At 46.1% G+C, this 68,275-nt stretch overlaps 6 protein-coding genes across 6 annotated transcripts; 5 read left to right on the top strand and 1 right to left on the bottom strand.

The window, feature by feature from the left end:
- Positions 1 to 13,957: 13,957 nt before the first annotated feature.
- On the top strand, positions 13,958 to 15,040 carry LOC141034902 (uncharacterized). Its single transcript, XM_073506331.1, has one exon. The coding sequence runs from the start codon at positions 13,958 to 13,960 to the stop codon at positions 15,038 to 15,040; it is 1,083 nt and encodes a 360-aa protein (XP_073362432.1).
- Positions 15,041 to 22,889: 7,849 nt separating this feature from the next.
- Positions 22,890 to 24,470, top strand: LOC120973744 (uncharacterized). Its single transcript, XM_073506327.1, has one exon. It carries the CDS (start codon positions 22,890 to 22,892, stop codon positions 24,468 to 24,470), a length of 1,581 nt encoding a protein of 526 aa, XP_073362428.1.
- Positions 24,471 to 32,448: 7,978 nt separating this feature from the next.
- On the bottom strand, positions 32,449 to 34,676 carry LOC141034879 (stomatal closure-related actin-binding protein 1-like). Its single transcript, XM_073506326.1, has 5 exons — positions 34,361 to 34,676; positions 34,143 to 34,271; positions 33,850 to 33,942; positions 33,161 to 33,301; positions 32,449 to 32,463 (listed from the first exon to the last, which is right to left on the bottom strand). Exons 1-5 carry the CDS (start codon positions 34,406 to 34,408, stop codon positions 32,449 to 32,451), a joined length of 426 nt encoding a protein of 141 aa, XP_073362427.1. The 5' UTR covers positions 34,409 to 34,676.
- A 9,770-nt stretch (positions 34,677 to 44,446) lies between these two features.
- LOC141041515 (uncharacterized) lies at positions 44,447 to 45,529 on the top strand. The gene has a single exon (XM_073507807.1). It carries the CDS (start codon positions 44,447 to 44,449, stop codon positions 45,527 to 45,529), a length of 1,083 nt encoding a protein of 360 aa, XP_073363908.1.
- Positions 45,530 to 47,616: 2,087 nt separating this feature from the next.
- On the top strand, positions 47,617 to 48,699 carry LOC141041512 (uncharacterized). The gene has a single exon (XM_073507796.1). The coding sequence runs from the start codon at positions 47,617 to 47,619 to the stop codon at positions 48,697 to 48,699; it is 1,083 nt and encodes a 360-aa protein (XP_073363897.1).
- Positions 48,700 to 63,200: 14,501 nt separating this feature from the next.
- Positions 63,201 to 64,283, top strand: LOC141041499 (uncharacterized). The gene has a single exon (XM_073507783.1). It carries the CDS (start codon positions 63,201 to 63,203, stop codon positions 64,281 to 64,283), a length of 1,083 nt encoding a protein of 360 aa, XP_073363884.1.
- The last annotated feature ends 3,992 nt before the right edge of the window (positions 64,284 to 68,275 follow it).

The raw sequence follows: 68,275 nt of genomic DNA, 5'->3' as shown, positions 1-68,275 counted from the left end.
ACACACAACTTTTACACGTGCACATTCGCAAAAATAAAAGACAGGACTTTTACATGTACACGTATGTACGTGCTTTTTTCTTTTGCAGTTCACCTAGCTAGACGCGACTGCGCGCATAACACTTTTGCACATCGTTCCTGTTAAAAAAAAACTTTTGCACGTCCTTCTTGTTAAAAAAAAGGAATTTTGCACGTCGTTCGTGCTCCTATCCGTCTATCTCCCACGTACTACCTCCGGTCCTTTTTAGTATGCATACAAGGTTTGTCCGAAGTTGAAGTATCTCTGCTTTGACCAAACTTATAGAAAAAAAATTAATATTCACAATGCCAAATCAATATTGGAAATGTACCTTTATATTATATATATATATATATACTTTATTGTAGATGCTGATATTTTTTAACATAAATTTGGACAACCTTTGCAATGTTTGACTCAACACAAATCTAATACGCGTAGCAAAAAGGACCGGAGGGAGTACCAGTGACACACGCACATGCATCACTAGCTAGCTACGCAGATGCGAATCAACTTATTGTATCCCCAGCTCACATAGTTCAACTCCTAGACTTAACATTCACTAGTACAAAACAGGGCTTTCGTCACAGGGCAATATTCACATTAGTCCTGGTTCAGTCACGAACCGGGACTAATGTGAGCATTGGTCCCGGTTCGTGCGGCTAAGGCATTAGTCCCGGTTCACCTGGGCCCTTTAGTCCCGGTTGGTGCCACGAACCGGGACTAAAGGGTGCGATGCCAATTAGTACCTGTTGGTGGCACCAACCGGGACTAAAGGTTAGTCCTTTAGTCCCGGTTGGTGCCACCAACCGGTACTAATGGGCTTTGAGACATTAGTACAGGTTCATGGCACGAACCGGTACTAAAGGGCCCATCAAACTCTAGCCCCCCCCCCCCCCCCCCCCGTGGACCGCCTTTTCAGTTTTAGAAGAAACAAAAGAAAATGATGGAAATGTCAAAAAAATAAAATAAAATAAGTTTCCCATGTGATATGTGGTCTAGTTGTTGGGAAAATTAACAAATACGAATTTCGACTTTATTTGAAAAATCTCTCTGGAATTTCTTAAAATGGGCATAACTTTTGCATACGAACTCGTATGAAAAAGTTTTTTATATGAAAAATCATCTACTCGAAAAGTTACATACGAATTTAACCCACGGTAGAAGGCGTTAGGGTAGGAATCGCACCGGATCTCCTCCCTCTTCAGTCTTCCTTGCATCGCCACCAGTATAAAACGGCGCTCCTCCCCAAGCATCCCTAATTCTTCGCCAACAAAATATCGATCTTGTTCTTGGCTGCGTGGTTGAGAGCTGATAGTCTCCATTCCAGAAATTGTCGGGTTCAATTGGATCCCAACCCCACTCCTCAGGTACTCGGTGAATCTCTGATGATAATCTCCGTGTCTGTACTGTACATGGTTCTTTGATATTACCAAGAGAAGAAACGAGAGTCATCATCACAAACATTCAACGAGTTCCTTGTTCTTTCTTCTGATTATCAGGAGGTCCGCCCGCCATCGCCATGGGCAGCCGGTTTGTGAATCTGTTGGCCATGAGCTGCAACGGTGGCCCCAGACACTTCAGCCTTCACTGCTTGAACCCAGCAAACTTATTTCGCCCAGCCCGGTCACGGCCAGCGGTTCGAGCAGTTCATCGACGGCCAGCGGACGCCCCTCTGCCTCCGCCGTCTCTGTCATCCGACTGGCCCTGCAGGAAGGGCGAACAGGCGTGGATGAATTTCATGGCTTTCGGCCCCGGCCGGGAAAACCTCCTCGTCGTGGACCAAATTGGCAGGAGCTTCTTGTACAACCACGACTCGCGCTTGCTCCGCACTGGGATGCCCAAGATGCGCAAGCCCATTATCGACCCCATCTCTGTTGCCGTGGGCGACAGCCTATACGTCATGAGCGGCAACCCTAGCCGGCTACCCGATCGGGACTGCTTCCAGGCTCTCCTCCACACCTGCCTGCCTGCTAGCTACGCCCAAGACTGGTGCTGGTATTCCCTCCAGCCATCGCCTTTCTTTGCTGACGACGACCACGGGGTGGATCGATCCAGCTGCCGCGATGCCCCAATGCCCTTTGAAATCAGTGCCTATGCCGTGGTTGACGATTCACAGATCTGGATATCCACATCTGGCGCCGGCACATACTCGTATGACATCGCGAGTGGCGCGTGGAGCAAACTAGGCAACTGGGCACTGCCGTTCAGAGGTCGCGCCGAGTACATCCCTGAGCACAACCTCTGGTTTGGCTTCACACCCGACGATTTCCAGCTCTGCACATCGGACCTCACTGCCTCGTGTGAGTTGAGGCCGCCCGTGCTGCAGGATGTGTGGACAGACGTGAACAGGCCAGAAGATTGGACCCTGACAGACGCGTTCTTTCTTACCTGCCCAGAGGTGAGCATTGAGGATGTGTATGGCTATGCCCTTGAGAAAACAGAGAATTTTGCTGTTCTCGAGGGCGTCAAATTGTTAAAGGCTGGGTGGGCTCAGCTCCGGATGGTTAAGCACAAGTCGGAGCGTTACGTCTTCGGCCGTGACCTTGTCATACCGCTTTGATATTTTGTAGTACTTCATCTATGCCAAGTGAGCTCTCTTAGATCAACCGGTGTAGTCTAGTCCCGCGCGGCTGGCTTTATGGCGTCGATGGAATCAACGCATGGAAAACGAAACAACGAAACGAGGGTAGTCTGCATGTACTACCAGCGCCTCAAATCCAATCCAACCGAAACAATCAAAAGAAGCGATCGAAGGAAACCCTCTCCAACTACAGGCGCGTCCAAGCCAAGCGAATCAAAACAAGTCCGGCCGGGTCTTCCCTCTTCCGCCCAGCCGCACGTGCACCTTTTTCTTTTTCTTCGATTGATTTGATTTGAGGGAGTGCACGTACACCTCATACGTACGTACGTGCATGCTTACCCTCTTTTATTCTTCCTGTTTTTCTTTTTTATAACGCATCGTAGCTGCTTCAAACCTTCAACCGCATCACGTCAAAAAAAAACCCTTCAACCGCATCACGTCAAAAAAAACCTTCAACTGCATGCACAAGCATGCATGCATGCCGGACTAGGCGCATACACGCACACACAACTTTTACACGTGCACATTCGCAAAAATAAAAGACAGGACTTTTACACGTACACGTATGTACGTGCTTTTTTCTTTTGCAATTCACCTAGCTAGACGCGACTGCGCGCACAACACTTTTGCACATCGTTCCTGTTAAAAAAAACTTTTGCACGTCCTTCCTGTTAAAAAAAAAGAACTTTTGCACGTCGTTCGTGCTCCTATCCGTCTATCTCCCTCGTACTACCTCCGGTCCTTTTTAGTATGCATAGATGTTTTGTCCGAAGTTGAAGTATCTCTGCTTTGACCAAACTTATAAAAAAAAATTCAATATTCACAATGCCAAATCAATAATGCAAATGTACCTTTATATTATATATATGTATATATATATTTTTTCGTATTGTAGATGCTGATATTTTTTAACATAAATTTGGTCAAACTTTGCAATGTTTGACTCATCACAAATCTAATACGCGTAGCAAAAAGGACCGGAGGGAGTACCAGTGACACACGCACATGCGTCACTAGCTAGCTACGCACATGCGAATCAACTTATTGTATCCCCAGCTCACATAGTTCAACTCCTAGACTTAACATTCACTAGTACAAAACAGGGCTTTCGTCACAGGGCAATATTCACATTAGTCCCGGTTCAGTCATGAACCGGGACTAATGTGAGCATTGGTCCCGGTTCGTGCGGCTAAGGCATTAGTCCCGGTTCACCTGGGCCCTTTAGTCCCGGTTGGTGCCACAAACCGGGACTAAAGGGTGCGATGCCCATTAGTAACGGTTGGTGGCACCAACCGGGACTAAAGGTTAGTCCTTTAGTCCCGGTTGGTGCCACCAACCGGTACTAATGGGCTTTGAGGCATTAGTACTGGTTCATGGCATGAACCGGTACTAAAGGGCCCATCAAACTCTACCCCCCCCTGTGGACCGCCTTTTCAGTTTTAGAAAAAACAAAAGAAAATGATGGAAATGTCAAAAAAATAAAATAAAATAAGTTTCCCATGTGATATGTGGTCTAGTTGTTGGGAAAATTAACAAATATGAATTTCGACTTTATTTGCAAAATCTCGCTGGAATTTCATAAAATGGGCATAACTTTTGCATACGAACTCGGATGAAAAAAAAATTTATATGAAAAATCATCTACTCGAAAAGTTACATACGAATTTAACCCACGGTAGAAGGCGTTAGGGTAGGAATCGCACCGGATCTCCTCCCTCTTCAGTCTTCCTTGCGCCGCCACCAGTATAAAACAACGCTCCTCCCCAAGCATCCCCAATTCTTCGCCAACAAAATATCGATCTTGTTCTTGGCTGCATGGTTGAGAGCTGATAGTCTCCATTCCAGAAATTGTCGGGTTCAATTGGATCCCAACCCCACTCCTCAAGTACTCGGCGAATCTCTGATGATAATCTCCGTGTCTGTACTGCACATGGTTCTTTGATATTACCAAGAGAAGAAACGAGAATCATCATCACAAACATTCAACGAGTTCCTTGTTCTTTCTTCTGATTATCAGGAGGTCCGCCCGCCATCGCCATGGGCAGCCGGTTTGTGAATCTATTGGCCATGAGGTGCAACGGCGGCCCCAGACACTTCAGCCTTCACTGCTTGAACCCAACAAACTTATTTCGCCCAGCCCGGTCACGTCCAGCGGTTCGAGCAGTTCATCGACGGCCAGCGGACGCCCCGCTGCCTCCGCCGTCCCTGTCACTCGACTGGCCCTGAAGGAAGGGCGAACAGGCGTGGATGAATTTCATGGCTTTCGGCCCCGGCCGGGAAAACCTCCTCGCCGTGGACCAAATCGGCAGGAGCTTCTTGTACAACCACAACTCGCGCTCGCTCCGCACTGGGATGCGCAAGCCCATTATCGACCCCATCTCCGTTGCCGTGGGCGACAGCCTATACGTCATGAGCGGCAATCTTGGCCGGCTGCCCGATCGGGACTGCTTCCAGGCTCTCTTCCACACCCGCCTGCCTGGTAGCTACGCCCAAGACTGGTGCTGGTATTCCCTCCAGCCACCGCCTTTCTTTGCCGACGACGACGACGGGGTGGATCGATCCAGCTGCCGCGATGCCCCAATGCCCTTTGAAATCAGTGCCTACGCCGTGGTTGACGATTCACAGATCTGGATATCCACATCTGGCGCTGACACATACTCGTATGACATCGCGAGTGGCGCGTGAAGCAAACTGGGCAACTGGGCACTGCCGTTCAGAGGTCGCGCCGAGTACATCCATGAGCACAACCTCTGGTTTGGCTTCACACCCGACGATTTGCAGCTCTGCACATCGGACCTCACTGCCTCGTGTGAGTTGAGGCCGCCCGTGCTGCAGGATGTGTTGACAGATGTGAACAGGCCAGAAGATTGGACGCTGACAGACGCCAGCATTGTGCCGCTCGGCTCCGGTCAAGTCTGCGTTTCCAGGTTCTTTCTTACCTGCCCAGAGGAGAGCATTGAGGATGTGTATGGCTATGCCCTTGAGAAAACAGAGAATTTTGCTGTTCTCGAGGGCGTCAAATTGGTAAAGGCTAGGTGGGCTCAGCTCCGGATGGTTAAGCACAAGTCAGAGCATTACGTCTTCGGACGTGACCTTGTCATACCGCTTTGATATTTTGTAGTACTTCATCTATGCCAAGTGAGCTCTCTTAGATCAACCGGTGTAGACTAGTCCCGCGCGGCTGGCTTTATGGCGTCGATGGAATCAATGCATGGAAAATGAAACAACGAAACGAGGGCAGTCTGCACGTACTACCAGCGCCTCAAATCCAATCCAACCGAAACAATCAAAAGAAGCGATCGAAAGAAAGCCTCTCCAACTACAGGCGCGTCCAAGCCAAGCGAATCAAAACAAGTCCGGCCGGGTCTTCCCTCTTCCGCCCAGCCGCACGTGCACCTTTTTCTTTTTCTTCGATTGATTTGATTTGAGGGAGTGCACGTACACCTCATACGTACGTACGTGCGTGCTTACCCTCTTTTATTCTTCCTGTTTTTCTTTTTTATAACGCATCGTAGCTGCTTCAAACCTTCAACCGCATCACGTCAAAAAAAAAACCTGAAACCGCATGACGTCAAAAAAAAACCTTCAACCGCATGCACATGCATGCATGCATGCCGGACTAGGCACGTACACGCACACACAACTTTTACACGTGCACATTCGCAAAAATAAAAGACAGGACTTTTACACGTACACGTATGTACGTGCTTTTTTCTTTTGCAATTCACCTAGCTAGACGCGACTGCGCGCACAACACTTTTGCACATCGTTCCTGTTAAAAAAACTTTTGCACGTCCTTCCTGTTAAAAAATAAGAACTTTTGCACGTCGTTCGTGCTCCTATCCGTCTATCTCCCTCGTACTACCTCCGGTCCTTTTTAGTATGCATACAAGTTTTGTCCGAAGTTGAAGTATCTCTGCTTTGACCAAACTTATAGAAAAAAATTCAATATTCACAATGCCAAATCAATATTGGAAATGTACCTTTATATTATATATATATATATATTTTTCGTATTGTAGATGTTGATATTTTTTAACATAAATTTGGTCAAACTTTGCAATGTTTGACTCAACAAAAATCTAATACGCGTAGCAAAAAGGACCGGAGGGAGTACCAGTGACACACGCACATGCGTCACTAGCTAGCTACGCACATGCGAATCAACTTATTGTATCCCCAGCTCACATAGCTCAACTCCTAGACTTAACATTCACTAGTACAAAACAGGGCTTTCGTCACAGGGCAATATTCACATTAGTCCCGGTTCAGTCACGAACCGGGACTAATGTGAGCATTGGTCCCGGTTCGTGCGGCTAAGGCATTAGTCCCGGTTCACCTGGCCCCTTTAGTCCCGGTTGGTGCCACGAACCGGGACTAAAGGGTGCGATGCCCATTAGTACCGGTTGGTGCCACCAACCGGTACTAATGGGCTTTGAGGCATTAGTACCGGTTCATGGCACGAACCGGTACTAAAGGGCCCATCAAACTCTACCCCCCCCCCCCCCCCCCCCGTGGACCGCCTTTTTAGTTTTAGAAAAAACAAAAGAAAATGATGGAAATGTCAAAAAAATAAAATAAAATAAGTTTCCCATGTGATATGTGGTCTAGTTGTTGGGAAAATTAACAAATATGAATTTCGACTTTATTTGCAAAATCTCTGTGGAATTTCTTAATATGGGCATAACTTTTGCATACGAACTCGGATGAAAAAGTTTTTTATATGAAAATCATCTACTCGAAAAGTTACATACGAATTTAACCCACGGTAGAAGGCGTTAGGGTAGGAATCGCACCGGATCTCCTCCCTCTTCAGTCTTCCTTGCGCCGCCACCAGTATAAAACAGCGCTCCTCCCCAAGCATCGCCAATTCTTCGCCAACAAAATATCGATCTTGTTCTTGGCTGCGTGGTTGAGAGCTGATAGTCTCCATTCCTGAAATTGTCGGGTTCAATTGGATCCCAACCCCACTCCTCAGGTAGTCGGTGAATCTCTGATGATAATGTCCTTGTCTGTACTGTACATGGTTCTTCGATATTACCAAGAGAAGAAACGAGAATCATCATCACAAACATTCAACGAGTTCCTTGTTCTTTCTTCTGATTATCAGGAGCTCCGCCCGCCATCGCCATGGGCAGCCGGTTTGTGAATCTGTTGGCCATGAGCTGCAACGGCGGCCCCAGACACTTTAGCCTTCACTGCTTGAACCCAGCAAACTGATTTCGCCCAGCCCGGTCACGGTCAGCGGTTCGAGCAGTTCATCGACGGCCAGCGGACGCCCCGCTGCCTCCGCCGTCCCTGTCATTCGACTGGCCCTGCAGGAAGGGCGAACAGGCGAGGATGAATTTCATGGCTTTCGGCCCCGGCCGGGAAAACCTCCTTGCCGTGGACCAAATCGGCAGGAGCTTCTTGTACAACCACGACTCGCGCTTGCTCCGCACTGGGATGCGCAAGCCCATTATCGACCCCATCTCCGTTGCCGTGGGCGACAGCCTATACGTCATGAGCGGCAACCCTGGCCGGCTGCCCGATCGGGACTGCTTCCAGGCTCTCCTCCACACCCGCCTGCATGGTAGCTACGCCCAAGACTGGTGCTGGTATTCCCTCCAGCCACCGCCTTTCTTTGCCGACGACGACGACGGGGTGGATCGACCCAGCTGCCGCGATGCCCCAATGCCCTTTGAAATCAGTGCCTACGCCGTGGTTGACGATTCACAGATCTGGATTTCCACATCTGGCGCTGACACATACTCCTATGACATCGCGAGTGGCGCATGGAGCAAATTAGGCAACTGGGCACTGTCGTTCAGAGGTCGCGCCGAGTACATCTCTGAGCACAACCTCTGGTTTGGCCTCACACCCGACGATTTGCAGCTCTGCACATCGGACCTCACTGCCTCGTGTGAGTTGAGGCCGCCCGTGCTGCAGGATGTGTTGACAGACGTGAACAGGCCAGAAGATGTGACCCTGACAGACGCCAGCATTGTGCCGCTCGGCTCCGGTCAAGTCTGCGTTGCCAGGTTCTTTCTTACCTGCCCAGAGGAGAGCATTGAGGATGTGTATGGCTATGCCCTTGACAAAACAGAGAATTTTGCTGTTCTCGAGGGCGTCAAATTGTTAAAGGATGGGTGGGCTCAGCCCCGGATGGTTAAGCACAAGTCGGAGCATTACGTCTTCGGCCGTGACCTTGTCATACCGCTTTGATATTTTATAGTACTTCATCTATGCCAAGTGAGCCCTCTTAGATCAACCGGTGTAGTCTAGTCCCGCGCGGCTGGCTTTATGGCGTCGATGGAATCAATGCATGGAAAACGAAACAACGAAACGAGGGCAGTCTGCACGTACTACCAGCGCCTCAAATCCAATCCAACCGAAACAATCAAAAGAAGCGATCGAAAGAAACCCTCTCCAACTACAGGCGCGTCGAAGCCAAGCGAATCAAAACAAGTCCGGCCGGGTCTTCCCTCTTCTACCCCGCCGCACGTGCACGTTTTTCTTTTTCTTCGATTGATTTGATTTGAGGAGTGCACGTACACCTCATAGGTACGTACGTGCGTGCTTACCCTCTTTTATTCTTCCTGTTTTTCTTTTTTATAACGCATCGTAGCTGCTTCAAACCTTCAACCGCATCACGTCAAAAAAAAACCTTCAACCGCATCACGTCAAAAAAAAACCTTCAACCGCATGCACATGCATGCATGCATGCCGGACTAGGCACGTACACGCACACACAACTTTTACATGTGCACATTCGCAAAAATAAAAGACAGGACTTTTACACGTACACGTATGTATGTGCTTTTTTCTTTTGCAATTCACCTAGCTAGACGCGACTGCGCGCACAACACTTTTGCACATCGTTCCTGTTAAAAAAAAACTTTTGCACGTCCTTCCTGTTAAAAAAAGAACTTTTGCATGTCGTTCGTGCTCCTATCCGTCTATCTCCCTCGTATTTCCTCCGGTCCTTTTTAGTATGCATACAAGTTTTGTCCGAAGTTGAAGTATCTCTGCTTTGACCAAACTTATAGAAAAAAATTCAATATTCACAATGCCAAATCAATATTGGAAATGTACCTTTATATTATATATATATATTTTTCGTATTGTAGATGTTGATATTTTTTAACATAAATATGGTCAAACTTTGCAATGTTTGACTCAACACAAATCTAATACGCGTAGCAAAAAGGACCGGAGGGAGTACCAGTGACACACGCACATGCGTCACTAGCTAGCTACGCACATGCGAATCAACTTATTGTATCCCCAGCTCACATAGTTCAACTCCTAGACTTAACATTCACTAGTACAAAACAGGGCTTTCGTCACAGGGCAATATTCACATTAGTCCCGGTTCAGTCACGAACCGGGACTAATGTGAGCATTGGTCCTGTTTCGTGCGGCTAAGGCATTAGTCCCGGCTCACCTTCGCCCTTTAGTCCCGGTTGGTGCCACGAACCGGGACTAAAGGGTGCGATGCCCATTAGTACCGGTTGGTGGCACCAACCGGTACTAATGCGCTTTGAGGCATTAGTACCAGTTCATGGCATGAACCGGTACTAAAGGGCCCATCAAACTCTACCCCCCCCCCCCATGTGGACCGCCTTTTCAGTTTTAGAAAAAACAAAAGAAAATGATGGAAATGTCAAAAAAATAAAATAAAATAAGTTTCCCATGTGATATGTGGTCTAGTTGTTAGGAAAATTAACAAATATGAATTTCGACTTTATTTGCAAAACCCCTGTGGAATTTCTTAAAATGGGCATAACTTTTGCATACGAACTCGGAAGAAAAAGTTTTTTATATGAAAAATCATCTACTCGAAAAGTTACATACGAATTTAACCCACGGTAGAAGGAGTTAGGTTAGGAATCGCACCGGATCTCCTCCCTCTTCAATCTTCCTTGCGCCGCCACCAGTATAAAACAGCGCTCCTCCCCAAGCATCCCCAATTCTTCGCCAACAAAATATTGATCTTGTTCTTGGCTGCATGGTTGAGAGCTGATAGTCTCCATTCCAGAAATTGTCGGGTTCAATTGGATCCCAACCCCACTCCTAAGGTACTCGGTGAATCTCTGATGATAATCTCCGTGTCTGTACTGTACATGGTTCTTTGATATTACCAAGAGAAGAAACGAGAATCATCATCACAAACATTCAACGAGTTCCTTGTTCTTTCTTCTGATTATCAGGAGGTCCGCCCGCCATCGCCATGGGCAGCCGGTTTGTGAATCTGTTGGCCATGAGCTGCAACGGCAGCCCCAGACACTTCAGCCTTCACTCCTTGAACCCGGCAAACTTATTTCGCCCAGCCCGGTCACGGCCAGCGGCTCGAGCAGTTCATCGACGGCCAGCGGACGCCCCGCTGCCTCCGCCGTCCCTGTCATTCTACTGGCCCTGCAGGAAGGGCGAACAGGCGTGGATGAATTTCATGGCTTTCGGCCCCGTCCGGGAAAACCTCCTCGCCGTGGACCAAATCGGCAGGAGCTTCTTGTACAACCACGACTCGCGCTTGCTCCGCACTGGGATGCCCAAGATGCGCAAGCCCATTATCGACCCCATCTCCGTTGCCGTGGGCGACAGCCTATACGTCATGAGCGGCAGCCCTGGCCGGCCGCCCGATCGGGACTGCTTCCAGGCTCTCTTCCACACCCGCCTGCCTGCTAGCTACGTCCAAGACTGGTGCTGGTATTCCCTCTAGCCACCGCCTTTCTTTACCGACGACGACGATGGGGTTGATCGATCCGGCTGCCGCGATGCCCCAATGCCCTTTGAAATCAGTGCCTACGCCGTGGTTGACGATTCACAGATCTGGATATCCACATCTGGCGCCGACACATACTCGTATGACATCGCGAGTGGCGCGTGGAGCAAACTAGGCAACTGGGCACTGCCGTTCAGAGGTCGCGCCGAGTACATACCTGAGCACAACCTCTGGTTTGGCTTCACACCCGACGATTTGCAGCTCTGCACATCGGACCTCACTGCCTCGTGTGAGTTGAGGCCGCCCATGCTGCAGGATGTGTTGACAGACATGAACAGGCCAGAAGATTGGACCCTGACAGACGCCAGCATTGTGCCGCTCGGCTCCGGTCAAGTCTGCGTTGCCAGGTTCTTTCTTACCTGCCCAGAGGAGAGCATTGAGGATGTGTATGGCTATGCCCTTGAGAAAACAGAGAATTTTGCTGTTCTCGAGGGCGTCAAATTGTTAAAGGCTGGGTGGGCTCAGCTCCGGATGGTTAAGCACAAGTCGGAGCATTACGTCCTCGGTCGTGACCTTGTCATACCGCTTTGATATTTTGTAGTACTTAATCTATGCCAAGTGAGCTCTCTTAGATCAACCGGTGTAGTCTAGTCCCGCGCGGCTGGCTTTATGGCATCGATGGAATCAATGCATGGAAAACGAAACAACGAAACGAGGGCAGTCTGCACGTACTACCAGCGCCTTAAATCCAATCCAACCGAAACAATCAAAAGAAGCGATCCAAAGAAACCCTCTCCAACTATAGGCGCGTCCAAGCCAAGCGAATCAAAACAAGTCCGGCCGGGTCTTCCCTGTTCCGCCCAGCCGCACGTGCACCTTTTTCTTTTTCTTCGATTGATTTGATTTGAGGGAGTGCACGTACACCTCATACGTACGTACGTGCGTGCTTACCCTCTTTTATTCTTCCTGTTTTTCTTTTTTACAACGCATCATAGCTGCTTCAAACCTTCAATCGCATCACGTAAAAAAAAAACCTTCAACCGCATCACGTCAAAAAAAAAAACCTTCTACCGCATGCACATGCATGCATGCATGCCGGACTAGGCACGTACACGCACACACAACTTTTACACGTGCACATTCGCAAAAATAAAAGACAGGACTTTTACACGTACACGTATGTACGTGCTTTTTTCTTTTGCAAGTCACCTAGCTAGACGCGACTGCGCGCACAACACTTTTGCACATCGTTCCTGTTAAAAAACTTTTGCACGTCCTTCCTGTTAAAAAAAGAACTTTTGCACGTCGTTCGAGCTCCTATCCGTCTATCTCCCTCGTACTACCTCCGGTCCTTTTTAGTATGCATACAAGTTTTGTCCGAAGTTGAAGTATCTCTGCTTTGACCAAACTTATAGAAAAAAATTCAATATTCACAATGCCAAATCAATATTGGAAATGTACCTTTATATTATATATATATATTTATTTTTTCGTATTGTAGATGCTGATATTTTTTAACATAAATTTGGTCAAACTTTGCAATGTTTGACTCAACACAAATCTAATACGCGTAGCAAAAAGGACCGGAGGGAGTACCAGTGACACACGCACATGCGTCACTAGCTAGCTACGCACATGCGAATCAACTTATTGTATCCCCAGCTCACATAGTTCAACTCCTAGACTTAACATTCACTAGTACAAAACAGGGCTTTCGTCACAGGGTAATATTCACATTAGTCCCGGTTCAGTCACGAACCGGGACTAATGTGAGCATTGGTCCCGGTTCGAGCGGCTAAGGCATTGGTCCCGGTTCACTTGGGCCGTTTAGTCCCGGTTGGTGCCACGAACCGGACTAAAGGGTGCGATGCCCATTAGTACCGGTTGGTGGCACCAACCGGGACTAAAGGTTAGTCCTTTAGTCCCGGTTGTGCCACCAACCGGTACGAATGGGCTTTGAGGCATTAGTACCGGTTCATGGCACGAACCGGTACTAAAGGGCCCATCAAACTCTACCCCCCCCCCCCCCCCCATGTGGACCGCCTTTTTAGTTTTAGAAAAAACAAAAGAAAATGATGGAAATGTCAAAAAAATAAAATAAAATAAGTTTCCCATGTGATATGTGGTCTAGTTGTTGGGAAAATTAACAAATATGAATTTCGACTTTATTTGAAAAATCTCTCTGGAATTTCTTAAAATGGGCATAACTTTTGCATACGAACTCGGATGAAAAAGTTTTTTATATGAAAAATCATCTACTCGAAAAGTTACATACGAATTTAACCCACGGTAGAAGGCGTTAGGGTAGGAATCGCACCGGATCTCCTCCCTCTTCAGTCTTCCTTGCGCCGCCACCAGTATAAAACAGCGCTCCTCCCGAGGCATCCCCAATTCTTCACCAACTAAATATCGATCTTGTTCTTGGCTGCGTGGTTGAGAGCTGATAGTCTCCATTCCAGAAATTGTCGGGTTCAATTGGATCCCAACCCCACTCCTCAGGTACTCGGCGAATCTGTGATGATAATCTCAGTGTCTGTACTGTACATGGTTCTTTGATATTACCAAGAGAGGAAACGAGAATCATCATCACAAACATTCAACGAGTTCCTTGTTCTTTCTTCTGATTATCAGGAGGTCCACCCGCCATCGCCATGGGCAGCCGGTTTGTGAATCTGTTGGCCATGAGCTGCAACGGCGGCCCCAGACACTTCAGGCTTCACTGCTTGAACCCGGCAAACTTATTTCGCCCAGCCCGGTCACGGCCAGCGGTTCAAGCAGTTCATCGACGGCCAGCTGACGCCCCGCTGCCTCCGCCGTCCCTGTCATTCGACTGGCCCTGCAGGAAGGGCGAACAGGCGTGGATGAATTTCATGGCTTTTGGCCCCGGCCGGGAAAACCTCCTCGCCGTGGACCAAATCGGCAGGAGCTTCTTGTACAACCACGACTCACGCTTGCTCCGCACTGGGATGCCCAAGATGCGCAAGCCCATTATCGACCCCATCTCCGTTGCCGTGGGCGACAGCCTATACGTCATGAGCGGCAACCCTGGCCGGCTGCCCGATCGGGATTGCTTCCAGGCTCTCCTCCACACCCGCCTGCCCGCTAGCTACGCCCAAGACTGGTGCTGGTATTCCCTCCAGCCACCGCCTTTCTTTGCCGACTACGACGACGGGGTGGATCGATCCAGCTGCCGCGATGCCCCAATGCCCTTTGAAATCAGTGCCTACGCCGTGGTTGACGATTCAGAGATCTGGATATCCACATCTGGCGCCAGCACATACTCGTATGACATCGCGAGTGGCGCGTGGAGCAAACTAGGCAACTGGGCACTGCCGTTCAGAGGTCGCGCCGAGTACATCCCTGAGCACAACCTCTGGTTTGGCTTCACACCCGACGATTTTCAGCTCTGCACATCGGACCTCACTGCCTCGTGTGGGTTGAGGCCGCCCGTGCTGCAGGATGTGTGGACAGACGTGAACATGCCAGAAGATTGGACCCTGACAGACGCCAGCATTGTGCCGCTCGGCTCCGGTCAAGTCTGCGTTGCCAGGTTCTTTCTTACCTTCCCAGAGGAGAGCATTGAGGATGTGTATGGCTATGCCCTTGAGAAAACAGAGAATTTTGCTGTTCTCGAGGGCGTCAAATTGTTAAAGGCTGGGTGGGCTCAGCTCCGGATGGTTAAGCACAAGTCGGAGCGTTACGTCTTCGGCCGAGACCTTGTCATACCGCTTTGATATTTTGTAGTACTTCATCTATGCCAAGTGAGGTCTCTTAGTTCAACCGGTGTAGTCTAGTCCCGCGCGGCTGGCGTTATGGCGTCGGTGGAATCAATGCATGGAAAACGAAACAACGAAACGAGGGCAGTCTGCACGTAGTACCAGCGCCTCAAATCCAATCCAACTGAAACAATCAAAAGAAGCGATCGAAAGAAACCCTCTCCAACTACAGGCGCGTCCAAGCCAGGCGAACCAAAACAAGTCCGGCCAGGTCTTCCCTCTTCCGCCCAGCCGCACGTGCACCTTTTTCTTTTTCTTCGATTGATTTGATTTGAGGGAGTGCACGTACACCTCATACGTACGTACGTGCGTGCTTACCCTCTCTTATTCTTCATGTTTTTCTTTTTTATAACGCATCGTAGCTGCTTCAAACCTTCAACCGCATCACGTAAAAAAAAAACCTTGAACCGCATCACGTCAAAAAAAAAACCTTCAACCGCATGCATGCCGGACTAGGCACGTACACGCACACACAACTTTTACACGTGCACATTCGCAAAAATAAAAGACAGGACTTTTACACGTACACGTATGTACGTGCTTTTTTCTTTTGCAATTCACCTAGCTAGACGCGACTGCGCGCACAACACTTTTGCACATCGTTCCTGTTAAAAAAACTTTTTAACGTCCTTCCTGTTAAAAAAAAGAACTTTTGCACGTCGTTCGTGCTCCTATCCGTCTATCTCCCTCATACTACCTCCGGTCCTTTTTAGTATCTCTACTCCTAAGGGAGCAGTTGGTAGTCTCGCTTCCAGGTGTTTTTTAGTCCCACCTCCCACGGTTTATTTTGGTACCTCCTCCCACCTCTGACTAAGACATCACAAACCGAAAAAACCTCCTCCTGAGGCCCGAACCCGCACCTATCCACATGCGACCCTCAAAAGACGTACGAAAGTTAACTTGCGACAAAAAAACCTACGACGGTTAACCAGCGACGAGTCCTGTTCTCGAGCGAGGCCTCCCTTCGTGGCCGCCCTACATCCCTGCGCCGCCGCGCTTCAGTCGCTGCCCTCCATCCTCGCCGCCCTCCATCCTGGTCGAGGTCGCCGCCCCGCTTCACTCGCCGTCCTCCATCCGCGTCGATCCTGGACAAGGTCGCCGCGGCCCTCCATCACTTTGCCGCCGCTCTGAACACCTCGACGAGCCGGCGCGGGTCCTGGATCAGGTCGCCGCTGCCCTCCATCACTTCGCCGCCGCGCTGAACTCCTCGCCCTTGATCCAGGATCCGGCGCCAATCCTGGGCGAGGATAAGCGGACACGTCCAGGATCCGGCCAGAACACGTCCTGGATCCGAAAAATAGGTATACAAACCATCTCATACGTCAATCGCATCTCATACATCTCAAAGGCCATACAATCGCATCTCATACATCTCACAGCCCATACATCCATCGCATGTCATACAGCAATGGCAAGTGCTTTCACAGGGATGGATCCGCCTGCGAGATTGATTTCTGTTCTACATAGTTTAGGTTTTTTTCCATGTTAAAACTAGACTCAAGTACACATGTTTACAGATGGCAATTGGCAAAAAAAATACCAAGGGGTATCCTGCATCCTGCACTTGTATAAATATGGCAAAAAAGAAAACACAAACCATACAGGACCCTAGAGTATGTTTCCACTTGTGCTGAACTGAAGATAGAACAAAAACACTTGCATTCTAAGAAAGTACAGAGATGTAGAAGATGTAGATGAAAGTGCCATTGCAGTATTTATGTAGAATAAAATACAATTGCAGTATATGCTAGCAACAGGTTGCAGTATATATGTAGAACAATAACCCTTCCAGAATGTCATCAAATAACTACCATTTCTGTCTTCATGATTTTTGGCATTCAATAGTTGCATATGGGGAATTCAAAAAGCACGGTCGGCGAACATCAACCTGAAGATGACGTAACTACAGGTATGATGCACTCTACCATGTTTTCGTTTAGTTGCGAGACCTGAATATATGACAGTATGCATAATGTCTTCCAGGTCTTACAAGCGGGAGAAGTGATGCAGAACACAATGCGAGCATCATACCCGTAGCTGAAATTGTTGATAACGTCTACTCGACGGAATCAGGTATAATACTGTCCGGAGATTGGTTATAAATGTTGCTTCACGTCGATTTCTGAAAGTGGCAGAATGCATTATGTGTTGCAGTCCTTACGGGCGGGATAAATGTTGGAGACTACAATGCAAACTTCATACCCTTACATGCAGGTATAAGACTGTGTCAAGATTGCTGCTAATGTTTCGTGCATACCGTATATTTTGTTGATTGCTAAGATGTAGGGCGGGAACCTTCAAACGACGGGATTCCGTCGTATTCTGAGAATAATAAGGATGGTACGACTAAGCTACGAGATGATACTCAAGGTATTCACAGGCATGCTTATACAGCTTCCAAATCGACATCTCCCAGATGAGCTTAATGGGCTTTGTGGTTTTTACGCTTAACGTAATGCAGATGACAAAACTTCCGAGCAGCATGCAACAGTAGCTGTATTTAATGAAGAAAAAAAACGTTGGCGAAACAAGGGAGCAGTTCAACGCACAGAGGCGTGAATCTTATCAGAAGAAAAAGAGGAGGATATGGTCAGGTTACAAGTGTATAATCAGCCATCCCTTTCAAAGACTGGTAAGTATTTAAGCGTGTTTTTGCTGACTACTCTTGGTTTTTTCTGAATACCTATAGTATGCAAATTAATCGTTATAGTAACCTGACTTCATAGATGTTCCCCGTGTTGGTTTCATAGATGTTGTATCAACATCGATACTTTTTTTCTTCTCTAACTCTCATACCTATTGTAAAAATGGTAGACCATAGGGATCTTATCAACGCGTGGAGGCGGGCATCTTATCGCACTAAGAAGTCAGATGGTTTTATAAACCATCTAGACGATGGGCCGATTGTTCACCGCCGTACTCTATGTGATATCACAAATGTTCAACAACCTTCATATGTGATCCCTGGTACTTATTTGGTAGATTTACAATGTCGTTAATTATATGTGCGTATTTGACAATCATACTATTTGTCATTATGTTTAACTTCTCTTTGCTTTCTGAACGCCCGTGGTGGATAACTATAGGAACTAATGTTGGGGCAGATCATATGTTGGGGCAGCTAATCAAACCCACGCGAGATGATAAGCACAGGAAAGTTGATCTTCGTCCCCTTTGTAATTCAAGTAAGATTATTTTATGTTACATCCTAGCATTCATGGTTCAGCCATTTTAATAAATACTAACCAAGCATGTTATATCAGATGACCCAGCTAGCTAGGTTGATACATCAATCTCGCATAATGAATCAACATATCCTCCTAAATCTATGGGAGCGTCTGATGTAATTGCAGATAAAAATATAAAAGGTAAAATGATTGTGCTTTTTCCATAATCGTTTGCTGTCATGTTGTTTTTACCTTTCGCTTTTGAGAGAAACCCAAGGAAAACATCAGTAGATAACTTGAATGATAGCACAGAAAATACGCAAGTAACAGAAGAAGAACGCAAACGAGACCGTAAAAAAGCTTTGAGGAGAGCTGCATATCGGTAGAGAAAAGATCGGAATCTCCAAGATGAACATGCATAGGCCCTTATTTTATTTGGTAACCTCTAAAGGTTTTGACCATTATATTCAGTACCCGACTTCATGTCTTAATGATTAAGTTTTCCACATGTTTTCATCAATTTGTTTAACCAGCCAACCCAACTAGCTCCAACTATACATCATTCTCGGTTGATGCGATGATATTTCATGCTACAACTACTGTCACATCTGGTCTCATTAATGACATGGAGGTACAAGGTAATCGATTTGTGCATACTCCATCATCAATTGCTGTCATTGTTATGTTTTATTCTCTAATGTCCTGATCGACATCAGATGTGGTCTGGAATAACACCCAAGAAACAAAGCAAAAAACCGACGAAGAACTCAAGAGAGATCGTAGAAACGCCCTGCGGAGAGCTGCTTATAGGAGGAAAAAGGATAAGCTTATCCATGATGAAAACATACGTCCACTTTCGTTATCAGGTAAAACATGATCTATATTTTCACCATGCCTTACATATCTTGTTTTGCTGCTCATAGCTAAATATTCTTATAGCCACCATCATGCTCGATGCGTACAGTTTAATGCTGCATATTAATGCACCATCATGGTTTTTTTTCCTATAGACGTCTTAAATAATATTGGTTCTAACTATGTTTTAAAATCATTACGAAACCAGCCAACCCTAATAGCTCCAACTATATAGAATTCGAGGGTGACGCAGCAACATTTCCCCATTCAACATTAGACGCGTCTGTTGTCACTCATGACAATGATCTAGCTAGGAGGCAACGTGATAATGAGCGGAAAAGACATTTAACAAACGCGCAAAGGGAGCAAATAAACGCACACAGGCGTGCAGATTATCAGCAGAATAAGGACAAGGTATCTGTTGATGTCAGAGAAACAGTGAATGAAAAAGTACGAGAGAAGCGAATGCAACGTCGCAAAAGCATGTCAGTGATTGAGAAGGGGGAGTCAAGTGCTCAGAGGAAGGCCAATTATGCCAGAAGAAAAAACACCCCATGCAACGAATCCATCGCGCTCCCACGTCCAGACCTAGCAAACTCAACCTCTGAATGTCCCACTTTAATCTGCCGCGCATCATCCATCTCTCGGGTCGCCGAAGATGATTCATCTGATGGCGACCCTCCGACGAACAAGACGAATTACATTGTTGGTATCGAAGGTATGAAATTGCTAATGTCACTTTCTTCTGCTCATTATCAGCAACCATCTTCTAACATGATGTTATCTACTGTGACATTCGCAACAACGAATGTCCATAGGACATCGAATTTTTACAAAGCGGCATCATGGGCGATGAGCCGACAGCAGCCGAATTGATGGATGAGGAGTACTACATGTTTCGCAACGAAGGTATGGTCAGATATGAAGTAGGACGGCGTGCATCTATATTGTAGTTAATTTTTTTTTTGTAATTTTTGTTTTGAACGTTATGTTTCAACAAATGCTCGTAGGGTCCGATCATGACAACATGGATGATGACGAGGAAGGGAGCATGTCGTCTGCTATACCTAGCGAGGTTGATCCATTAGAATTTGTTTACACAAACATCCCCGACACCACTCACATCCTGAAGCTCGACGCAAACTGCAAACACTGCAAGGCCAAAAAGTTTATCTCTGAGACCGACGAGTTCTGCTGTCGCAATGGCCAGATCGAACTTAAACAACCGGAGCCAATCCCAGAGCTGATGAGGCTATGGTCAAGCATGGATGCAGATTCTAGACATTTTCGGGAGAACATACGGTTCTTTAACGGGCATTTCGCCTTCACAACCCTTGGCGTCAGCCTTGATGAGAACTACACAAACATGAAGTCTGGGGTGTACACATTCCGTGCGCACGGCTCCATCTACCACAATGTGCATTCGTTCGGGCCTAGCTCCCGTCCAGAACATCTGCAGTTGTACTTCTATGATGACGACCCAACCATAACTCATCGTAAGGTGGCCACCAAGCAATTAGACCAGGATGTCGTGAAGAAGTAGTAGACATACTCAAAGAAAACCCGTACTCCCAGCAATTTAGGAGTTTCGGTGCACACAAGGACAACCTCGATGATTATAGGATAGACCTAAACACCGATAAGAGGCTTGACCAAAGAAGATATAATAGACCGTTGTCATCTGAGGTCGCTGCAATTTGGGTTGAGGGCAACGACCTAGCAAAAAGGTTTGACTGGAGGATAACACTTTGTGGTAACAACAACAAAAGGCATAGTATACGTGTGACCTCCGGAGCATATAACCCGTTGTCTTATCCCCTATTCTATCCAAGGGGGGAGCTAGGTTGGCATCCAAAGCTACTTAAACGTAATGTAACGGAGGAGGTTGTACTACATTCTTAATTGGTCCATGATGATGATGAGGATGCAGGTATGCCGTCTGCGTCCCATTTTGCTACAAATAATATCTTATTTCTCGAATATATCCTCATTTTGATGGTACTCAATCATGTGCAGAGGGCAATAGCAGGTTGTGCGTCTCTGTCAGAGACTACTACTGTTACATGCTGCAGACACAGCCTAGAATCTTCAATCCCATACTCTGTGGAGCACGCCTCTTGCAGCAATGGGCGGTCGACATGTACGTCAAGATTGAAAGTTGTTGGTTGAGGTGGTACAGGAAAAACCAGACGCAAATTCGTGCCGACTTGTATAAAGGAGTTGTTGATGCAATCACATCGGGGGAGACGCGAGCAAGCGCTGTTGGGGTAAGAATAGTGCTCCCTGGAACATACCCTGGTGGCGACCGCGACATGAAGAAGAGGCATATGGATGCCATGGCAATTGTCCATACATACGGGAAGCCTGACATCTTCTTGACCATGACTTGCAATCCTACATGGGAAGAGATAACGAATGAGTTGCTGCCTGGTCAGACGGCGCAAGACCGACCTGATATTGTGGCTCGCGTGTTCTATGGCAAGCTAGAGGCTATGAAGGACATGTTGTTCAAGAAGCATATCCTGGGTGTTGTTGTCGCATATGTATACGTAGTCGAGTTCCAAAAAAGGGGCCTCCCCCACACACATTTTTTGTTGATCATGGACTCTAAATATAAGCTTATCGTCCCGGAGCAGTATGACCGACTCATTTCCGCAGAGCTCCCAGACAAGCATAAGTATCCGGAATTGTATGCTATGGTGGTAAAACATATGATGCACGGACCATGCGGTGCTCTCAGCCCGAAGAATGTTTGCATGCAAGAAAACAGATGCAAGTGTAGATACCCACGGCCGTTCAATGAAAACACATCATAGGGGAAGGACTCATACCCAATTTATCAGCGTAGAGACGATGGAAGGCGTGCTAAGGTCCGAGGGAAGATATTGGACAACAGATGGGTTGTGCCTTATAACCCATACCTGTTGCGGATGTTCAATTGCCACATCAACGTTGAGGTCTGCTCCAGCATAAAGGCCGTCAAATATCTTTACAAGTACATTTACAAGGGCCATGATAAGGCTTCTTTCAGCATCGACCATCCCGACGCCGATGGTAACATTGATGAGATCAAGAGATACGTTGATGCAAGGTGGATCACCCCTCCGGAGGCTATGTGGAGGATATTTGGCTTTCCACTTTGCGCCAATTACCCACCTGTCTTGCAGTTGCCTCTTCATCTCCCGAATATGCACAGGGTCGCATTCAATGCGCAGGCTGACTTGAAGAATGTTGTCGCCTCCGAAAATAATTCAAAGTCCATGTTAACGGAGTATTTCAAGGCTAACCAGGAATACCCTCGGGCTAGGCATATATTGTACAAGGATTTTCCCGGAAGCTTCACGTGGCAGAAGAAAAAGAAGTTTTGGAAGCCGCGGGTCGAGCGTTTTCAAATAGGTCGCATCGTGTCTGCCAATCCTGCCGAGGGTGACCGATACTACCTGCGTGTGTTGCTAAACCATGTTACGGGCAAAACATCCTTCGACGACTTGCTCACCGTGGACGGCGTTCTATGTGGGAGCTTTAGAGAAGCTGCTGAAAGGTTGGGACTCATCGAGGCAGACAACACGCTCGACAACTGTCTTACTGAGGCTGAGCAGTGGGCGATGCCATGTTCTCTTAGGAGGCTCTTCGCAACCATCTTGGTGCACTGCGAGCCAAGCGACGTGCGTGGTTGATGGGATAGGCACCTCGATCCTATGTCAGATGACTATCGTCGATCACGCACGTCCCCTATCGAGGTGGAGCAGATGGTGTTGCTTGACATTAGGGGTATGTTGCAGTCCATGGGTAAAGACATTGTTGATTTCGCTCTTCCAAGCATAGATGATGCGTTTGACCCAACCGAGGGTGAGGCAAGAGAGGTCATCAAGGAATCAACTGTTGAGTTTGACGTGGATGATACTAAATTGGCATCTTCCCTGAACTTGGAGCAGAGGGCCGCATACGACGAGATACTAGCGACTTTTGAACGCGGTGATGGGGGTGTATTCTTTGTTGATGGCCCTGGAGGTACAGGGAAGACCTTTCTATACAGGGCGATGCTTGCCAAGGTGAGGAGCGATGGCAATATTGGTATCGCTACCGCAACGTCGGGCGTCGCCGCTTCTATCATGCCTGGTGGCAGGACTGCCCACTCGAGGTTCAAGATCCCATTGAGTTGCGATGATGGAGCCTCGTGCAGCTTCACGAAGCTGAGTGGGACCGCGAAGCTGCTTAGGATGGCCTCATTGATAATTTGGGACGAGGCCAGCATGACGAAACGACAAGCGGTCGAGGCATTGGACAATAGCATGCGCGACATCATGGGAATACGCGATCGACCCTTTGGAGGAAAGACTATTGTTTTTGGCGGGGACTTTAGGCAGGTGCTTCCGGTCGTCAAAAGGGGGTCGCGGGGCCAGATAATTGATGCAACCCTACGAAGTTCTCATCTATGGAAGGGTATGCGGCAGCTTCGGCTCATCACCAACATGAGGGCTCATAATGACACATGGTTTGCAAATTACTTACTAAGGGTCGGCAATGGCACTGAGGAAGTCGACGATCAAGGCAACATACTACTCCCTGAAGACATTTGTCTGCCGTCTACAGGCGAGGTTGACGACCTGGAGAAGCTTATTCACCACGTGTTTCCGAGTCTAGATGACAACATGTCTGATTCAAATTACATGACATCTCGAGCAATCCTTTCCACGACAAACGACAATGTCGACAAGATAAACATCCGCATGATAGAGCATTTTCAGGGAGATGAAGTAATATACCATAGCTTTGACAGTGCGGAGGACGACCCATATGGCTACTACGCTCAGGAGTTTCTGAATGGATTGACTCCTAACGGTCTTCCTCCGCATGCACTCAAGCTAAAGCTGAACTGCCCTGTCATACTTCTAAGGAACATTGATCCAGCAAATGGATTGTGTAACGGCACTAGGCTTGTTGTTAGAGGTTTTGAGAGGAACACCATTGATGCAGAAATCGTGATTGGACAACACGCTGGCAGGAGGGTCTTCCTTCCTCGAATACCTCTCTGCCCATCTGAAAACGACATGTTTCCGTTCAAGTTTAAGAGGAAGCAATTTCCTATAAGGCTTAGCTTTGCTATGACCATTAACAAGGCTCAAGGGCAGACAATCCCGATTGTTGGTGTCTACCTACCCAATCCCGTGTTCTCTCATGGTCAACTCTATGTTGCTTTGTCTCGAGCCACCGCAAAGAGAAACATAAAGATACTCATTCAGAAGGAGAAGCCGAAGGAGAAGTCCAACAAGCAAAAGGACAATCCAAAGAAGCGAAAAAGACCGACCGTGTCATTACTAACCTCGATGAAGAACATCGTCTACAAGGAAGTCCTTACAGGCTGAAGTCCGGTCTTAATAGACCGGCAGGTTATCTAATGACACAACATTTACTCTTGTGATGGTCAAGATTTATTGTAATTCGTTTTTTTACATATATCTTTTTTATTTGGTATTTTGATCGTTGGAGGTATACTCCATTTAGTTGAGCTACTAACTGCATTTCAATAATCAGCCATCATGTTGGCACCATCATCGCTGTTATATCTTTTCTACTATCGCAATGTTTCTGGCAGTGTACATGTCACCCACCGTAGTATTTCATGCGTAATATGTGATTCAGATATAATGATTGGCCTGAAAAATACCTGGAACATGCAATGAAACTTTTGTGTTACGGCAAGTGATCATATCCATTGTTATTATTTTGATATTTTGATAATATGGTTGAATGTAAATTTATTGGCGTCCTTATTATCCCTGTATTATTTTGATAGGTCAGAAGTATAGGATTATGATTGGTCTGAATTATAAGACCAACACACGCAGAAGGGAGGTTTGTGTAGCTTTTCAAGATATATTTTGCATATGTACATCTAATAAATAATAAAATGGTAGCCTGCGTACTTGCAAATATGTTCAAATGCCCGTGCGACTCTGGAGAATGTGACAATGCACGTGTCTGATCGCTGAAGTGTGCAATCTTTGGAAAAAAGATTGATTACTTGTACTTTCACGCGTCTGAACTAATTATTTATCAGTTCAGTTCAAGTTTCATTTTTATTTTTTGCATTGGTTCATGTACCTTCATGAGTTTACTGCGGATCTGAAAGAGTTCTAACCAAAAAATTGTACAAGGCTGCATTAAACTAGGACCTGGCGAGGATTGGTTCAGAGAGCAAGCATCGTTCTGCAGTATCTTAAGGACGCTGGTTGGGCTGAGGGTGGTCGACTTATAGGTTGTACCTAACCAAGACGATTGGCTGTGCAAGTATCAACTGTTTAAATGTTCATCAAAATGTGTATCCTTCTCTAGATGCCATGTAATACTAGGTTTCTCTTTTTACCTTCTGATCAGAGCATGCACCAGATTATTCTTTTGGGTACGTCCCTAGCAACTAGCATGGCGAGTAAGGATCTTAGCTAATTATCTAGAGCAAGCTTCTGTATTACTTATGGATATTCTGGTGCAACATGAATCAAACCCGGGCAACATGAATCTAAGAAATAAATTATTAGAGATAGATAACTCCTAAAAGATAAGCTTGGAGGACTTTTGCAGAGCTCCCAGCCACGAAGATTTATCCAGCTTCCCCTTTGTGACCTAGCCGTTTGTGACAGGGTTGCCATGTGGTAGTGGCCATAGTGCCCAAAAGTCTGTCTGTAACAGGAGACTTCATCCTGCAAAATTATTCATGTGCTCCGGCAGTGATTTCTGACATCCTATACGGAGCAGTCAGCTGATAGAACCATATCTGTACTAATTAGAAGAGGGTAGCTGAACATTTTCTTTACTGCATTGGTATTACTAATTTCCATATGTTTGAATTTTTTTACAAGGTAGGGGTTGCGTTCTATTTTACATTTGTTGTCAATGTATTTTTTATGTAATACTATGTCACTACTATATAACACTGATTTTTAGCGTAGATATCCATGAAGCCAGCCTCATGACACTTGACGAAACACGTGCCTACGTCAATGGTGTTGTTCAAGCTAGGAACAATGGAGGCTAGAAGTATCTGTGTACACAAGTGCACAATTTGTCTTAGATATAAAAATGTATGAACGCTTTGCATGCAACATTTTGTTGCCAATTGTCACATTATGAAGTGTTCTCTTATGTCTTGGAGGTTTAATAATATGTGATATTCAATAAAAAATTCTAATTAACAGTGTCGTCATATTTCGGAGCCATATACTGTGAAGTTCAGAACTATATATTTGACTAATATATATTTGATGACCAAACTGTCAATAATGGACTTCAAATGGTAACCTGTCTACTCTCATTTGAGCTACACGTATGAATCTCTTTCAGTGTAGGTTCAAATTTTTTAATATATAGTGCAGTGCAAAAAGGAAAATACGTTTACCTTGACAGATGCTATCGCATGCTATCATGCATTATGACATTCCAAAGATAATATAATTAATTTTGTACATGGAATCAAGGATTGCCGTATGCCCGTGCGTTGTGTTTCTTTCTACACACGGAAACAATAGTTCTTCAAGTGGCGCGGGCTTTTTGATCGTGGTGAGGAGGACAAAAACAGAAGAAGAAAAAACGTTGTGTTTCTTGATATTTCTCGGACGCCCGTGTTTGACGTATATTTGGGAAATAAATTAATTGTTTCTTTCTATATATCTGGAGGCAAAGTTTGGAAAGGAGACATAAATTAGGAAATATATAATCCGGCGTTGATACATTTGCCGGGTGGAGCATGCAACCAAAATAATTTTATTCCATGTTTTCCTATAGTTTTTGTTATGGAATATTGTAACTACGGAAGGATATGGGCCACCTTCCGAGTACATGCCCACGATTCCACCCGGCCAGGATATGTCAATTAGAACTATAATTATCCTTAAAGTCATTTCCTTCCAAAACGTTATAGTGTCCAATCTCCCGGTCCGGCCTACCATACGTTCAATTGGTTTCCCAGTGTGGCCATTAATATTCCCTTAATCGGATTTGTTTATAAGGAAAGTTAAATTATGCTTGTTCCGATCGGGAAAGGGAGACATATATAATAGATATATAATCCGGCGTATATTTATTTGCCCAGTGGAGTATGGAAGAAAAACATATGCTTGTCCTTTTATTAGCAAGGATTTGTAATGAAACATGCACAGATGGAATGATAAGGGGCACCTTCCAATCCATACAACATGCTAATGCGTCACCGACCTGGTGCCGGACGATTCCCCTCCGACACTCATATATATGGTCCGGCTGTGAGTCCACCGTTGTCCACTGCCCCCTCGCTCGCTCGTCCTGGTGCTAAGACGACTTTCTGCCCGTGCCAATGGCTGCAATGCCGATTTTTGATGGAGTGAGCGACGCAGTCGAGTACATATACAACTACGTCATGCTTTCCTCAATCGAGGAGCAGTTAGAGTTTGTTCTGGCAGCCCTAAACTCTATCTATAATTTATTTGCAATTGTTAGCTGCAGATCAGTACCATTATATTATGCATTATCGGCTTCTTATTTTAAACCCGAGTAAAAATCTGTTCTTTCACCTAATCCACGTCGATGAGTTGGTCAAGTTCATAAGTTGTTGCATGCATGCACCGGTTAGGATCATGCGATCCTTTCTAAGTCCATAAGGTTCTTAAGATCTAACGTAGTGGTTGCAAAAATCTGGTCATGCGCTAATATTATCGTTTTACATTACGCCATGTTAGTACCATCCACAGCACGTTATTTTAAACTACAAATTTTCTATGAACTGTAGTATATTGCAACGGGTCCTGGTGCATGATACATGTACCATCTATAGATTTTATCATAACTGTAATAGGAACAAGTTGCAACCGAACATATCATAATAGATTTGGTTATCTTACGAAATAGTACTTATGTCCTCAAATGACACTACAACTCCAATTTTTAGGTACATACATTTCAGACCTTTCTAAAGTTTTGAAAAAAATATACTATTGTTTGCCCACACATTGAAGTACAATATTTTTATGATACCCTGATTTTATCATGCCGGTTTGTTTGCAGCACAATATGGATAAGGAGCCCTCGTCCATTCGTGATCGAGTTAAGTCTACGGACTATCCAAGACACCATGCGAGGTGATACATGGATCAATCCGAGCTGCTTCGATCTTGAAGTGCGTAAGCTTAGTAGCGACGCGATACAAAGGAACGCAGGAACAGACTTTGTTGGCTCCGCGCATATGTTCGATTTGCAATTCCATGGCCTAGCACGGGTGCTGAGTCAGACTGGCTTATGCCAAGCTGAACGCACCAACTTGTTGATTAACAATGTCATTGTACGGCCTTTGCCGAAATACAACGTGCTCATGACCCCGTCCATTGTAAGGATTTTCCTTCTTAAAAGTTGGTGTGTATACTATCTGTTCACCATTAACTTTGTATACCTATTGTAGTACCTATTGCCATTGTATTTGGTGGATTCCTCCTACGGCCTCCTTGCAGTTAATATTGAAAATAGGAGGACTCTCCTGATTGATCATTCTAACGAGTCATTCCTAGGCTCAGAGGACTTTCATGACAAGGAACTTAAGAAGGAAGCCCTGATAGTTCTGAAAGAATTTGGCAGTGTATTGCAACAGGAGAGGCCTGGTTTGAATCCCCAACTCGTGGATTGGCCACAAGATCATACCTATATTACAGCCCCGCGGTAATAGTTTTAATTGGTCATGCACAAGACAGCCTCACTGGTATAGGTTCTAACATATGGAGTTTTTTTTGTCACAGCCTGGACTCTGGATTCAAACTCCTACAGGAGATGGCTCACCAAGATGATACTCTCGGGCATAACATTTCCAGGACTTCGGTAGGTGCATATATAACAAGTTTCTCTCTTCCATATCATTGTTGAATATAAATTTATGTTCTTCCACTCACATAGGTTTGTTGTGCAATTCATTCTTCAACAATTTATTCCCTACATATATATATAACAATTCATTTTTTTATGTTTTATAGGATTCAATACAGCTCAGAAAGAACTTGCTGGTCCAGATGCTGACGATCAAAGGCAATGAAGCAGCTGGAAACATCCCAGCTGAAATTACAGCGGCCTTGAGGTTTTTGGACGAATGACTATGGACTGATGCATATTGAAATGTCGCAGATATAATAAGCCAATAGAGCTTTGTTAGGGATCAAATATCAGATTTATCCTTTTGGCAATATGAATAATGTATTGGATTATATATATGTAGGGAATAAATGCTTTGATGGCACCCTCTAGCTTCGTATTCGCTTCAACGTTGTCTGCTTGTTTTGGTTCTATCTATATAATTTGGCTTGTATGTATATTTTGTACTATAATACCTGTGCGGTCAGGAGCAGGTTTGTTGCTCCCGGTGAACCGGAGGCATTTTGAAGGTAATAATCTTTTTGAATGCCCGTGCCGATCAGATGATCAGATGACATTTTCTGAAATATTTTTAAAGTTTAAAGAGTGGTTGATGGTGGCATCCACTAGCTATGTTGGTTGTATATCTATCTTTCCTTCTATCTAAATTTTATGGTTGTAGACCAGATAGTTTGGACCAGGTTTGCTCCAGGTGAACCTAAGTACTTTTGTGTTGGACCATGGCAGGTTCACAATGTACTCAATGTCCGGCAGGTGATGTTTTCAGACATTCCGTGCCTCGCATCATATACTACCTCGTATAGTATAACTCCATCCTATACGAGGTTTTCTTCATCGGAAATAATCAGCTAGAGAATAGTCAACAAACATATGACGGTCATACAGGCACCATATACTACCTCGTATAGTATAACTCCATCCATACATGCACTGTTATACTATACGAGGTTTTCTTCGTCCGAAATAATCACATTCCAGCTAGAGAATAGTCAATAAACATATGACGGTCATACGGCATGTACCTTGCATATATTCTTAAATTTTGAAGTTGTCCTTGATCTTGCTCTCTCACCGTTGCCTTTAATTCCAGCTAGCGAATAAACGCTGATTATCTTTTATGTGCTCCTGAATAGAGTAAAAAAATGAGAAGGAATAGTTTTTCTTATTGATCAGTACCTACAGTAAAAAAAGTAAAACCACGGTAACAGTAGATATGTTAGTGTGCAGGCTGTGAATTTTAATGAGTTGCATACAAATCAATGATAACTTCATAATTTAATGAGTTACATACACCGCGGGTGCCTTGGTGTAAAATACGTCCTCACACCCGTTGCAAGTTGTGAGCAAGTTAGCTAAATTCCTCAGCGTGCCACTAACTGAAGAGGAGGATAGAGCTCTGGTGTTGCTAAAGAGGTGGTGAGACTCTCCAGTTTTGAGACACTTACCAGCCTATAAGTTAACCAGGTTGGGGCCGTTAGCCACGGAAACAAAGTTTAATTTGGTAATTCCTGGTTTATAGGAAATCAGGAGTAGGGGGCTGGGTGAACCACATGAGCCGCGAGATGGGCGAGAAGTTAGACTGCATCAGCCAACAGAAGCTTCAGTGGTTTGGGCTTGTGCTTCAAGTCAATTTTGTTATCTGTTCTGCTATCAATATCCATAAGCACATTACAGAATGTTCCCTACTTATATCTTACTCAGTCTACTGTATAATGTTGTCAAAAATCTGATCCCAGTGTTGTGCAACAAGATTACGAGTGTGTGCATTTTATCTGATACCTGTGTCAACTGTACACCATAAGCAAGCTGGCATTTGAAAACTACGGTCTTTTGTAAAGAAAACAAATTAAGTAACCATTTGATCTCAACACATTTTGCCCGTACACTTTTGCAGGATCTTCAGCAAGTAGGGGTGATGAAAATTAGATAAAAATGTTTTGTTTAGGTTTGGCCCCCTCAGACTTGTCCATCAACATCCTAAAACCATCAACCTTGGGGGTCTTATCTGAGGTTAAGTGGTTTCAAAGATGACAGTGGCCTTGTATTTGACTCAGGCCGGGTTAAGTGGTTTCAAAGGGAACCTGGTGGGCTGGTTGCTGTTGTACTCACAATATCACAGACCCCCACACATATATAATCCCAGGCTTGCATATCCGGTGCAGTGATTGTTCGACATAAACTTGCAAGTACAGGAACCTACTACTACTAAGCTACTATACTAATCAAGTCACATTTTGTTCAATTTGCTACCATGTAGTTGTGTAGAGGATGTACCTGGCTGGGCAAAGTCGCTCGAGTCTGCTCTGTCTCACCATCAAAAATCACCACCGTGGCCATGTCTTGGCCGTCGGGGATACGTCTTCGCCCTGGCCCTTCCTGTGAGGCCGGGTCACGGCTCCTCGATACATCAGCGAGGAGGATATCAGGTCATGGAAGCAAAAAGGAAGAATTTTCTTCAAGTTGCTACCATGTAGAGGATGTACCTAGCTGGGCAAATTCGCAGGAGTCTGCTCTGTCACAGATGGGCTGCAGCAGTTCCACGCCCCCTTGTGACCTACGGCCGCTCGTACTCAGTCGATGTCGACCTTGCAAAAGATCGATGATGCATTAGGTGCATTTGTGTTTTGATTGTGCAAACAACAAAATCCGAAGGCTGTTAATTGCCATCTTTCGGAAACAAAACATTTAAGATTGTTTGTTTGTTAATTTAACTTGATTTATAGTACATGTTGAACTAATTAAATACACATAAAATATATAGAAAGTTCATGTTTACCTCTTCAAATTGAACAATATTAAAAAAAGAATAAATATTTAAATAGACAAATAAGATATTTCGTTTTTATATGGGAAAATTTTAGAAGAACAAACAAGTAACTTAGTGGCATGCAATCAATGATAAGTTGTTTATTTAATTAATACAACAATTTAATTATTTAGTAAGTTCTGATTTCTGACATATTTTCTAATTTATTAAGAGGTGTGCGTTTCATGAAAAAAGGAAAGATATCTGCACCATACATAAGTACATATCTGAAAAAGGAAAGATATCTGCACCATACATAAGAATATATCTGAAAAAAGGAAAGATATCTGCTACCCAGCCTTCCCTTGCATGGCCTACCTATATATGTTAACCTCATGTGCCATCCCTCATCCCCCTCCTTACTCTCCCTTCCCCCATCACAGATATCAAAGGATCAAAATACCCAGACTTGGAGGACAAATTCCCGAGGAGTACCTTCTGTAAGCAAGGGGCATCAAGAAGGCGAGTTCCTCTAGGTATGCAAATTTCTAGATCTTCCTCTTCTGTAAAAGGGTAACAGTTATTATATTAGGATCATGTTTGGTCAGGCATACCATCAAATTCCGAAAAAAAAAACACCAGTGGAGATAGTGCCATCTTATAAAAAGATCATAGCCAATACAATTGACTGTAGATCTAATCAAGCAGTCCTATTAGGTGGGCTGCAACTGAATACAAACAGTTCTTTCAGATATTATAGGCTAATAGTCTATTCTGGACATCGCACGTGTGTCATACACCTAACTTTTGAAGTCATGACCATAGTTGACTGCCTAACTTTTTAATGAAATCTCATATATATATTTGAGCCAGAAAAACAAACAAATAACTTATTAAGTGTTTCAACATGCCAGAAAACAAACAAATATAATAGGACTGCTTGAAGATATATATCATCAGAGTCATAATATTAAGTCATTACATGTAATAGAAATTGCTTGAGGACAAAATGCTTTGATGGAATAGTCTAAAATTATTCACAATGGATACGTAATACTCTAATACCAACTATATCCCAACCGAATGAATCTACATTATCAAGATAGAGCAAGTAATACAATGAATATAACAAATTGAGGACAGTGTCAAAGCACAGCATCTGGACAAGCAAGCAATAAAAGCAAAGTTGGCAGGAAGATCTGTTGCTGTATGATGCAGTACGTAGAAGGTTGCATAGTTAAATTAAAATAAACTACCACTGGTTTTGAACAGAAAAACTGTACAGAAGTCAAGGGGAGTAATTGTATATGACATAAATAAAAGAATATATAAGGAATACAGATTCAGGCATAAGTTCCAGGTAAGCATGGTACAAAGTACAGAAAACAAGATAATATGCTGCTCATAAAATTATATACAATTTACCTGCTTTCCAATTCTTTGTGAACTGTTCTCTTTCTCTTGAAGTACTTTTTGAACTCTTTGTACAACAGCTCTAGCATTTTCAATCTCCATGCGTGCATTAGTTCGTTCTTCGTCAACAATTCTCCTACCATCTTCAGAAGCCTGTGAACAATATAGAAAGAGTGATTTGTGAAAATGAAAAAATGGGAATATACTAAGATTAAGCATACTTGATATGGGTAAATGATGTTTATAAAAAGTACTAAAACGACGCGCCAATCCAAGAGGAATTGGAACATGCTTTACTCACAAATCATTGCCAGCATGTTATTTTCTTAACCATGGTAAGAAAATCAGGCAGAACCCCTAAAAATTTGCTGTTCAACAAACCATCGGCAGGCCCCTGAAAATTTGCTGTGCATTTGCAAGGAAAGAACACCATTTCAAATTTGTAGTACTGTTTGATAGTCTGTTTCAGAAGTCCCAACAAAGGCAAAACTTCAGCTTGTCTTGCTTAATCATGGCAGATAATTTACATTTAAAAACGACGGAACTAAGTTTTCCTCCAAAGCCAGTAGCAAGCAGGGAAAATACACATGACATTTGATAGTACATTGTAAACAGAGAACACATAATGGATCATGGTACTAAAATGTGCTTACAAAGGTCCATAGAATAAAGATACTTCCAAAGTACGAGGATCAACTCACCAGTTTCAGTGAAGTCGCTATTCTCGTGACCTCGGTTTTCTGCTGAAGCAACTCATTTTCTCTTTTGGACACCTGAACTGCTAAAATATCCACCTATAGAAAGTGTCAAACTATTAAAGTGCTCACAAACAAAGGGATGATTTAGGCATATATATTTAGCTGGAGACTTCTTTTAAGAAACCATATTGGTTAGCTGGAGACTTGCAGCGTCATTGAAGATACTCTAAAAACGCATTGAGGAACAATAATCCTTCACGTGGTTGTAAATATGGTTCAAAAGAAGAAAAACCAACCATAGATACTGATTCCTCAAATTCATCCTTATATTTGCCAGCTACTTGTCCTCTCAGTGACTCCAATACACTCTTTAGATTCTTCAGAAGGATGTCTCGCTCCAATAAAGCTACTTGTTTACATTTAACCTGAGAGTTAAAGCCAATGCAATAACTTAAGGTCTGTAATAACTGGACCAATTGCTAAATGAGTGTTCAGGAATCAGGAAGACCCATACCTCATTAGATAATAATGTGGCAGTACTGAGGCCCTTCTCAAATTTCATTGCGAGCTCGCGGACTGAAAGACGCTGACGCCGATCAAGCAGATCTGCTGTCTCTTTGGCAACAGACTCCTTAAGTCATGGCGTTTCTGGCTCATCAGCAAATTTGATGACTATCCCATTCGTACCATTCTTGTAGGTAGGGAATTTATTTCTGATGACATTTACTAGGCGCAACGGCCCAGACCAGTTGTTCTGACCCTGTGTCTTCCGCCGAAAATCAAGAGTTGATGCCCGAGTCATCGATAAGTAATTCTCACCCCTAATTCCAAAAAAAACAAGCGACAGTATCTCAAAAGATCACTGGTGGACACAATGAATAAATCATTGGTGAAAATTGTTCATACATCACCGTTTTCTGTTTTAATGACCCATCGACAAACATAAAAGATGGAAAAGGGGAACCCAAAAAATATCACCGAAATAAAAATTGTCAAACTGCAGCATGGAAGGTGATGAAAAGGCAGAAGCAAGTGGAAGAGTTCTCCCCTCCAAAAGAAAGAGAACAAAAGCCATACGAGTTCATCAAGCCTTGGGCATGTGCTACTACCAACCCTCAAGTGTTGCAGTTATAATCATCGCAAGATCGTACAGAATCACCCACTAAACTCAGGACTACAGACCTGCATTAGAAGCAACTGGGATCGGGAGAACCAACTAACTTCAACTAACAATCACGATTTGCAAAAGTGGGAACTGAGAGAATTATGTCTCAATTAAGCTTTGCAAATCATCAACAAAATCCCAATTTGATGCTACTTTCATAGAGGAACTAAAGAGAAAGCATGCTTGGTTACTAGCAACAACATTCCATAGAAGATCCACAACAAAGCATACTCTTTGATTCAGATTTGTTGCTCCCATCCTCTTTCCGCACCTCCTTCTTCTCCTTCGAGAAGTCTGAACCATTAAGGGCCGAATCATCAATACAACCACCAACTAAGCAGATGATTTCTCATATTACATTCTTGAAAGGAAAACACACTCTCTAAAGAATAAACGTGAAACCCATTTTTGTTCCATTTTATAATATGAATTGCCAGTTTTTATATTCAAATGTCATATCTGGATATAGTATGGTTAAAAATTTGCATATGCTACCTGATTAGTTAGTGTAGGCATGAGAGTCATGCACTTCTTGTTCCAGTTTAGCTCTTGAGAAGCACATACCACTGAATCCCTCTTCAATAATAACTCCTCCAACTTCCTTTCTTTTATGAAGATAATGTATCATCTTTCAAAAAGATACTGCATCATGTGAACTCTTGGATCCACTCACAACCAGAAGGGGCCGCAATTTAGAGTAGAATAATACTCAGTTAAATCAGATTTTCTAACAAAGCCCTTTAACAGAACAAAATATGGACAGTCTTGAAAAGGAATATTCATGGTGATATCTCAGTGAGGTGATGCACCTGGCGACTAACCGAATTGACGGGGAGGAGCATACGGCAGGGTCAGGGAGAGAGAGATTACCTGGACCTGGACGATCGCGCGGGAGAGGGTGGAGAGGCTCATGTTGGCGATGGCGAGGGAACCAGGAGGATGGAGAGACCCAGCGTCGCCGGTGAGCATGCCGACCTCGAGCGCCTCCTCGAGCACTTCGGGGCCGGATTGGAAGGAACAGGGTAGAGTAGGGCGTGCAAGTCCCGAGCCTCCGCGTCCGCATCCAACGGCGCCTAGCACTGGCGCGAGCATGCCGAGCTCGAGGACCTCCTCGGCCACTTCTGTGATCTGATTCGAAGGGGAGGGGCGGCCTGCTAGGGAGCGGCAACGCTGGTGACGAAGGGGAGGGCAGCCTGACCAGGGAGCGCCGGCAGTGGTGACGAAGGGAAGGGGGCGGCCTGACCAGGGAGCGCTGGTTGTGGTGGAGAGAATGGGGAACGGAGGAGATTGTGAGGCAGTGGTGGGGAACTATCCAGAGAAGAATGTGAGGCGGCAGTGGAGAGGATGACTGACGTTTTTTTGAGAAATCTGACATTTTTTTCTTAATACTACTACGTAGACTACTGTACTAGGCAGTGACGAGGAGAGATTGTGATTGATCACGGCGTTGTCGGATCCAAAAAAGAAATGGTCTTCTTTTTATCGGCCGTGTCTGATTCACCTCACATTGTTCTAATAAAATCCATTATTTTTATAGTCATAATCATTTGATGCTTTAAAAGGTTTCCTGTATAAATAATATCTATAAAAGTTGAAAAAAATACTGGTAAAAAACACATTTGATATATCTGAATTTTAGTTGAGGAAATGAGTATGAGTAAATAAATTCAAACACGAGCCAAAAGCTTTGATGTTTTCTTGATTATTAAGAAGATTGTCAGGCCCCGCGCTACTACTAACTAATTGGGAATTAAAATAAATAAATTTCATCCATGGTTGCTGCTGCTGGGCGTCATTACTATTTTTTAAGATATTATATATGATTATATTATGCAGTAGAAAACATCATTTATATTTCATCATATATATTTCATCGTAGATACAAAGTGATGGGTTCCGACATATGCACTGATGTAACGATGACAGACCGCACTGAAACACCACGAGAAGAGGTGCATATAGCTAACCTTCCTCTGTATGTATATTATACATGAAAACACGAAAGGTCTATTTTTATATTTTTGTTTTTTCAGAATATAGGAGACATGGATATGGACTTTGGAGATGCAAGGAAAGAATCCATTGAGGGTTCATATGCGATGTTGCTGCAAGGGGACAAAAATTCACAACATAAAAATGTCGAAGAGGTTATATCTCATAACAAACCAAAAAAGGATGCTAATTTACATGTTATCTCACAAGGTATTTTTTAATATTACTATCAATCTTATTTTTGTGATATTGCCTCTTGTATTCAACTATTTTTGCTCAGTTTGATTGCTAAATTGACTATGAATTCGACAGACTATGTTTGTACCCCTAGGGATATTACAGTCATCGAATCAATCAAGTCTGCCCCCAAGGATACCCAGTTCGTGGACATTTGAGATGCCTTGTTATCAACCGACGATTTGGAATGCCTTATGAAAGATGATATGTTCTTACATGTCGGTGTAAGACCAATTGCACAAACTTTGTAATTAATAATATGAACAATATTTAATATTATAAAATGTACACATAATCTAAATGTTGATTACAGGTGATAAATGCTTACATATATTGCATGCTTGCTCACGACCATCTACAAGACAGAGCGGGTGAAAAGGTACACGTTGTTAGCACGTTTGTATCTGGCCAGATAAAAGAAGACGGGGAAAGAGACATAGACCCATCAAAATATCACCGCATCGTGCATCATGTTAATACTTATCTACAGCAAGACATGGTTAGTTTTTGTCTCGTTATCCATGCATATAGTTATGTATTGTTTTTATTAATTCATATGTATAATGATTTATTAATATTTATATCTAATTGCGACCGTGACTTGTATGATATTTACACCAGTTATTCATTCCGATTAACATGCCGAGCTACCATTGGTATCTAGCAGTCGTCAATGCCAAAAAACGTGAGATTCAAGTATTGGACTCACTTGGTTCTCGGGTCAAACGCAATGACCTTGCTACTACGGTAACTATCTATTATTTTTATTCATCTTAACATATGTTTTTGTTTGCCTTGATCCCTACTATTTCTTATATATAAAATAGTTACTAGGACTCGAGAAGTGTCTGAAACTTGTAGAGCATAGACCGGATTTTATCAGAGGTCATAAGTGGCCCGATCTGAATGTTACAAAATGGACGGTTGTAGAGCAGTTTCATGAGGCAATACAAACCGATGGGTAAGCACTTGTTACAATGGTTTGTTTATTTGATTCATCTGTGTGGTATTCTAAAGCATTATTTTATAATATTATAGCGTATCATGTGGACTGTTTATGCTAAATTATATGGAATACTGGACATCACATGCACTGTCAGACCAATTCACCCAGGTATTTCGTTTTTATACATTATCTCGTTATTTTATCTCAAAATAATATATAAATTGTTTTTATATATATCTTGTAGGAGGATATGAAACATTTTCGACAAAAATTAGCTGTCATTTTGCTCGATTCGGAGCTGAATAAGCTAAAAGGAGGTCCCATATACCATCAACCTGACGATCAAGAAAATTTAGCTAATTCTGATCTCGAGATACTAGACAATCCATCTAACGTAGTCAAAGACAAACATCCTGCACCAATCACTATCATACCCACGGACCAACGTGAATTACTTGCCGGCCTCTGCAACTACATCATGTCGATCGATGATGCCGGTTGTTTGGAGTAAGTATCAGGTATCAATATTTAATGTGAGGTTGTATATTATGTTCTTCTTACCATCCAATTTATAGGAAGGTATGGGTCCGGAGCTCGACACCCGATCCAATGGGCTTAAGTCTTAAGAAACTTCAGTGCATACTTAACATAGAGCAGCCCATGGACAATGATTGCTTCAACATAGCCGTGCGTATGCTGGCATGTGACGAGGGAGTATTGTTCACAGACCCTCCTGTGCACTACATGGATCTACGATTTTGTGTAAGTTATCGTAACTCTTCATTCTATGTGTCATTAGCATCAACATGTTGAAGCAATATTTCTTTTTTTTACTTAGTCCATGATGCTAGATTCAACACGAGCTCAGATGTTTTGCGAGAAGAAAACTATCCAGACGTTGGCAACATTATTTGATAGCTGGCCTGGGATGGACAATGACATCTCATTGTGCAACAAGGTAAGTAAAGTATTTTGTCCATTGTTATCATGGTTTATTGTTGTTTCTAATAGCTCCACTTTTAGATTTATCTTCCCTATGCATCCATCGGCCGATACATCTTGTACGTCATCGAGAAAGAGGCACGTCGTCTATATATTCTGGATCCTATTCAAACATCACAATCGTTAGAGGAAAAAAATTGAGGCATGCACTAAAATTAAAAAGTTTTGCAAGGGATTTCAAAGAAGCACTCGAAATAAAGCTGCCTGGTTGGAATTATGATATATCTAAATGGCAACGTTTATTTCCGTTCGGTGTTCCAACGAGTATAGACGGGTAATGGATTCATAACAAAAACATTTACTTTTGTTATCACTATCTTCTATATATTATTAATCTAAAGTTTTACAGGAATGTGTCTGGCTATTTTGTTTTTCATTTTATGCTCTGGTGGAACGGTAAAGAATTGGTCAAGCCGATTTGCACGGTGAGTATTGTCAGTTACATGTTTTAAGACCTTCGGCGTGAAATTTTCATAATAACTACATGTATTGTTTGTGCAGGATGGGTATGAATTGAGGAAGCAGTTTTTATTACACTTGCTAAAACATCGTGGGAATGAAGCTAAAGGAAACTTTCCTGATATTGTGAAAAAATTACTTAAGCGCATCATCTAGATATTAATAGTTTTGTAATAGATGTTTAGTTGGAACATCGCTCGGTTTGTTACATGGACATGTCGTTAATTTTTCTTCATGTTACCAATTTACGTTGCAAAAATGAACTTCAGTTATTAAATAATTGTATTTGTGTTTTATTGTTTGGACATGTGGAATTTAACATGTAACTCTTGTAAACTATTTCAAGAGCCCGTGGCAACGCACGGGCACTCTACTAGTGCATACAAGTTTTGTCCGAAGTTGAAGTATCTCTGCTTTGACCAAACTTATAGAAAAAAATTCAATATTCACAATGCCAAATCAATATTGGAAATGTACCTTTATATTATATATATATATATCGTATTGTAGATGCTGATATTTTTTAACATAAATTTGGTCAAACTTTGCAATGTTTGACTCAACACAAATCTAATACGCGTAGCAAAAAGGACCGGAGGGAGTACCAGTGACACACGCACATGCGTCACTAGCTAGCTACGCACATGCGAATCAACTTATTGTATCCCCAGCTCACATAGTTCAACTCCTAGACTTAACATTCACTAGTACAAAACAGGGCTTTCGTCACAGGGCAATATTCACATTAGTCCCGGTTCAGTCACGAACCGGGACTAATGTGAGCATTGGTCCCGGTTCGTGCGGCTGAGGCATTAGTCCCGGTTCACCAGGGCCCTTTAGTCCTGGTTGGTGCCACGAACCGGGACTAAAGGGTGCGATGCCCATTAGTACCGGTTGGTGGCACCAACCGGGACTAAAGGTTAGTCCTTTAGTCCCGGTTGGGGCCACCAACCGGTACTAATGGGCTTTGACGCATTAGTACCGGTTCATGGCACGAACCAGTACTAAAGGGCCCATCAAACTCTACCCCCTCCCCCCCCCCCCCGGTGGACCGCCTTTTCAGTTTTAGAAAAAACAAAAGAAAATGATATAAATGTCAAAAAAATAAAATAAAATAAGTTTCCCATGTGATATGTGGTCTAGTTGTTGGGAAAATTAACAAATATGAATTTCGAGTTTATTTGCAAAATCTCTCTATAATTTCTTAAAATGGGTATAACTTTTGCATACGAACTCGGATGAAAAAGTTTTTTATATGAAAAATCATATACTCGAAAAGTTACATACGAATTTAACCCATGGTAGAAGGCGTTAGGGTAGGAATCGCACCGGATCTCCTCCCTCTTTAGTCTTCCTTGCGCCGCCACCAGTATAAAACAGCGCTCCTCCCCAAGCATCCCCAATTCTTTGCCAACAAAATATCGATCTTGTTCTTGGCTGCGTGGTTGAGAGCTGATAGTCTCCATTCCAGAAATTGTCGGGTTCAATTGGATCCCAACCCACTCCTCAGGTACTCGGCGAATCTTTGATGATAATCTCCGTGTCTGTACTGTACATGGTTCTTTGATATTACCAAGAGAAGAAACGAGAATCATCATCACAAACATTCAACGAGTTCCTTGTTCTTTCTGCTGATTATCAGGAGGTCCGCCCGCCATCGCCACGGGAAGCCGGTTTGTGAATCTGTTGGCCATGAGCTGCAACGGCGGCCCCAGACACTTCAGCCTTCACTGCTTGAACCCGGCAAACTTATTTCGCCCAGCCCGGTCACGGCCAGCGGTTCGAGCAGTTCATCGACGGCCAGCGGACGCCCCGCTGCCTCCGCCGTCCCTGTCATTTGACTGGCCCTGCAGGAAGGGCGAACAGGCGTGGATGAATTTCATGGCTTTCGGCCCCGGCCGGGAAAACCTCCTCGCCGTGGACCAAATCGGCAGGAGCTTCTTGTACAACCACGACTCGCGCTTGCTCCGCACTAGGATGCCCAAGATGCGCAAGCCCATTATCGACCCCATCTCCGTTGCCGTGGGCGATAGCCTATACGTCATGAGCGGCAACCCTGGCCGGCTGCCCGATCGGGACTGCTTCCAGGCTCTCCTCCACACCCGCCTGCCTGCTAGCTACGCCCAAGACTGGTGCTGGTATTCCCTCCAGCCACCGCCTTTCTTTGCCGACGACGACGACGTGGTGGATCGATCCAGCCGCCGCGATGCCCCAATGCCCTTTGAAATCAGTGCCTACGCCGTGGTTGACGATTCACAGATCTGGATATCCAGATCTGGCGCCGGCACATACTCGTATGACATCACGAGTGGCGCGTGGAGCAAACTAGGCAACTGGGCACTGCAGTTCAAAGGTCGCGCCGAGTACATCCCCGAGCACAACCTCTGGTTTGGCATCACACCCGACGATTTGCAGCTCTGCACATCGGACCTCACTGCCTCGTGTGAGTTGAGGCCGCCCGTGCTGCAGGATGTGTGGACAGACGTGAACAGGCCAGAAGATTGGACCCTGACAGACGCCAGCATTGTGCCGCTCGGCTCCAGTCAAGTCTGCGTTGCCAGGTTCTTTCTTACCTACCCAGAGGAGAGCATTGAGGATGTGTATGGCTATGCCCTTGAGAAAACAGAGAATTTTGCTGTTCTCGAGGGCGTCAAATTGTTAAAGGCTGGGTGGGCTCAGCTCCGGATGGTTAAGCACAAGTCGGAGCGTTACGTCTTCGGCCGTGACCTTGTCATACCGCTTTGATATTTTGTAGTACTTCATCTATGCCAAGTGAGCTCTCTTAGATCAACCGGTGTAGTCTAGTCCCGCGCGGCTGCCTTTATGGCGTCGATGGAATCAATGCATGGAAAACGAAACAACGAAACGAGGGCAGTCTGCACGTACTACCAGCGCCTCAAATCCTATCCAACCGAAACAATCAAAAGAAGCGATCGAAAGAAACCCTCTCCAACTACAGGCGCGTCCAAGCCAAGCGAAACAAAACAAGTCCAGCCGGTCTTCCCTCTTCCGCCCAGCCGCACGTGCACCTTTTTCTTTTTCTTAGATTGATTTGATTTGAGGGAGTGCACGTACACCTCATACGTACGTACGTGCGTGCTTAGCCTCTTTTATTCTTCCTATTTTTCTTTTTTATAACGCATCGTAGCTGCTTCGAACCTTCAACCGCATCACGTCAAAAAAAACCCTTCAACCGCATCACGTCAAAAAAAAAACTTCAACCGCATGCACATGCATGCATGCATGCCGGACTAGGCACGTACACGCATACACAACTTTTACACGTGCACATTCGCAAAAATAAAAGACAGGACTTTTACACATACACGTATGTACGTGCTTTTTTATTTTGCAATTCACCTAGCTAGACGTGACTGCGCGCACAACACTTGCACATCGTTCCTGTTAAAAAAAACTTTTGCACGTCCTTCCTGTTAAAAAAAAGAACTTTTGCACGTCGTTCGTGCTCCTATCCGTCTATCTCCCTCGTACTACCTCCGGTCCTTTTTAGTATGCATACAAGTTTTGTCCGAAGTTGAAATATCTCTGCTTTGACCAAACTTATAGAAAAAAATTCAACATTCACAATGCCAAATCAATATTGGAAATGTACCTTTATATTATATATATATTTTTTCGTATTGTAGATGCTGATATTTTTTTACATAAATTTGGTCAAACTTTGCAATGTTTGACTCAACAAAAATCTAATACGCGTAGCAAAAAGGACCGGAGGGAGTACCAGTGACACACGCACATGCGTCACTAGCTAGCTACGCACATGCGAATCAACTTATTGTATCCCCAGCTCACATAGTTCAACTCCTAGACTTAACATTCACTAGTACAAAATATGGCTTTCGTCACAGGGCAATATTCACATTAGTCCCGGTTCAGTCACGAACCGGGACTAATGTGAGCATTGGTCCCGGTTCGTGCGGCTAAGGCATTAGTCCCGGTTCACCTGGGCCCTTTAGTCCCGGTTGGTGCCACGAACCTGGACTAAAGGGTGCGATGCCCATTAGTACCGGTTGGTGGCACCAACCGGGACTAAAGGTTAGTCCTTTAGTCCCGGTTGGTGCCACCAACCGGTACTAATGGGCTTTGAGGCATTAGTACCGGTTCATGGAACGAACCGGTACTAAAGGGCCCATCAAACTCTACCCCCCCCCCCCCCCCCACGTGGACCGCCTTTTCAGTTTTAGAAAAAACAAAAGAAAATGATGGAAATGTCAAAAAAATAAAATAAAATAAGTTTCCCATGTGATATGTGGTCTAGTTGTTGGGAAAATTAACAAATATGAATTTCGACTTTATTTGCAAAATCTCTTTGGAATTTCTTAAAATGGGCATAACTTTTGCATACGAACTCGGATGAAAAAGTTTTTTATATGAAAAATCATCTACTCGAAAAGTTACATACGAATTTAACCCACGGTAGAAGGCGTTACGGTAGGAATCCCACCGGATCTCCTCCCTCTTCAGTCTTCCTTGCGCCGCCAGCAGTATAAAACAGCGCTCCTCCCCAAGCATCCCCAATTCTTCGCCAACAAAATATTGATCTTGTTCTTGGCTACGTGGTTGAGAGCTGATAGTCTCCATTCCAGAAATTGTCGGGTTCAATTGGATCCCAACCCCACTCTTCAGGTACTCGGCGAATCTCTGATGATAATCTCCGTGTCTGTACTGTACATGGTTCTTTGATATTACCAAGAGAAGAAACGAGAATCATCATCACAAACATTCAACGAGATCCTTGTTCTTTCTTCTGATTATCAGGAGGTCCGCCCGCCATCGCCATGGGCAGCCGGTTTGTGAATCTGTTGGCCATGAGCTGCAACGGTGGCCCCAGACACTTCAGCCTTCACTGCTTGAACCCGGCAAACTTATTTCACCCAGCCCGGTCACGGCCAGCGGTTCGAGTAGTTCATCGACGGCCAGCGGACGCCCCGCTGCCTCCGCCGTCCCTGTCATTCGACTGGCCCTGCAGGAAGGGCGAACAGGCGTGGATGAATTTCATGGCTTTCGGCCCCGGCCGGGAAAACCTCCTCGCCGTGGACCAAATCGGCAAGAGCTTCTTGTACAACCATGACTCGCGCTTGCTCCGCACTGGGATGCCCAAGATATGCAAGCCCATTATCGACCCCATCTCCGTTGCCGTGGGCGACAGCCTATACGTCATGAGCGGCAACCCTGGCCGGCTGCCCGATCGGGACTGCTTCCAGGCTCTCCTCCACACCCGCCTGCCTGCTAGCTACGCCCAAGACTGGTGCTGGTATTCCCTCCAGCCACCGATTTTCTTTACCGACGACGACGACGGGGTGGATCGATCCAGCTGCCGCGATGCCCCAATGCCCTTTGAAATCAGTGCCTACACCGTGCTTGACGATTCACAGATCTGGATATCCACATCTGGCACCGGCACATACTCGTATGACATCGCGAGTGGCGCGTGGAGCAAACTAGGCAACTGGGCACTGCCGTTCAGAGGTCGCGCCGAGTACATCCCTGAGCACAACCTCTGGTTTGGCTTCACACCCGATGATTTGCAGCTCTGCACATCGGACCTCACTGCCTCGTGTGAGTTGAGGCCGCCCGTGCTGCAGGATGTATGGATAGACGTGAACAGGCCAGAAGATTGGACCCTGACAGACGCCAGCATTGTGCCGCTCGGCTCCGGTCAAGTCTGCGTTGCCAGGTTCTTTCTTACCTGCCCAGAGGAGAGCATTGAGGATGTGTATGGCTATGTCCTTGAGAAAACAGAGAATTTTGCTGTTCTCGAGGGCGTCAAATTGTTAAAGGCTGGGTGGGCTCAGCTCCGGATGGTTAAGCACAAGTCGGAGCGTTACGTCTTCGGCCGTGACCTTGTCATACCGCTTTGATATTTTGTAGTACTTCATCTATGCCAAGTGAGCTCTCTTAGATCAACCGGTGTAGTCTAGTCCCGCGCGGCTGCCTTTATGGCGTCGATGGAATCAATGCATGGAAAACGAAACAACGAAACGAGGGCAGTCTGCACGTACTACCAGCGCCTCAAATCCAATCCAACCGAAACAATCAAAAGAAGCGATCGAAAGAAACCCTCTCCAACTACAGGCGCGTCCAAGCCAAGCGAAACAAAACAAGTCCAGCCGGTCTTCCCTCTTCCGCCCAGCCGCACGTGCACCTTTTTCTTTTTCTTAGATTGATTTGATTTGAGGGAGTGCACGTACACCTCATACGTACGTACGTGCGTGCTTAGCCTCTTTTATTCTTCCTATTTTTCTTTTTTATAACGCATCGTAGCTGCTTCGAACCTTCAACCGCATCACGTCAAAAAAAACCCTTCAACCGCATCACGTCAAAAAAAAAACTTCAACCGCATGCACATGCATGCATGCATGCCGGACTAGGCACGTACACGCACACACAACTTTTACACGTGCACATTCGCAAAAATAAAAGACAGGACTTTTACACATACACGTATGTACGTGCTTTTTTATTTTGCAATTCACCTAGCTAGACGTGACTGCGCGCACAACACTTGCACATCGTTCCTGTTAAAAAAAACTTTTGCACGTCCTTCCTGTTAAAAAAAGAACTTTTGCACGTCGTTCGTGCTCCTATCCGTCTATCTCCCTCGTACTACCTCCGGTCCTTTTTAGTATGCATACAAGTTTTGTCCGAAGTTGAAATATCTCTGCTTTGACCAAACTTATAGAAAAAAATTCAATATTCACAATGCCAAATCAATATTGGAAATGTACCTTTATATTATATATATATTTTTTCGTATTGTAGATGCTGATATTTTTTTACATAAATTTGGTCAAACTTTGCAATGTTTGACTCAACAAAAATCTAATACGCGTAGCAAAAAGGACCGGAGGGAGTACCAGTGACACACGCACATGCGTCACTAGCTAGCTACGCACATGCGAATCAACTTATTGTATCCCCAGCTCACATAGTTCAACTCCTAGACTTAACATTCACTAGTACAAAATAGGGCTTTCGTCACAGGGCAATATTCACATTAGTCCCGGTTCAGTCACGAACCGGGACTAATGTGAGCATTGGTCCCGGTTCAGTCACGAACCGGGACTAATGTGAGCATTGGTCCCGGTTCGTGCGGCTAAGGCATTAGTCCCGGTTCACCTGGGCCCTTTAGTCCCGGTTGGTGCCACGAACCTGGACTAAAGGGTGCGATGCCCATTAGTACCGGTTGGTGGCACCAACCGGGACTAAAGGTTAGTCCTTTAGTCCCGGTTGGTGCCACCAACCGGTACTAATGGGCTTTGAGGCATTAGTACCGGTTCATGGCACGAACCGGTACTAAAGGGCCCATCAAACTCTACCCCCCCCCCCACGTGGACCGCCTTTTCAGTTTTAGAAAAAACAAAAGAAAATGATGGAAATGTCAAAAAAATAAAATAAAATAAGTTTCCCATGTGATATGTGGTCTAGTTGTTGGGAAAATTAACAAATATGAATTTCGACTTTATTTGCAAAATCTCTTTGGAATTTCTTAAAATGGGCATAACTTTTGCATACGAACTCGGATGAAAAAGTTTTTTATATGAAAAATCATCTACTCGAAAAGTTACATACGAATTTAACCCACGGTAGAAGGCGTTACGGTAGGAATCCCACCGGATCTCCTCCCTCTTCAGTCTTCCTTGCGCCGCCAGCAGTATAAAACAGCGCTCCTCCCCAAGCATCCCCAATTCTTCGCCAACAAAATATTGATCTTGTTCTTGGCTACGTGGTTGAGAGCTGATAGTCTCCATTCCAGAAATTGTCGGGTTCAATTGGATCCCAACCCCACTCTTCAGGTACTCGGCGAATCTCTGATGATAATCTCCGTGTCTGTACTGTACATGGTTCTTTGATATTACCAAGAGAAGAAACGAGAATCATCATCACAAACATTCAACGAGATCCTTGTTCTTTCTTCTGATTATCAGGAGGTCCGCCCGCCATCGCCATGGGCAGCCGGTTTGTGAATCTGTTGGCCATGAGCTGCAACGGTGGCCCCAGACACTTCAGCCTTCACTGCTTGAACCCGGCAAACTTATTTCACCCAGCCCGGTCACGGCCAGCGGTTCGAGTAGTTCATCGACGGCCAGCGGACGCCCCGCTGCCTCCGCCGTCCCTGTCATTCGACTGGCCCTGCAGGAAGGGCGAACAGGCGTGGATGAATTTCATGGCTTTCGGCCCCGGCCGGGAAAACCTCCTCGCCGTGGACCAAATCGGCAAGAGCTTCTTGTACAACCATGACTCGCGCTTGCTCCGCACTGGGATGCCCAAGATGTGCAAGCCCATTATCGACCCCATCTCCGTTGCCGTGGGCGACAGCCTATACGTCATGAGCGGCAACCCTGGCCGGCTGCCCGATCGGGACTGCTTCCAGGCTCTCCTCCACACCCGCCTGCCTGCTAGCTACGCCCAAGACTGGTGCTGGTATTCCCTCCAGCCACCGATTTTCTTTACCGACGACGACGACGGGGTGGATCGATCCAGCTGCCGCGATGCCCCAATGCCCTTTGAAATCAGTGCCTACACCGTGCTTGACGATTCACAGATCTGGATATCCACATCTGGCACCGGCACATACTCGTATGACATCGCGAGTGGCGCGTGGAGCAAACTAGGCAACTGGGCACTGCCGTTCAGAGGTCGCGCCGAGTACATCCCTGAGCACAACCTCTGGTTTGGCTTCACACCCGACGATTTGCAGCTCTGCACATCGGACCTCACTGCCTCGTGTGAGTTGAGGCCGCCCGTGCTGCAGGATGTATGGATAGACGTGAACAGGCCAGAAGATTGGACCCTGACAGACGCCAGCATTGTGCCGCTCGGCTCCGGTCAAGTCTGCGTTGCCAGGTTCTTTCTTACCTGCCCAGAGGAGAGCATTGAGGATGTGTATGGCTATGTCCTTGAGAAAACAGAGAATTTTGCTGTTCTCGAGGGCGTCAAATTGTTAAAGGCTGGGTGGGCTCAGCTCCAGATGGTTAAGCACAAGTCGGAGCGTTACATCTTCGGCCGTGACCTTGTCATACCGCTTTGATATTTTGTAGTACTTCATCTATGCCAAGAGAGCTCTCTTAGATCAACCGGTGTAGTCTAGTCCCGCGCGGCTGCCTTTATGGCGTCGATGGAATCAATGCATGGAAAACGAAACAACGAAACGAGGGCAGTCTGCACGTACTACCAGCGCCTCAAATCCAATCCAACCGAAACAATCAAAAGAAGCGATCGAAAGAAACCCTCTCCAACTACAGGCGCGTCCAAGCCAAGCGAATCAAAACAAGTCCGGCCGGGTCTTCCCTCTTCCGCCCAGCCGCACGTGCACCTTTTTCTTTTTCTTCGATTGATTTGATTTGAGGGAGTGCACGTACACCTCATATGTACGTACGTGCGTGCTTACCCTCTTTTATTCTTCCTGTTTTTCTTTTTTACAACGCATCGTAGCTGTTTCAAACCTTCAACCGCATCACGTCAAAAAAAAACCTTCAACCGCATGACGTCAAAAAAAAACCTTCAACCGCATGCACATGCATGCATGCATGCCGGACTAAGCACGTACACGCACACACAACTTTTACACGTGCACATTCGCAAAAATAAAAGACAGGACTTTTACACGTACACGTATGTACGTGCTTTTTTTAGCAATTCACCTAGCTAGACGCGACTGCGCGCACAACACTTTTGCACATCGTTCCTATTAAAAAAACTTTTGCACGTCCTTCCTGTTAAAAAAAAGAACTTTTGCACGTCGTTCGTGCTCCTATCCGTCTATCTCCCTCGTACTACCTCCAGTCCTTTTTAGTATGCATACAAGTTTGGTCCGAAGTTGAAGTATCTCTGCTTTGACCAAACATAAAAATTCAATATTCACAATGCCAAATCTATCTTGGAAATGTACCTTTATATTATATATATATATATATATATATATATATATTGTATTGTAGATGCTGATATTTTTTAACATAAATTTGGTCAAACTTTGCAATGTTTGACTCAACTCAAATCTAATACGCGTAGCAAAAAGGACCGGAGGGAGTACCAGTGACACACGCACATGCGTCACTAGCTAGCTACGCACATGCGAATCAACTTATTGTATCCCCAGCTCACATAGTTCAACTCCTAGACTTAACATTCACTAGTACAAAACAGGGCTTTCGTCACAGGGCAATATTCACATTAGTCCCGGTTCAGTCACGAACCGGGACTAATGTGAGCATTGGTCCCGGTTCGTGCGGCTAAGGCATTAGTCCCGGTTCACCTGGGCCCTTTAGTCCCGGTTGGTGCCACGAACCGGGACTGAAGGGTGTGATGCCGATTAGTACCGGTTGGTGGCACCAACCGGCACTAAAGGTTAGTCCTTTAGTCCCGGTTGGTGCCACCAACCGGAACTAAAGGTTAGTCCTTTAGTCCCGGTTGGTGCCACCAACCGGTACTAATGGGCTTTGAGGCATTAGTACCGGTTCATGGCACGAACCGGTACTAAAGGGCCCATCAAACTCTACCCCCCCCCCCCCCCCGTGGACAGCCTCTTCAATTTTAGAAAAAACAAAAGAAAATGATGGAAATGTCAAAAAAATAAAATAAAATAAGTTTCCCATGTGATATGTGGTCTAGTTGTTGGGAAAATTAACAAATATGAATTTCGACTTTATTTGCAAAATCTCTCTGGAATTTCTTAAAATGGGCATAACTTTTGCATACGAACTCGGATGAAAAAGTTTTTTATATGAAAAATCATCGACTCGAAAAGTTACATCCGAATTTAACCCACGATAGAAGGCGTTAGGGTAGGAATCGCACCGGATCTACTCCCTCTTCAGTCTTCCTTGCGCCGCCACCAGTATAAAACAGCGCTCCTCCACAAACATCCCCAATTCTTCGCCAACAAAATATCGATCTTGTTCTTGGCTGCGTGGTTGAGAGCTGATAGTCTCCATTCCAGAAATTGTCGGGTTCAATTGGATCCCAACCCCACTCCTCAGGTACTCGGCGAATCTCTGATGATAATGTCCGTGTCTGTACTGTACATGGTTCTTTGATATTACCAAGAGAAGAAACGAGAATCATCATCACAAACATTCAACGAGTTACCTGTTCTTTCTTCTGATTATCAGGAGGTCCGCCCGCCATCGCCATGGGCAGCTGGTTGTTGAATCTGTTGGCCATGAGCTGCAACGGCGGCCCCAGACACTTCAGCCTTCACTGCTTGAACCCGGCAAACTTATTTCGCCTAGCCCGGTCACGGCCAGCGGTTCGAGCAGTTCATCGACGGCCAGCGGACGCCCGGCTGCCTCCGCCGTCCCTGTCATTCGACTGGCCCTGCACGAAAGGCGAACAAGCGTGGATGAATTTCATGGCTTTCGGCCCCGGCCGGGAAAACCTCCTCGCCGTGGACCAAATCGGCAGGAGCTTCTTGTACAACCACGGCTCGCGCTTGCTCCGCACTGGGATGCCCAAGATGCGCAAGCCCATTAACGACCCCATCTCCGTTGCCGTGGGCGACAGCCTATACGTCATGAGAAGCAACCCTGGCCGGCTGCCCGATCGGGACTGCTTCCAGGCTCTCCTCCACACCCGCCTGCTTGCTAGCTACGCCCAAGACTGGTGCTGGTATTCCCTCCAGCCACCGCCTTTCTTTGCCGCCGACGACGACGGGGTGGATCGATCCAGCTGCCGGGATGCCCCAATGCCCTTTGAAATCAGTGCCTACGCCGTGGTTGACGATTCACAGATCTGGATATCCACATCTGGCGCCGGCACATACTCGTATGACATCGCGAGTGGCGCGTGGAGCAAACTACGCAACTGGGCACTGCCGTTCAAAGGTCGTGTCGAGTACATCCCTGAGCACAACCTCTGGTTTGGCTTCACACCCGACGATTTGCAGCTCTGCACATCGGACCTCACTGCCTCGTGTGAGTTGAGGCCGCCCGTGCTGCAGGATGTGTGGACAGACGTGAACAGGCCAGAAGATTGGACCCTGACAGACGCCAGCATTGTGCTGCTCGGCTCCGGTCAAGTCTGCGTTGCCAGGTTCTTTCTTACCTGCCCAGAGGAGAGCATTGAGGATGTGTATGGCTATGCCCTTGAGAAAACAGAGAATTTTGCTGTTCTCGCGGGCGTCAAATTGTTAAAGGCTGAGTGGGCTCAGCTCCGGATGGTTAAGCACAAGTCGGAGCGTTACGTCTTCGGCCGTGACCTTGTCATACCGCTTTGCTATTTTGTAGTACTTCACCTATGCCAAGTGAGCTCTCTTAGATCAACCGGTGTAGTCTAGTCCCGCGCGGTTGGCTTTATGGCGTCGATGGAATCAATGCATGGAAAACGAAACAACGAAACGAGGGCAGTCTGCACGTACTACCAGCGCCTCAAATCCAATCCAACCAAAACAATCAAAAGAAGCGATCGAAAGAAACCCTCTCCAACTACAGGCGCGTCCAAGCCAAGCGAATCAAAACAAGTCCGGCCCGGTCTTCCCTCTTCCGCCCAGCCGCAGGTGCACCTTTTTCTTTTTGTTCGATTGATTTGATTTGAGGGAGTGCACGTACACCTCATATGTACGTACGTGCGTGCTTACCCTCTTTTATTCTTCCTGTTTTTCTTTTTTATAACGCATCGTAGCTGCTTCAAACCTTCAACCGCATCACGTCAAAAAAAAACTTTCAACCGCATGGACATGCATGCATCCATGCCGGACTAGGCACGTACACGCACACACAACTTTTACACGTGCACATTCGCAAAAATAAAAGACAGGACTTTTACACGTACACGCATGTACGTGCTCTTTTCTTTTGCAATTCACCTAGCTAGACGCGACTGCGCGCACAACACTTTTGCACATCGTTCCTGTTAAAAAAACTCTTGCACGTCCTTCTGTTAAAAAAAAGAACTTTTCCACGTCGTTCGTGCTCCTATCCGTCTATCTCCCTCGTAGTACATCCGGTCCTTTTTAGTATGCATACAAGTTTTGTCCAAAGTTGAAGTATCTTTGCTTTGACCAAACTTATAGAAAAAAATCAATATTCACAATGCCAAATCAGTTTTGGAAATGTTCATTTATATTTTATATATATATATTTTTTGTATTGTAGATGCTGATATTTTTTAACATAAATTTGGTCAAACTTTGCAATGTTTGACTCAACACAAATCTAATACGCGAAGCAAAAAGGACCGAGGGAGTACTAGTGACACACGCACATCCGTCACTAGCTAGCTACGCACATGCGAATCAACTTATTGTATCAGCAGCTCACATAGTTCAACTCCTAGACTTAACATTCACTAGTACAAAACAGGGCTTTCGTCACAGGGCAATATTCACATTAGTCCCGGTTCAGTCACGAACCGGGACTAATGTGAGCATTGGTCCCGGTTCGTGCGGCTAAGGCATTAGTCCCGGTTCACCTGGGCCCTTTAGTCCCGGTTGGTGCCACGAACCGGGACTAAAGGGTGCGATGCCCATTAGTACCGGTTGGTGGCACCAACCGGGACTAAAGGTTAGTCCTTTACTCCCGGTTGGTGCCACCAACCGGTACTAATGGGATTTGAGGCATTAGTACCGGTTCATGGCACGAACCGGTACTAAAGGGCCCATCAAACTCTACCCCCCCCCCCCCCCCCCCCCGTGGACCGCCTTTTCAGTTTTAGAAAAAACAAAAGAAAATGATGGAAATGTCAAAAAAATAAAATAAAATAAGTTTCCCATGTGATATGTGGTCTAGTTGTTGGGAAAATTAACAAATATGAATTTCGACTTTATTTGCAAAATCTCTCTGAAATTTATTAAAATGGGCATAAATTTTGCATACGAACTCGGATGAAAAAGTTTTTTATATGAAAAATCATCTACTCGAAAAGTTACATACGAATTTAACCCACGGTAGAAGGCGTTAGGGTAGGAATCGCACCGGATCTCCTCCCTCTTCAGTCTTCCTTGCGCCGCCACCAGTATAAAACAGCGCTCCTCCCCAAGCATCCCCAATTCTTCGCCTACAAAATATCGATCTTGTTCTTGGCTGCGTGGTTGAGAGTTGATAGTCTCCATTCCAGAAATTGTCGGGTTCAATTGTATCCCAACCCCACTCCACAGGTACTCGGCGAATCTCTGATGATAATCTCTGTGTCTGTACTGTACATGGTTCTTTGATATTACCAAGAGAAGAAACGAGAATCATCATCACAAAAATTCAATGAGTTCCTTGTTCTTTCTTCTGATTATTAGGAGGTCCGCCCGCCATCGCCATGGGCAGCCGGTTTGTGAATCTGTTGGCCATGAGCTGCAACGGCGGCCCCAGACACTTCAGCCTTCACTGCTTGAACCCGGCAAACTTATTTCGCCCAGCCCGGTCACGGCCAGCGGTTCGAGCAGTTCATCGACGGCCAGCGGACGCCCCGCTGCCTCCGCCGTCCCTGTCATTCGACTGGCCCTGCAGGAAGGGCGAACAGGCGTGGATGAATTTCATGGCTTTCGGCCCCGGCCGGGAAAACCTCCTCGCCGTGGACCAAATCGGCAGGAGCTTCTTGTACAACCACGACTCGCGCTTCCTCCGCACTAGGATGCCCAAGATGCGCACGCCCATTATCGACCCCATCTCCGTTGCCGTGGGCGACAGCCTATACGTCATGAGCGGCAACCCTGGCCGGCTGCCCGATCGGGACTGCTTCCAGGCTCTCCTCCACACCCGCCTGCCTGCTAGCTACGCCCAAGACTGGTGCTGGTATTCCCTCCAGCCACCGCCTTTCTTTGCCGACGACGACGACGGGGTGGATCGATCCAGCTGCCACGATGGCCCAATGCCCTTTGAAATCAGTGCCTACGACGTGGTTGACGATTCACAGATCTGGGTATCCACATCTGGCGCCGGCACATACTCGTATGACATCGCAAGTGGCGCGTGGAGCAAACTAGGCAACTGGGCACTGCCGTTCAGAGGTCACGCCGAGTACATCACTGAGCACAACCTCTGGTTTGGCTTCACACCCGACGATTTGCAGCTCTGCACATCGGACCTCACTGCCTCGTGTGAGTTGAGGCCGCCCGTGCTGCAGGATGTGTGGACAGACGTGAACAGGCCAGAAGATTGGACCCTGACAGACGCCAGCATTGTGCCGCTCGGCTCCGGTCAAGTCTGCATTGCCAGGTTCTTTCTTACCTGCCCAGAGGAGACCATTGAGGATGTGTATGGCTATGCCCTTGAGAAAACAGAGAATTTTGTTGTTCTCGAGGGCGTCAAATTGTTAAAGGCTGGGTGGGCTCAGCTCCGGATGGTTAAGCACAAGTCGGAGCGTTACGTCTTCGGCCGTGACCTTGTCATACCGCCTTGATATTTTGTAGTACTTCATCTATGCCAAGTGAGCTCTCTTAGATCAACCGGTGTAGTCTAGTCCCGCGCGGCTGGCTTTATGGCGTCGATGGAATCAATGCATGGAAAACGAAACAACGAAACGAGGGCAGTCTGCACGTACTACCAGCGCCTCAAATCCAATCCAACCGAAACAATCAAAAGAAGCGATCGAAAGAAACCATCTCCAACTACAGGCGCGTCCAAGCCAAGCGAATCAAAACAAGTCCGGCCGGGTCTTCCCTCTTCCGCCCAGCCGCACGTGCACCTTTTTCTTTTTCTTCAATTGATTTGATTTGAGGGAGTGCACGTACACCTCATACGTACGTACGTGCGTGCTTACCCTCTTTTATTCTTCTTGGTTTGTTTTATAACGCATCGTAGCTGCTTCAAACCTTCAACCACATCACGTCAAAAAAAAAACCTTCAACCGCATCACGTCAAAAAAAACCTTCAACCGCATGCACATGCATGCATGCATGCCGGACTAGGCACGTACACGCACACACAACTTTTACACGTGCACATTCGCAAAAATAAAAGACAGGACTTTTACACGTACACGTATGTACGTGCTTTTTTCTTTTGCAATTCACCTAGCTAGACGCGACTGCGTGCACAACACTTTTGCACATCGTTCCTGTTAAAAAAAACTTTTGCACGTCCTTCCTGTTAAAAAAAAGAACTTTTGCACGTCGTTCGTGCTCCTATCCGTCTATCTCCCTCGTACTACCTCCGGTCCTTTTTAGTATGCATACAAGTTTTGTCCGAAGTTGAAGTATCACTGCTTTGACCAAACTTATAGAAAAATATTCAATATTCACAATGCCAAATCAATATTGGAAATGTACCTTTATATTATATATATATATATATTTGTATTGTAGATGCCGATATTTTTTAACATAAATTTGGTCAAAATTTGCAATGTTTGACTCAACACAAATCTAATACGCGTAGCAAAAAGGACCGGAGGGAATACCAGTGATACACGCACATGCGTCGCTAGCTAGCTACGCACATGCGAATCAACTTATTGTATCCCCAGCTCACATAGTTCAACTCCTGGACTTAACATTCACTAGTACCAAACAGGGCTTTCGTCACAGGGCAATATTCACATTAGTCCCGGTTCAGTCACGAACCGGGACTAATGTGAGCATTGGTCCCGGTACGTGCGGCTAAGGCATTAGTCCCGGTTCACCTGGGCCCTTTAGTCCCGGTTGGTGCCACGAACCGGGACTAAAGGGTGCGATGCCCATTAGTACAGGTTGGTGGCACCAACCGGGACTAAAGGTTAGTCCTTTAGTCCCGGTTGGTGGCACCAACCGGTACTAATGGGCTTTGAGGCATTAGTACCGGTTCATGGCCCATAAAACTCTACCACCCCCCCCCCCCCCCCCCCCCCCCGTGGACCACCTTTTCAGTTTTAGAAAAAAACAAAAGAAAAATGACGGAAATGTCAAAAAAATAAAATAAAATAAGCTTCCCATGTGATATGTGGTCTAGTTGTTGGGAAAATTAACAAATATGAATTTTGACATTATTTGCAAAATCTCTCTGGAATTTCTTAAAATGGGCATAACTTTTGCATACGAACTCGGATGAAAAAGTTTTTTATATGAAAAATCATCTACTCGAAAATTTACATACGAATTTAACCCACGGTAGAAGGCGTTAGGGTAGGAATCGCACCGGATCTCCTCCCTCTTCAGTCTTCCTTGCGCCGCCACCAGTATAAAACAGCGTTCCTCCCCAAGCATCCCCAATTCTTCGCCAACAAAATATCGATCTTGTTCTTGGCTGCGTGGTTGAGAGTTGATAGTCTCCATTCCAGAAATTGTCGGGTTCAATTGGATCCCAACCCCACTCCTCAGGTACTCGGCGAATCTCTGATGATAATCTGCGTGACTGTACTGTACATGGTTCTTTGATATTACCAAGAGAAGAAACTAGAATCATCATCACAAACATTCAACGAGTTCCTTGTTCTTTCTTATGATTATCAGGAGGTCCGCCCGCCATCGCCATGGGCAGCCGGTTTGTGAATCTGTTGGCCATGAGCTGCAACGGCGGCCCCAGACACTTCAGCCTTCACTGCTTGAACCCGGCAAACTTATTTCGCCCAGCCCGGTCACGGCCAGCCGTTCGAGCAGTTCATCGACGGCCAGCGGACGCCCCGCTGCCTCCGCCGTCCCTGTCATTCGACTGGCCCTGCAGGAAGGGCGAACAGGCGTGGATGAATTTCATGGCTTTCGGCCCCGGCCGGGAAAACCTCCTAGCCGTGGACCAAATCGGCAGGAGCTTCTTGTACAACCACGACTCGCGCTTGCTCCGCACTGGGATGCCCAAGATGCGCAAGCCCATTATCGACCCCATCTCCGTTGCCGTGGGCGACAGCCTATACGTCATGAGCGGCAACCCTGGCCGGCTGCCCCATCGGGACTGCTTCCAGGCTCTCCTCCACACCCGCCTGCCTGCTAGCTACGCCCAAGACTGGTGCTGGTATTCCCTCCAGCCACCGCCTTTTTTGCCGACGACGACGACGGGGTGGATCGATCCAGCTGCCGCGATGCCCCAATGCCCTTTGAAATCAGTGCCTACGCCGTGGTTGACGATTCACAGATCTGGATATCCACATCTGGTGCCGGCACATACTCGTATGACATCACGAGTGGCGCGTGGAGCAAACAAGGCAACTGGGCATTGCCGTTCAGAGGTCGCGCCGAGTACATCCCTGAGCACAACCTCTGGTTTGGCTTCACACCCGACGATTTGCAGCTCTGCACATCAGACCTCACTGCCTCGTGTGAGTTGAGGCCGCCCGTGCTGCAGGATGTGTGGTCAGACGTGAACAGGCCAGAAGATTGGACCCTGACAGACGCCAGCATTGTGCCGCTCGGCTCCGGTCAAGTCTGCGTTGCCAGGTTCTTTCTTACCTGCCCAGAGGAGAGCATTGAGGATGTGTATGGCTATGCCCTTGAGAAAACAGAGAATTTTGCTGTTCTCGAGGGTGTCAAATTATTAAAGGCTGGGTGGGCTCAGCTCCGGATGGTTAAGCACAAGTCGGAGCGTTACGTCTTCGGCCGTGACCTTGTCATACCGCTTTGATATTTTGTAGTACTTCATCTATGCCAAGTGAGCTCTGTTAGATCAACCGGTGTAGTCTAGTCCCGCGCGGCTGGCTTTATGGCGTCGATGGAATCAATGCATGGAAAACGAAACAACAAAACGAGGGCAGTCTGCATGTACTACCAGCGCCTCAAATCCAATCCAACCGAAACAATCAAAAGAAGCGATCGAAAGAAACCCTCTCCAACTACAGGCGCGTCCAAGCCAAGCGAATCAAAATAAGTCCGGCCGGGTCTTCCTCTTCCGCCCAGCCGCACGTGCACCTTTTTCTTTTTCTTCGATTGATTTGATTTGAGGAAGTGCACGTACACCTCATACGTACGTACGTGCGTGCTTACCCTCTTTTATTCTTCCTGTTTTTCTTTTTTATAACGCATCGTAGCTGCTTCAAACCTTCAACCGCATCACGTCAAAAAAAACCTTGAACCGCATCACGTCAAAAAAAACCTTCAACCGCATGCACATGCATGCAAGCATGCCGGACTAGGCACGTACACGCACACACAACTTTTACACGTGCACATTCACAAAAATAAAAGACAGGACTTTTACACGTACACGTATGTACGTGCTTTTTTCTTTTGCAATTCACCTAGCTAGACGCGACTGCGCGCACAACACTTTTGCACATCGTTCCTGTTAAAAAAAACTTTTGCACGTCCTTCCTGTTAAAAAAATAACTTTTGCACGTCGTTCGTGCTCCTATCCGTCTATCTCCCTCGTACTACCTCCGGTCCTTTTTAGTATGCATACAAGTTTTGTCCGAAGTTGAAGTATCTCTGCTTTGACCAAACTTATAGAAAAAAATTCAATATTCACAATGCCAAATCAATATTGGAAATGTACCTTTATATTATATATATATATATTCGTATTGTAGATGCTGATATTTTTTTACATAAATTTGGTCAAACTTTGCAATGTTTGACTCAACACAAATCTAATAGGCGTAGCAAAATGGACCGGAGGGAGTACCAGTGACACACGCACATGCGTCACTAGCTAGCTACGCACATGCGAATCAACTTATTGTATCCCCAGCTCACATAGTTCAACTCCTAGACTTAACATTCACTAGTACAAAACAGGGATGTCGTCACAGGGCAATATTCACATTAGTCCCGGTTCAGTCACGAACCGAGACTAATGTGAGCATTGGTCCCGGTTCGTGCGGCTAAGGCATTAGTCCCGGTTCACCTGGGCCCTTTAGTCCCGGTTGGTGCCACGAACCGGGACTAAAGGGTGCGATGCCCATTAGTACCGGTTGGTGGCACCAACCGGGACTAAAGGTTAGTCCTTTAGTCCCGGTTGGTGCCACCAACCGGTACTAATGGGCTTTGAGGCATTAGTACCGGTTCATGGCATGAACCGGTACTAAAGGGCCCATCAAACTCTACCCCCCCCCCCCCCCCCCCCCGCGGACCTCCTTTTCAGTTTTAGAAAAAACAAAAGAAAATGATGGAAATGTCAAAAAAATAAAATAAAATAAGTTTCCCATGTGATATGTGGTCTAGTTATTGGGAAAATTAACAAATATGTATTTTGACTTTATTTGCAAATTCTCTCTGGAATTTCTTAAAATGGGCATAACTTTTGCATACGAACTCGGATGAAAAAGTTTTTTATATGAAAAATCATCTACTCGAAAAGTTACATACGAATTTAACCCACGGTAGAACGCGTTAGGGTAGGAATCGCACCGGATCTCCTCCCTCTTCAGTCTTCCTTGCGCCGCCACCAGTATAAAACAGCGCCCCTCCCCAAGCATCCCCAATTCTTCGCCAACAAAATATCGATCTTGTTCTTGGCTGCGTGGTTGAGAGCTGATAGTCTCCATTCCAGAAATTGTCGGGTTCAATTGGATCCCAACCGCACTCCTCAGGTACTCGGCGAATCTCTGATGATAATCTCCGTGTCAGTACTGTACATGGTTCTTTGATATTACCAAGAGAAGAAACGAGAATCATCATCACAAACATTCAACGAGTTCCTTGTTCTTTCTTCTGATTATCAGGAGGTCCGCCCGCCATCGCCATGGGCAGCCGGTTTGGGAATCTATTGGCCATGAGCTGCAACGGCGGCCCAGACACTTCAGCCATCACTGCTTGAACCCGGCAAACTTATTTCGCCCAGCCCTGTCACGGCCAGCGGTTCGAGCAGTTCATCGACGGCCAGCGGACGCCCGCTGCCTCCGCCGTCCCTGTCATTCGACTGGCCCTGCAGGAAGGGCGAACAGGCGTGGATGAATTTCATGGCTTTCGGCCCCGGCCGGGAAAACCTCCTCGCCGTGGACCAAATCGGCAGGAGCTTCTTGTACAACCACGGCTCGCGCTTGCTCCGCACTGGGATGCCCAAGATGCGCAAGCCCATTATCGACCCCATCTCCGTTGCCGTGGGCGACAGCCTATACGTCATGAGCGGCAACCCTGGCCGGCTGCCCGATCGGGACTGCTTCCAGGCTCTCCTCCACACCTGCCTGCCTGCTAGCTACGCCCAAGACTGGTGCTGGTATTCCCTCCAGCCACCGCCTTTCTTTGCCGCCGACGACGACGGGGTGGATCGATCCAGCTGCCGCGATGCCCCAATGCCCTTTGAAATCAGTGCCTACGCCGTGGTTGACGATTCACAGATATGGATATCCTCATCTGGTGCCGGCACATACTCGTATGACATCGCGAGTGGCGCGTGGAGCAAACTAGGCAACTGGGCACTGCCGTTCAGAGGTCGCGCCGAGTACATCCCTGAGCACAACCTCTGGTTTGGCTTCACACCCGACGATTTGCAGCTCTGCACATCGGACCTCACTGCCTCGTGTGAGTTGAGGCCGCCCGTGCTGCAGGATGTGTGGACAGACGTGAACAGGCCAGAAGATCGGACCCTGACAGACGCCAGCATTGTGCCGCTCGGCTCCGGTCAAGTCTGCGTTGCCAGGTTCTTTCTTACCTGCCCAGAGGAGAGCATTGAGGATGTGTATGGCTATGCCCTTGAGAAAACAGAGAATTTTGCTGTTCTCGAGGGCGTCAAATTGTTAAAGGCTGGGTGGGCTCAGCTCCGGATGCTTAAGCACAACTCGGAGCGTTACGTCTTCGGCCGTGACCTTGTCATACCGCTTTAATATTTTGTAGAACTTCATCTATGCCAAGTGAGCTCTCTTAGATCAACCGGTGTAGTCTAGTCCCGCGCGGCTGGCTTTATGGCGTCGATGGAATCAATGCATGGAAAACGAAACAACGAAACGAGGGCAGTCTGCACGTACTACCAGCGCCTCAAATCCAATCCAACCGAAACAATCAAAAGAAGCGATCGAAACAAACCCTCTCCAACTACAGGCGCGTCCAAGCCAAGCGAATCAAAACAAGTCCGGCCGGGTCTTCCCTCTTCCGCCCAGCCGCACGTGCACCTTTTTCTTTTTCTTCGATTGATTTGATTTGAGGGAGTGCACGTACACCTCATACGTACGTACGTGCGTTCTTACCCTCTTTTATCCTTCCTGTTTTTTCTTTTTTATAACGCATCGTAGCTGCTTCAAACCTTCAACCGCATCACATCAAAAAAAACCTTGAACCGCATCACGTCAAAAAAAACCTTCAACAGCATGCACATGCATGCATGCATGCCGGACTAGGCACGTACACGCACACACAACTTTTACACGTGCACATTCGCAAAAATAAAAGACAGGACTTTTACACGTACACGTATGTACGTGCTTTTTTCTTTTGCAATTCACCTAGCTAGACGCGACTGCGCGCGCAACACTTTTGCACATCGTTCCTGTTAAAAAAAACTTTTGCACGTCCTTCCTGTTAAGAAAAAGAACTTTTGCACGTCGTTCGTGCTCCTATCCGTCTATCTCCCTCGTACTACCTCCGGTCCTTTTTAGTATGCATACAAGTTTTGTCCGAAGTTGAAGTATCTCTGCTTTGACCAAACTTATAGAAAAAAATTCAATATTCACAATGCCAAATCAATATTGGAAATGTACCTTTATATTATATATATATATTTTTTTTCGTATTATAGATGGTGATATTTTTTAACATAAATTTCTTCAAACTTTGCAATGTTTGACTCAACACAAATCTAATACGCGTAGCAAAAAGGACCGGAGGGACTACCAGTGACACACGCACATGCGTCACTAGTACAAAACAGGGCTTTCGTCACAGGGCAATATTCACATTAGTCCCGGTTCAGTCACGAACCGGGACTAATGTGAGCATTGGTCCCGGTTCGTGCGGCTAAGGCATTAGTCCCGGTTCACCTAGGCCCTTTCGTCCCGGTTGGTGCCACGAACCGGGACTAAAGGGTGCGATGCCCATTAGTACCGGTTGGTGGCACCAACCGGTACCAATGGGCTTTGAGGCATTAGTACCGGTTCATGGCATGAACCGGTACTAAAGGGCCCATCAAACTCTACCCCCCCCCCCCCCCTGGTGGACCGCCTTTTCAGTTTTAGAAAAAACAAAAGAAAATGATGGAAATGTCAAAAAAATAAAATAAAATAAGTTTCCCATGTGATATGTGCTCTAGTTGTTGGGAAAATTAACAAATATGAATTTCGACTTTATTTGCAAAATCTCTCTGGAATTTCTTAAAATGGGCATAACTTTTGCATACGAACTCGGATGAAAAAGTTTTTTATATGAAAAATCATCTACTCGAAAAGTTACATCCGAATTTAACCCACGGTAGAAGGCGTTAGGGTAGGAATCGCACCGGATCTCCTCCCTCTTCAATCTTCCTTGCGCCGCCACCAGTATAAAACAGCGCTCCTCCCCAAGCATCCCCAATTCTTCGCCAACAAAATATCGATCTTGTTCTTGGCTGCGTGGTTGAGAGCTGATAGTCTCCATTCCAGAAATTGTCGGGTTCAATTGGATCCCAACCCCACTCCTCAGGTACTCGGCGTATCTCTGATGATAATATTCTTGTCTGTACTGTACATGGTTCTTTGATATTACGAAGAGAAGAAACGAGAATCATCATCACAAACATTCAACGAGTTCCTTGTTCTTTCTTCTGATTATAAGGAGGTCCGCCCGCCATCGCCATGGGCAGCCGGTTTGTGAATCTGTTGGCCATGAGCTGCAACGGCGGCCCCAGACACTTCAGCCTTCACTGCTTGAACCCGGCAAACTTATTTCGCCCAACCCAGTCACGGCCAGCGGTTCGAGCAGTTCATCGACGGCCAGCGGACGCCCCGCTGCCTCCGCCATCCCTGTCATTCCACTGGCCCTGCAGGAAGGGCGAACAGGCGTGGATGAATTTCATGGCTTTCGGCCCCGGCCGGGAAAACCTCCTCGCCGTGGACCAAATCGGCAGGAGCTTCTTGTACAACCACGACTCGCGCTTGCTCCGCACTGGGATGCCCAAGATGCGCAAGCCCATTATCGACCCCATCTCCGTTGCCGTGGGCGACAGCGTATACGTCATGAGCGGCAACCCTGGCCGGCTGCCCGATCGGGACTGCTTCCAGGCTCTCCTCCACACCCGCCTACCTGCTAGCTACGCCCAAGACTGGTGCTGGTATTCCCTCCAGCCACCGCCTTTCTTTGCCGCCGACGACGACGGGGTGGATCGATCCAGCTGCCGCGATGCCCCAATGCCCTTTGAAATCAGTGCCTACGCCGTGGTTGACGATTCACAGATCTGGATATCCACATCTAGCGCCGGCACATACTCGTATGACATCGCGAGTGGCGCGTGGAGCAAACTAGGCAACTGGGCACTGCCGTTCAGAGGTCGCGCCGAGTACATCCCTGGGCACAACCTCTGGTTTGGCTTCACACCCGACGATTTGCAGCTCTGCACATCGGACCTCACTGCCTCGTGTGAGTTGAGGCCGCCCGTGCTGCAGGATGTGTGGACAGACGTGAACAGGCCAGAAGATTGGACCCTGACAGACGCCAGCATTGTGCCGCTCGGCTTCGGTCAAGTCTGCGTTGCCAGGTTCTTTATTACCTGCCCAGAGGAGAGCATTGAGGATGTGTATGGCTATGCCCTTGAGAAAACAGAGAATTTTGCTGTTCTCGAGGGCGTCAAATTGTTAAAGGCTGGGTGGGCTCAGCTCCGGATGGTTAAGCACAAGTCGGAGTGTTACGTCTTCGGCCGTGACCTTGTCATACCGCTTTGATATTTTGTAGTACTTCATCTATGCCAAGTGAGCTCTCTTAGATCAACCGATGTAGTCTAGTCCCGCGCGGCTGGCTTTATGGCGTCGATGTAATCAATGCATGGAAAACGAAACAACGAAACGAGGGCAGTCTGCACGTACTAACAGCGCCTCAAATCCAATCCAACCGAAACAATCAGAAGAAGCGATCGAAAGAAACCCTCTCCAACTACAGGCGCGTCCAAGCCAAGCGAATCAAAACAAGTCAGGCCGGGTCTTCCCTCTTCCGCCCAGCCGCACGTGCACCTTTTTCTTTTTCTTCGATTGATTTGATTTGAGGGAGTGCACGTACACCTCATACGTACGTACGTGCGTGCTTACCCTCTTTTATTCTTCCTGTTTTTCTTTTTTATAACGCATCGTAGCTGCTTCAAACCTTCAACCGCATCACGTCAAAAAAAAAACATTCAACCGCATCACGTCAAAAAAAACTTCAACCGCATGCACATGCATGCATGCATGCCGGACTAGGCACGTACACGCACACACAACTTTTACACGTGCACATTCGCAAAAATAAAAGACAGGACTTTTACACGTACACGTATGTACGTGCTTTTTTCTTTTGCAATTCACCTAGCTAGACGCGACTGCGCGCACAACACTTTTGCACATCGTTCCTGTTAAAAAAACTTTTGCACGTCCTGTTAAAAAAAAGAACTTTTGCACGTCGTTCGTGCTCCTATCCGTCTATCTCCCTCATACTACCTCCGGTCCTTTTTAGTATGCATACAAGTTTTGTGCGAAGTTGAAGTTTCTCTGCTTTGACCAAACTTATAGAAAAAAATTCAATATTCACAATGCCAAATCAATATTGGAAATGTACCTTTATATTATATATATTTTTTCGTATTGTAGATGCTGATATTTTTTAACATAAATTTGGTCAAACTTTGCAATGTTTGACTCAACACAAATCTAATACGCGTAGCAAAAAGGACCAGAGGGAGTACCAGTGACACACGCACATGCGTCACTAGCTAGCTACGCACATGCGAATCAACTTATTGTATCCCCAGCTCACATAGTTCAACTCCTAGACTTAACATTCACTAGTACAAAACAGGGCTTTCGTCATAGGGCAATATTCACATTAGTCCCGGTTCAGTCACGAACCGGGACTAATGTGAGCATTGGTCCCGGTTCGTGCGGCTAAGGCATTAGTCCCGGTTCACCTGGGCCTTTAGTCCCGGTTGGTGCCACGAACCGGGACTAAAGGGTGCGCTGCCCATTAGTACCGGTTGGTGGCACCAACCGGGACTAAAGGTTAGTCCTTTAGTCCCGGTTGGTGCCACCAACCGGTACTAATGGACTTTGAGGCATTAGTACCGGTTCATGGCACGAACCGGTACTAAAGGGCCCATCAAACTCTACCCCCCCCCCCCCCCCCCCGGGTGGACCGCCTTTTCAGTTCTAGAAAAAACAAAAGAAAATGATGCAAATGTCAAAAAATAAAATAAAATAAGTTTCCCATGTGATATGTGGTCTAGTTGTTGGGAAAATTAACAAATATGAATTTCGACTTTATTTGCAAAATCTCTCTGGAATTTCTTAAAATGGGCATAACTTTTGCATACGAACTCGGATGAAAAAGTTTTTTATATGAAAAATCATCTACTCGAAAAGTTACTTACGAATTTAACCCACAGGAGAAGGCGTTTGGGTAGGAATCGCACCGGATCTCCTCCCTCTTCAGTCTTCCTTGCGCCGCCACCAGTATAAAACAGCGCTCCTCCCCAAGCATCCCCAATTTTTCGCCAACAAAATATTGATCTTGTTCTTGGCTGCGTGGTTGAGAGCTGATAGTCTCCATTCCAGAAATTGTCGGGTTCAATTGGATCCCAACCCCACTCCTCAAGTACTCGGCGAATCTCTGATGATAATATTCGTGTCTGTACTGTACATGGTTCTTTGATATTACGAAGAGAAGAAACGAGAATCATCATCACAAACATTCAACGAGTTCCTTGTTCTTTCTTCTGATTATCAGGAGGTCCGCCTGCCATTGCCATGGGCAGCCGGTTTGTGAATCTGTTGGCATGAGCTGCAACGGCGGCCCCAGACACTTCAGCCTTCACTGCTTGAACCCGGCAAACTTATTTCGCCCAGCCCGGTCACGGCCAGCGGTTCGAGCAGTTCATCGACGGCCAGCGGACGCCTCGCTGCCTCTGCCGTCCCTATCATTCGACAGGCCCTGCATGAAGGGCGAACAGGCGTGGATGAATTTCATGGCTTTCGGCCCCGGTCGGGAAAACCTCCTCGCCGTGGACCAAATCGGCAGGAGCTTCTTGTACAACCACGACTCGCGCTTGCTCCGCACTGGGATGCCCAAGATGCGCAAGCCCATTATCGACCCCATCTCCGTTGCCGTGGGCGACAGCCTATACGTCATGAGCGGCAACCCTGGCCGGCTGCCCAATCGGGACTGCTTCCAGGCTCTCCTCCACACCCGCCTGCCTGCTAGCTACGCCCAAGACTGGTGCTGGTATTCCCTCCAGCCACCGCCTTTCTTTGCCGCCGACGACGACGGGGTGGATCGATCCAGCTGCCGCGATGCCCCAATGCCCTTTGAAATCAGTGCCTACGCCGTGGTTGACGATTCACAGATCTGGGTATCCACATCTGGCGCCGGCACATACTCGTATGACATCGCAAGTGGCGCGTGGAGCAAACTAGGCAACTGGGCACTGCCGTTCAGAGGTCACGCCGAGTACATCACTGAGCACAACCTCTGGTTTGGCTTCACACCCGACGATTTGCAGCTCTGCACATCGGACCTCACTGCCTCGTGTGAGTTGAGGCCGCCCGTGCTGCAGGATGTGTGGACAGACGTGAACAGGCCAGAAGATTGGACCCTGACAGACGCCAGCATTGTGCCGCTCGGCTCCGGTCAAGTCTGCATTGCCAGGTTCTTTCTTACCTGCCCAGAGGAGAGCATTGAGGATGTGTATGGCTATGCCCTTGAGAAAACAGAGAATTTTGTTGTTCTCGAGGGCGTCAAATTGTTAAAGGCTGGGTGGGCTCAGCTCCGGATGGTTAAGCACAAGTCGGAGCGTTACGTCTTCGGCCGTGACCTTGTCATACCGCCTTGATATTTTGTAGTACTTCATCTATGCCAAGTGAGCTCTCTTAGATCAACCGGTGTAGTCTAGTCACGCGCGGCTGGCTTTATGGCGTCGATGGAATCAATGCATGGAAAACGAAACAACGAAACGAGGGCAGTCTGCACATACTACCAGCGCCTCAAATCCAATCCAACCGAAACAATCAAAAGAAGCGATCGAAAGAAACCCTCTCCAACTACAGGCGCGTCCAAGCCAAGCGAATCAAAACAAGTCCGGCCGGGTCTTCCCTCTTCCGCCTAGCCGCACGTGCACCTTTTTCTTTTTCTTCAATTGATTTGATTTGAGCGAGTGCACGTACACCTCATACGTACGTACGTGCGTGCTTACCCTCTTTTATTTTTCTTGGTTTTTTTTATAACGCATCGTAGCTGCTTCAAACCTTCAACCACATCACGTCAAAAAAAAAACCTTCAACCGCATCACGTCAAAAAAAACCTTCAACCGCATGCACATGCATGCATGCATGCCGGACTAGGCACGTACACGCACACACAACTTTTACACGTGCACATTCGCAAAAATAAAAGACAGGACTTTTACACGTACACGTATGTACGTGCTTTTTTCTTTTGCAATTCACCTAGCTAGACGCGACTGCGTGCACAACACTTTTGCACATCGTTCCTGTTAAAAAAAAACTTTTGCAAGTCCTTCCTGTTAAAAAAAAAGAACTTTTGCACGTCGTTCGTGCTCCTATCCGTCTATCTCCCTCGTACTACCTCCGGTCCTTTTTAGTATGCATACAAGTTTTGTCCGAAGTTGAAGTATCACTGCTTTGACCAAACTTATAGAAAAATATTCAATATTCACAATGCCAAATCAATATTG

The sequence above is a fragment of the Aegilops tauschii genome, chromosome 1, assembly GCF_002575655.3.
Source record: "Aegilops tauschii subsp. strangulata cultivar AL8/78 chromosome 1, Aet v6.0, whole genome shotgun sequence".
In the NCBI taxonomy this organism is placed as follows: domain Eukaryota; kingdom Viridiplantae; phylum Streptophyta; class Magnoliopsida; order Poales; family Poaceae; genus Aegilops; species Aegilops tauschii.
This window is presented reverse-complemented; position numbering and strand designations above follow the sequence as displayed.

Bases quoted from the DNA above. Each gene is read 5' to 3' on its own strand.
- LOC141041512 (XM_073507796.1), top strand. From the start codon at position 47,617: ATGGGCAGCCGGTTTGTGAATCTGTTGGCCATGAGCTGCAACGGTGGC.
- LOC141041515 (XM_073507807.1), top strand. From the start codon at position 44,447: ATGGGCAGCCGGTTTGTGAATCTGTTGGCCATGAGCTGCAACGGTGGC.
- LOC141034902 (XM_073506331.1), top strand. From the start codon at position 13,958: ATGGGCAGCCGGTTTGTGAATCTGTTGGCCATGAGCTGCAACGGCGGC.
- LOC141041499 (XM_073507783.1), top strand. From the start codon at position 63,201: ATGGGCAGCCGGTTTGTGAATCTGTTGGCCATGAGCTGCAACGGCGGC.
- LOC120973744 (XM_073506327.1), top strand. From the start codon at position 22,890: ATGGGTAAAGACATTGTTGATTTCGCTCTTCCAAGCATAGATGATGCG.
- LOC141034879 (XM_073506326.1), bottom strand. From the start codon at position 34,408: ATGAAATTTGAGAAGGGCCTCAGTACTGCCACATTATTATCTAATGAG. The intron at 33,943-34,142 runs GTTGGTTTTTCT...CACTTTCTATAG, and splicing joins TTGAGGAATCAGTATCTATG to GTGGATATTTTAGCAGTTCA. The intron at 33,302-33,849 runs GTGAGTTGATCC...TATTGTTCACAG, and splicing joins TAGCGACTTCACTGAAACTG to GCTTCTGAAGATGGTAGGAG.